Source organism: Salvelinus alpinus, chromosome 13 (assembly GCF_045679555.1).
Source record: "Salvelinus alpinus chromosome 13, SLU_Salpinus.1, whole genome shotgun sequence".
Taxonomy (NCBI): Eukaryota; Metazoa; Chordata; class Actinopteri; order Salmoniformes; family Salmonidae; genus Salvelinus; species Salvelinus alpinus.
In genome coordinates, this window is record NC_092098.1 from 55,809,352 (window position 1) to 55,881,440 (window position 72,089).

The following is a 72,089-nucleotide window of genomic DNA, read 5'->3' on the forward strand; positions in this document are numbered from 1 at the left end:
ATGCCACGCCCTCTGGTGATGTCAGCGTTGACTTTCTGAATGGTACGGGGATGAAAGTCTTTGCGGGGCGGCAGCGTGGAGATGGTGATGTGGGAGTTGGGGAACCGCTCAGAGACCCTCTCTGCTACTCTGTTGACCAGGCTGCCTACTCTCTCCTGCTCCTCTCTCTGCTACTCTCGTAGGTTGTTGGTGCCGGTGTGACTAATAATGTGGCCTGGTGTGCCAAAGTCAGGCTGGGACAGGATGTGGAGTGCATCTTGTGTTTTTGGGCACCATATTTTGTACACCTTGTGTTGTGGGAAGAGTTTATCTTCTTGGGATGAATTTCCCATTTGAGTCAATGAGGATGGCTACCTCAGTGGGTTTTACCAGATTAGTGCGTTTACGGTCTGGGGCTGGAGTACGTGTACATGGAGGGGTGTCAGTGTGGACCAGAGAGCTTATCTCTGTAGTAGGTGTCTCCATGTGAGCCTCCTTGTTGACTGGGGGTGTGGGTAAAGGGTTGTCGGTATGGGGGGGTAAAGGTGGGTCAGTGGGGTGGTGAGGGGCTGCAGCTTCTCTCTGGGAGTCTCTACAGTCTGTTCTCTGTGCTGTAGCACCCTCTTGATGACAGACAACTCCTTTACCATCTCCTCCTTTACCTGCACCAGCTCTCTCCTCATGGTGGCCTTTACCTCCTCCAGCGCTGTGGTAAGGCTCTCTCTCAGCTCCTGGACAGAGTTCTTCAGCTGGGTCCTGCACTGGTTGATCTGGTCCTGCAGAAGCTCTGTGTTTGGGCTGGTGTTGGTGTAGCTGGGGAGCTGCTCCTTCAGCTCAGTAACCCATACCTCTAACAGAGCCAAGCCTGTCTCTCAACAGGCTGATGGTAGTGTGGTCTTGGCTCTGGTGGTTGTAGGCAGGCAGGGGGGAGGATAGTCCTGCTGTTGGGGTGCCTGAGGTGAGGGGAGACGTCGGGGTGCTGTCCTTGTCTTTTTTGGTTTCCGCTGTCTTCATTAGGGTGGGGAAGTCCTGCACAACAGCTCTCTCTCTCTCATTCAATTCAAAGGTCTCTCTCTCAAATACAAGCTGCTTTATTGGCATGAAAAACATTGCGTGAATATTGCCTTAGCAACAGTGTTTTAATATAATAATCAGGAATAATAATATAAAATAGTAGTTAATAATAATACAGTTAAATAATAGAAATAACAACAATATAATGTTAACATTCAATAGTAGAAATAGAAAACTAGAATTTAATAACGGACAATAAAAGGCCGTCATGACTCAATGGCTTCAGATCAGCTCGGTACAGGGCTGACAGATCCCTCTCTCTCTCCCACTAGAGTTGTATGATTTAACACCCCGGATCGTAAAATAAGAAATCATTCTGTGTGATTAGTTAATTAGTAAATAAATAATTAAGTCCATTTGTGTATCGCCGAGTCATCATGTAGACTAGAGTGCGTGCAGATTTGAAGTCAATGACGTTCAGAATGAGACTGATATGAGGCAATAATAATGAATGGATGATAATGATATATGGGTCAAAGACAGATACGTTTTTAGTAAAAATAAAAAAAAATGTCATTTAGAATTCCCTAAAAGGCTTTTTTTTTTAATGTTCATTAGAGTGTCACCTATGCCCTTATATTAGATCTATTCAAGAATAAAGACAATAATTCATTTTTATTGTGATTCATATGAATGTACCCTAGTAAAATGTCACAGTATAACACTTAAGTGTTTAAAAAATATATATAATAATTATGCCGATTGTGGTTGTATATCCATGCTTAGAAATATAACTACCCAGAAAAAAATGACATTCTTTTATTTTGAATACATATTTGATGTGCACAACTAAAAATGTGTTGAAGGTTTTTTTTACAAAAACTTCCTGCCTTACACTGAAAAAAAAAATGCTACAATCTATGAAAGTATCTTTCACTTCATCCTGAGAGATTTGTTTTTGTCTCTCTGAGGCAACAAAACAAAGTTATTGTATTTTAATATAAAATACTGGTGTTGTACCGTATGACAATATTTTGTTACCCTGAATGACACATATCAAATATTGATTAAATGTGATTCCTTCAGCAATAACAATAATGATCCTATGAACTATTATTAGTAGCAGCAATAGTATTTTTCTTTTAGCTATTTTTTAAGTTATGAAACTGTAAAAGAAATCAGGATAAGATGTTTAAAATGTGTTGGTTAGCTGAACTTAGATAGCTTCCATACTAGAGAGAGAGAGAAATGACCCATACGCCACACACATAAAGAACATGGGTTTTACTATACAACATAGTTTAACTGACACATGAGGTACAATTTAAATCACATAGGATTAAATCCGCATTGAACATTTCAAACAAATCATTAATTAAAAAAACATTCCACAGTTATTCCTGTGATGTGTACACAACACTTGTGTGTATAGTTATATGACTGCCCCCAAAATGAAAAGCCTCTGCCGCTGACACGCATCATTTTCAGAAAAATAAGATATGAGACAGCCAAACCCTCCCTAAAAAAAAGTGTGCTGTTTTTCAGCATTTAATTTCTGATGTTATCTAGACCACAAGCCTTCTTTGGTTTTATAGATTTGAGCTTTTCGTTTAGTTCTTGTTGGGTTATTGGGTAATCTAATGGAGTTTGGTTGTTTATAATGACTAATTCAAGGATGTTCAGTTTTTCAAAAATTTTTGAATCGTTTATCAAAATAAGTTTTCCAAATCCCTCCATCTTGTATGGCTAATTCTTGTGGCTTTGTCGTGCTTAAATTGTTCCACATGTCCCAGATCTGATTTTGGTCAATTGTGGTTTTCAATTTCATCAAGTGTCTTGTTGGTATAATTCCATTTCTTGCGTTTCAGTGTATGTTTATACTGTTTCAGAGTTTCACAGTTTCATATCGTATCTCTGGGTTGTTTTGCTGCTTATGTTTTATATTTGACATTTGTCTCAGGTGTTTCCTAATTGTTTTACATTCGTTATCAAACCGTTTTTTCCCCAGAAATATTTAAAAATTTTGTTTGTTGCATTTCTTTGGTTTTCTCAGATTTTGCTTTTGATGCTTCTTTTTGGAATATGCAATAGATGTTTCTAGGAGCTGAATTGACACCATCTTTATTGTTTTGGTATTGTGAGTTATTGAAGAACTGTATAGAGTTTATTATTTCATTTGAGTTCAATGAATCTTTCTGCACTGTTTGGAGCCCATCTGTACGATTGGTTTATGTTGTAGAGTTTATTGGGCTGTTTTTTTTTAATGAATATTGCCGGTAAATTTCTTCAGAAACACATTGATCTGACAATGGCGTCTGGTCTGACAGTGAATGCACTAATGGGGGAGGGGTCGATGTTCGTGATGGCATAATCGACTACACTTGTCCCAAGAGCTGAGCAGTAAGTAAACCGACCTAAAGAGTCCCCTCTGACTCTACCATTAAGCATGTACAGGCCTAACGCTCGACAGAGACGCACTAACTCCTTCCTGTTTTTATTCAGTATTTGGTCAGGACTGTTTCTATTATTTATAATAGGGCTGCTGTACAAGGAGGGGTGTCCAAATATGTGGTGGTTACCTCTCGCATCAGTGTACTCAGGCTCAGAACCTGTTCTCACATTGAAATGTCCACAAAGAAGCACTTTACCCTCTGCCTGAAATTGAATGATTTCTGTATGGAGAGAGTCAATAATGTTACGCTCCTCGTTGGTAGAATGACCAGACCAAGGTGCAGCGTGGTAGGCGTACGTTTTCTTTATAAATGTTCCACCAAAAAAACAATAAACAACGTTAAGCTTCGTAGTGCAAAACATGCAACAAAGAAAGACAAGTTGATCCCCAATCAGAGACAACGATAGACAGCTGCCTCTGATTGGGAACCACACTGGCCAAAAAACAAAGAAACAGAAAACATAACATTTCCCACCTGAGTCACACCCTGACCTAACCAAACATAGAGAATAATAAGGCTCTCTAAGGTCAGGGCGTGACAAATAAATGATGAATCTGAAGGAGGAGCACAAGCTGCACATATGTACACATCATTGTCACAATAGATTGTACATTTTTGTTTAAGTTTTAACCAAATGTGGTTAGTACCTTTTTTCCCCTTCATTTCATCCAGTGCCAAGTCCTGCTTATGCTCAATGATTCCACTTGAGTCCCTGTTTTAACATTTTTTTTATGTTTGATTGATGGTAGTAAACTTTCTCTATAGCCTGAGGGACACTGAGTATCTATGTCTCCACGACACCATGTTTCCAGTAGGATTATGATGTCCTGTCCCTTGATGTTTTTAATCAATTCTGGATTTGTTTTATAACCAAAATGTGAAGAGTATAGGCCCTGGATATTCCAAGAGCTGATAGTTACTATTCTACTTTATGATAAGTGATATTCACTGGTTTGAGTAATGTACATTGAACAAAAGAACAATAAATAAAAAATACATACAGAAAATACAAAATATATAATAATATTATAATACCAGTGGCAATAAAATAAAGAATAGTTGTAAACAAACAATAGGAATTGTTAAGATTGCACTTAAAATAAGTACAGTGGAATCTGCAACCCCTTGTAGGAGAAGTAGGTATGTGTTTCTTTTGTACGTTTGTGTGCGATTTAAAGGGTCTGTCTAGCCCAGTATAGTCAGCATATTAGATGCAGTAGTTGGCGCACCTCTCCTATCTCTGATTGTTCTAGGTGTCTTTTGCCAGAGGTTACCTCAGCATATGTAGGCTGATGATCTGAATGATACATGGTGTGGACTGCATCATGTGGTGTACTTCTCTGAAGGACAGTGTTCTGTCCGACCCTGGAGTAGTGGTCAGAGCTGTGTTGTGATGGGGGTCTAGTAGAGCTGTCCTGAGGCGGGTCTGGTCTGGTAAATCTGTGCTGTGTTGGGCCTGGTCTAGTAGAGCTGTGCTGTAATAAGCCGTGTCTGGCTCTTCTCTCCTGGGGATGGTGGAGGTACTGTTTCAGAAAGTGGAGCGGGGGACCTCTGTTGCTGGGGGTGATGGGTGTGTGGGTCCCTGCCAAGTGTTGCATCTTTTAGGTCCTTGGCAAAGGTTCTGATACTGTCCTGATCAAGATGTGCATTATTGTATAAGTGTTCAGATGTCAGAGTGGGGTGGTGAGCTGTTCTGACGTTGAGTAGTGAGGCACAGTCCACAGTGATCTGTTGATTTATATTGTCCATCAACTGTCCTGGAAAGTCCTTTCAATATTGGTTGTTGGGAACATAGCCCGTGCCCGTTCTGCCACTCTTCTCACTGCCCTAGATACATTTTCACCTTTGGCATGAAGGTTGTTTGTGCCAGTGTGGATGATGATGTTGTCGAGGGTGTCAATCCTGGTCTGACTGAGTAGCTGCATTGCACTGTCAGTTGTAGGACACCAGCACTTATACACCTGGTGTCTAGGGAATAATCTTTCCTGGACCAAGAACTTCCCATCTGAATCAATAAGGATTGTAAATGTGGGTGGTTGTCTGGGTGGAGCAGACTGGGAGGCTGGTTGGTTGACCAGGGCTGGAGCAGACTGGTAGGCTGGTAGGTTGACCAGGGCTGGAGCAGACTGGTAGGCTGGTGCAGTGTCATCAGGCTGTGTGGTGGAGACCATGCTGGTCACAGGCTCTGCCTGTGTTGTACCAAGCTGATGGACATGTTCTCTAGATGCAGAGGACATAATGACTCGCTGCTGGTTGAGGAGGTCAATGTATCTCTCTCTTTGTTCTAGCTCCTCTCTCGTTGTGCTCAGATGGTCTCTGAGGTCATCATTTGTCTGACTCAGTTTGTCCATTCTGCTTTCTAATATACCAATAGATGCTCTGCTCTCCTCCTTCAACTGTTTCATCTCTTCTTTTAGTTTCTGGACAGTGTCCTCCTCTTGAAGCTTGTTCTCTCTGAGTTCTATGACCTCTGCTTCGACTAGAGAGAGGGTGTTGTGGAAACGTTGCACAGCAGGTGTTCTTGGTGTTGTAGGCATGTCCTTGGCTCTGTCTGCTGCAGGTGAGGTAGGTAGAGGGACACCGAGGGCTTCTTGCTGGGTCACATAGACCGTTGGGGGTCTGTTTTTCTCCATCATCTCCCTCCTTGACTTTCTCCTCAGCTTCTGAGATGAGTTCATCTTCTACTTTTAGGGTAGAAAACACATTATCAAAAGCCTGGAGGCTTGAATCATTGCCTTGTATCAATACAGTTCCATTATTATATAAGTTTACTGTTTGATACGTGTTGCTCTGGTCAGCTTCTTCAGAAATGCTGATCTGACGTCCTTGGCTGATGCCTCTCTTTTTTTGAGAAAGGGAAATGGTTGCAAATAATGTGTGCCCTCATGTGGTATTAAATATGACATTTGCTCTTGTTTTGCAACTGGTAAGATGTATAAACAGGCATTCATGGTGTAGTGGCTTCCTTTCCTCTTTACCATGGCCACTGCCCAAGCCTGGAGCGGGGTTGTTTCTATAGGTCTCTATAGGTCTGGTCTCTATAGGTCTGGTCTCTATAGGTCTGGTCTCTATTGGTCTGGTCTCTATAGGTCTGGTCTCTATAGGTCTGGTCTCTATAGGTCTGGTCTCTATAGGTCTCTATAGGTCTGGTCTCTATAGGTCTGGTCTCTATAGGTCTGGTCCCTATAGGTCTGGTCTCTATAGGTCTGGTCTCTATAGGTCTGGTCTCTATAGGTCTGGCCTCTATAGGTCTGGTCCCTATAGGTCTGGTCTCTATAGGTCTGGTCTCTATAGGTCTGGTCTCTATAGGTGTAGTGTCTTTCTGTCCTCTTTACCGTAGCCACTGCCCAAGCCTGAAGCGGGGTTGTTTCGTACGCATACAGTCCACACTCAACGTTTCCAAACGGCCAAACATTCAATGACATCCAGGGATGTGGTGCAACAAAAAATGTTTATTCTTCTTATATCTAACAAAAAAACGATTCTCCAATCAACTTAAAGCATATGGAAAATACATAATATGACCTGTATGTATGTCTGTATGGTCAGAAAACTATACCGCTCCCGCGTCTAGCAAGGACTCCTTCCCCCGAAGGCCCAACTTCCTGCCTTCATCCTAATACACTTAACACAGTACAATGAATGGGCAAGAGGGGGGGCCAACAACTGAGTTAAACTAACAACAAATTAATATATCTCAATCAGGTAAATATAAATCATAAAGGAACGTACCTAATATTTCATCATATAAATTAATATTTAATATATTTACACAAATGTACATGGGGCTCAGTATGTTCAGTCTTTTATACAAATATGTCCAAATCGGCTCTAACACTTGGTTCTGTCCCATCATGTCCCATCAAACCCAAACCATGGTTCTGTCCCATCAACAAACCTTGGTTCTGTCCCATCAACAAACCATGGTTCTGTCCCATCAACAAACCATGGTTCTGTCCCATCAACAAACCATGGTTCTGTCCCATCAACAAACCATGGTTCTGTCCCATCATCAAACCATGGTTCTGTCCCATCATCAAACCTTGGTTCTGTCCCATCATCAAACCCAAACCTTGGTTCTGTCCCATCATCAAACCATGGTTCTGTCCCATCATCAAACCTTGGTTCTGTCCCATCATCAAACCATGGTTCTGTCCCATCAACAAACCATGGTTCTGTCCCATCATCAAACCTTGGTTCTGTCCCATCATCAAACCATGGTTCTGTCCCATCATCAAACCTTGGTTCTGTCCCATCATCAAACCGTGGTTCTGTCCCATCATCAAACCTTGGTTCTGTCCCATCATCAAACCATGGTTCTGTCCCATCAAACCCAAACCATGGTTCTGTCCCATCATCAAACCATGGTTCTGTCCCATCAACAAACCTTGGTTCTGTCCCATCATCAAACCTTGGTTCTGTCCCATCATCAAACCATGGTTCTGTCCCATCAACAAACCATGGTTCTGTCCCATCAACAAACCATGGTTCTGTCCCATCATCAAACCATGGTTCTGTCCCATCAACAAACCATGGTTCTGTCCCATCAACAAACCTTGGTTCTGTCCCATCAACAAACCATGGTTCTGTCCCATCAAACCCAAACCATGGTTCTGTCCCATCATCAAACCTTGGTTCTGTCCCATCAACAAACCATGGTTCTGTCCCATCATCAAACCATGGTTCTGTCCCATCAACAAACCATGGTTCTGTCCCATCATCAAACCATGGTTCTGTCCCATCAAACCCAAACCATGGTTCTGTCCCATCATCAAACCATGGTTCTGTCCCATCAACAAACCATGGTTCTGTCCCATCATCAAACCATGGTTCTGTCCCATCAACAAACCATGGTTCTGTCCCATCAACAAACCATGGTTCTGTCCCATCATCAAACCATGGTTCTGTCCCATCAACAAACCATGGTTCTGTCCCATCAACAAACCTTGGTTCTGTCCCATCATCAAACCATGGTTCTGTCCCATCAACAAACCTTGGTTCTGTCCCATCATCAAACCTTGGTTCTGTCCCATCATCAAACCATGGTTCTGTCCCATCATCAAACCATGGTTCTGTCCCATCATCAAACCATGGTTCTGTCCCATCAACAAACCTTGGTTCTGTCCCATCATCAAACCATGGTTCTGTCCCATCAACAAACCATGGTTCTGTCCCATCAACAAACCTTGGTTCTGTCCCATCATCAAACCTTGGTTCTGTCCCATCATCAAACCATGGTTCTGTCCCATCATCAAACCATGGTTCTGTCCCATCAACAAACCATGGTTCTGTCCCATCAACAAACCATGGTTCTGTCCCATCATCAAACCATGGTTCTGTCCCATCATCAAACCATGGTTCTGTCCCATCAACAAACCCAAACCATGGTTCTGTCCCATCATCAAACCTTGGTTCTGTCCCATCAACAAACCATGGTTCTGTCCCATCAACAAACCATGGTTCTGTCCCATCAACAAACCATGGTTCTGTCCCATCATCAAACCCAAACCTTGGTTCTGTCCCATCATCAAACCATGGTTCTGTCCCATCATCAAACCCAAACCATGGTTCTGTCCCATCATCAAACCCAAACCTTGGTTCTGTCCCATCAACAAACCATGGTTCTGTCCCATCAACAAACCATGGTTCTGTCCCATCATCAAACCATGGTTCTGTCCCATCATCAAACCTTGGTTCTGTCCCATCATCAAACCCAAACCTTGGTTCTGTCCCATCATCAAACCATGGTTCTGTCCCATCATCAAACCTTGGTTCTGTCCCATCATCAAACCATGGTTCTGTCCCATCAACAAACCATGGTTCTGTCCCATCATCAAACCTTGGTTCTGTCCCATCATCAAACCATGGTTCTGTCCCATCATCAAACCTTGGTTCTGTCCCATCATCAAACCTTGGTTCTGTCCCATCATCAAACCTTGGTTCTGTCCCATCATCAAACCATGGTTCTGTCCCATCAAACCCAAACCATGGTTCTGTCCCATCATCAAACCATGGTTCTGTCCCATCAACAAACCTTGGTTCTGTCCCATCATCAAACCTTGGTTCTGTCCCATCATCAAACCATGGTTCTGTCCCATCAACAAACCATGGTTCTGTCCCATCAACAAACCATGGTTCTGTCCCATCATCAAACCATGGTTCTGTCCCATCAACAAACCATGGTTCTGTCCCATCAACAAACCTTGGTTCTGTCCCATCAACAAACCATGGTTCTGTCCCATCAAACCCAAACCATGGTTCTGTCCCATCATCAAACCTTGGTTCTGTCCCATCAACAAACCATGGTTCTGTCCCATCATCAAACCATGGTTCTGTCCCATCAACAAACCATGGTTCTGTCCCATCATCAAACCATGGTTCTGTCCCATCATCAAACCTTGGTTCTGTCCCATCATCAAACCCAAACCTTGGTTCTGTCCCATCATCAAACCATGGTTCTGTCCCATCATCAAACCTTGGTTCTGTCCCATCATCAAACCATGGTTCTGTCCCATCAACAAACCATGGTTCTGTCCCATCATCAAACCTTGGTTCTGTCCCATCATCAAACCATGGTTCTGTCCCATCATCAAACCTTGGTTCTGTCCCATCATCAAACCATGGTTCTGTCCCATCATCAAACCATGGTTCTGTCCCATCAACAAACCTTGGTTCTGTCCCATCATCAAACCATGGTTCTGTCCCATCAACAAACCATGGTTCTGTCCCATCAACAAACCTTGGTTCTGTCCCATCATCAAACCTTGGTTCTGTCCCATCATCAAACCATGGTTCTGTCCCATCATCAAACCATGGTTCTGTCCCATCAACAAACCATGGTTCTGTCCCATCAACAAACCATGGTTCTGTCCCATCATCAAACCATGGTTCTGTCCCATCATCAAACCATGGTTCTGTCCCATCAACAAACCCAAACCATGGTTCTGTCCCATCATCAAACCTTGGTTCTGTCCCATCAACAAACCATGGTTCTGTCCCATCAACAAACCATGGTTCTGTCCCATCAACAAACCATGGTTCTGTCCCATCATCAAACCCAAACCTTGGTTCTGTCCCATCATCAAACCATGGTTCTGTCCCATCATCAAACCCAAACCATGGTTCTGTCCCATCATCAAACCCAAACCTTGGTTCTGTCCCATCAACAAACCATGGTTCTGTCCCATCAACAAACCATGGTTCTGTCCCATCATCAAACCATGGTTCTGTCCCATCATCAAACCTTGGTTCTGTCCCATCATCAAACCCAAACCTTGGTTCTGTCCCATCATCAAACCATGGTTCTGTCCCATCATCAAACCTTGGTTCTGTCCCATCATCAAACCATGGTTCTGTCCCATCAACAAACCATGGTTCTGTCCCATCATCAAACCTTGGTTCTGTCCCATCATCAAACCATGGTTCTGTCCCATCATCAAACCTTGGTTCTGTCCCATCATCAAACCTTGGTTCTGTCCCATCATCAAACCTTGGTTCTGTCCCATCATCAAACCATGGTTCTGTCCCATCAAACCCAAACCATGGTTCTGTCCCATCATCAAACCATGGTTCTGTCCCATCAACAAACCTTGGTTCTGTCCCATCATCAAACCTTGGTTCTGTCCCATCATCAAACCATGGTTCTGTCCCATCAACAAACCATGGTTCTGTCCCATCAACAAACCATGGTTCTGTCCCATCATCAAACCATGGTTCTGTCCCATCAACAAACCATGGTTCTGTCCCATCAACAAACCTTGGTTCTGTCCCATCAACAAACCATGGTTCTGTCCCATCAAACCCAAACCATGGTTCTGTCCCATCATCAAACCTTGGTTCTGTCCCATCAACAAACCATGGTTCTGTCCCATCATCAAACCATGGTTCTGTCCCATCAACAAACCATGGTTCTGTCCCATCATCAAACCATGGTTCTGTCCCATCATCAAACCTTGGTTCTGTCCCATCATCAAACCCAAACCTTGGTTCTGTCCCATCATCAAACCATGGTTCTGTCCCATCATCAAACCTTGGTTCTGTCCCATCATCAAACCATGGTTCTGTCCCATCAACAAACCATGGTTCTGTCCCATCATCAAACCTTGGTTCTGTCCCATCATCAAACCATGGTTCTGTCCCATCATCAAACCTTGGTTCTGTCCCATCATCAAACCTTGGTTCTGTCCCATCATCAAACCTTGGTTCTGTCCCATCATCAAACCATGGTTCTGTCCCATCAAACCCAAACCATGGTTCTGTCCCATCATCAAACCATGGTTCTGTCCCATCAACAAACCTTGGTTCTGTCCCATCATCAAACCTTGGTTCTGTCCCATCATCAAACCATGGTTCTGTCCCATCAACAAACCATGGTTCTGTCCCATCAACAAACCATGGTTCTGTCCCATCATCAAACCATGGTTCTGTCCCATCAACAAACCATGGTTCTGTCCCATCAACAAACCTTGGTTCTGTCCCATCAACAAACCATGGTTCTGTCCCATCAAACCCAAACCATGGTTCTGTCCCATCATCAAACCTTGGTTCTGTCCCATCAACAAACCATGGTTCTGTCCCATCATCAAACCATGGTTCTGTCCCATCAACAAACCATGGTTCTGTCCCATCATCAAACCATGGTTCTGTCCCATCAAACCCAAACCATGGTTCTGTCCCATCATCAAACCATGGTTCTGTCCCATCAACAAACCATGGTTCTGTCCCATCATCAAACCATGGTTCTGTCCCATCAACAAACCATGGTTCTGTCCCATCAACAAACCATGGTTCTGTCCCATCATCAAACCATGGTTCTGTCCCATCAACAAACCATGGTTCTGTCCCATCAACAAACCTTGGTTCTGTCCCATCATCAAACCATGGTTCTGTCCCATCAACAAACCTTGGTTCTGTCCCATCATCAAACCTTGGTTCTGTCCCATCATCAAACCATGGTTCTGTCCCATCATCAAACCATGGTTCTGTCCCATCATCAAACCATGGTTCTGTCCCATCAACAAACCTTGGTTCTGTCCCATCATCAAACCATGGTTCTGTCCCATCAACAAACCATGGTTCTGTCCCATCAACAAACCTTGGTTCTGTCCCATCATCAAACCTTGGTTCTGTCCCATCATCAAACCATGGTTCTGTCCCATCATCAAACCATGGTTCTGTCCCATCAACAAACCATGGTTCTGTCCCATCAACAAACCATGGTTCTGTCCCATCATCAAACCATGGTTCTGTCCCATCATCAAACCATGGTTCTGTCCCATCAACAAACCCAAACCATGGTTCTGTCCCATCATCAAACCTTGGTTCTGTCCCATCAACAAACCATGGTTCTGTCCCATCAACAAACCATGGTTCTGTCCCATCAACAAACCATGGTTCTGTCCCATCATCAAACCCAAACCTTGGTTCTGTCCCATCATCAAACCATGGTTCTGTCCCATCATCAAACCCAAACCATGGTTCTGTCCCATCATCAAACCCAAACCTTGGTTCTGTCCCATCAACAAACCATGGTTCTGTCCCATCATCAAACCATGGTTCTGTCCCATCAACAAACCCAAACCTTGGTTCTGTCCCATCATCAAACCATGGTTCTGTCCCATCAACAAACCATGGTTCTGTCCCATCAACAAACCTTGGTTCTGTCCCATCAACAAACCATGGTTCTGTCCCATCATCAAACCATGGTTCTGTCCCGTCAACAAACCATGGTTCTGTCCCATCATCAAACCATGGTTCTGTCCCATCATCAAACCATGGTTCTGTCCCATCAACAAACCTTGGTTCTGTCCCATCAACAAACCATGGTTCTGTCCCATCAACAAACCTTGGTTCTGTCCCATCAACAAACCCAAACCTTGGTTCTGTCCCATCATCAAACCATGGTTCTGTCCCATCAACAAACCATGGTTCTGTCCCATCATCAAACCTTGGTTCTGTCCCATCAACAAACCCAAACCATGGTTCTGTCCCATCATCAAACCATGGTTCTGTCCCATCAACAAACCATGGTTCTGTCCCATCATCAAACCTTGGTTCTGTCCCATCAACAAACCATGGTTCTGTCCCATCAACAAACCATGGTTCTGTCCCATCAACAAACCATGGTTCTGTCCCATCATCAAACCATGGTTCTGTCCCATCAACAAACCATGGTTCTGTCCCATCATCAAACCATGGTTCTGTCCCATCATCAAACCTTGGTTCTGTCCCATCATCAAACCATGGTTCTGTCCCATCAACAAACCTTGGTTCTGTCCCATCATCAAACCATGGTTCTGTCCCATCAACAAACCTTGGTTCTGTCCCATCATCAAACCATGGTTCTGTCCCATCATCAAACCTTGGTTCTGTCCCATCATCAAACCATGGTTCTGTCCCATCAACAAACCTTGGTTCTGTCCCATCATCAAACCATGGTTCTGTCCCATCAACAAACCTTGGTTCTGTCCCATCATCAAACCATGGTTCTGTCCCATCAACAAACCTTGGTTCTGTCCCATCAACAAACCATGGTTCTGTCCCATCAACAAACCATGGTTCTGTCCCATCATCAAACCATGGTTCTGTCCCATCATCAAACCTTGGTTCTGTCCCATCATCAAACCCAAACCTTGGTTCTGTCCCATCATCAAACCATGGTTCTGTCCCATCATCAAACCTTGGTTCTGTCCCATCATCAAACCATGGTTCTGTCCCATCAACAAACCATGGTTCTGTCCCATCATCAAACCTTGGTTCTGTCCCATCATCAAACCATGGTTCTGTCCCATCATCAAACCTTGGTTCTGTCCCATCATCAAACCTTGGTTCTGTCCCATCATCAAACCTTGGTTCTGTCCCATCATCAAACCATGGTTCTGTCCCATCAAACCCAAACCATGGTTCTGTCCCATCATCAAACCATGGTTCTGTCCCATCAAACCCAAACCATGGTTCTGTCCCATCATCAAACCATGGTTCTGTCCCATCAACAAACCTTGGTTCTGTCCCATCATCAAACCTTGGTTCTGTCCCATCATCAAACCATGGTTCTGTCCCATCAACAAACCATGGTTCTGTCCCATCAACAAACCATGGTTCTGTCCCATCATCAAACCATGGTTCTGTCCCATCAACAAACCATGGTTCTGTCCCATCAACAAACCTTGGTTCTGTCCCATCAACAAACCATGGTTCTGTCCCATCAAACCCAAACCATGGTTCTGTCCCATCATCAAACCTTGGTTCTGTCCCATCAACAAACCATGGTTCTGTCCCATCATCAAACCATGGTTCTGTCCCATCAACAAACCATGGTTCTGTCCCATCATCAAACCATGGTTCTGTCCCATCAAACCCAAACCATGGTTCTGTCCCATCAACAAACCTTGGTTCTGTCCCATCATCAAACCATGGTTCTGTCCCATCAACAAACCTTGGTTCTGTCCCATCATCAAACCATGGTTCTGTCCCATCAACAAACCTTGGTTCTGTCCCATCATCAAACCTTGGTTCTGTCCCATCAACAAACCATGGTTCTGTCCCATCAACAAACCTTGGTTCTGTCCCATCATCAAACCTTGGTTCTGTCCCATCATCAAACCATGGTTCTGTCCCATCAACAAACCCAAACCTTGGTTCTGTCCCATCATCAAACCCAAACCATGGTTCTGTCCCATCAACAAACCCAAACCATGGTTCTGTCCCATCAACAAACCTTTGACAGCTTTCTCCCTTTGAATGTCTGGTTGGTAAACAATTTCCATAGCAACGCTGGTGATGTTGGCTACAATGTTGCAACTGAGTCCTACCTTTTCCAAAACATGTGTGTGTCTTGTGTTGTATCTAGTGTCTTTAGAGAACTGCATGGCTGTCTGCTCAATTTTATACACCTGTCAGCAACGGGTGTGGCTGAAATAGCCGAATCCACTCATTTTAAGGGGTGTCCACATACTTTTGTATATAGAGTGTAGCTTCTTCCCCCTCAGGAGACTGAAAAGATTTGTCATGGGTCCTCAGATCCTCAAAAGGTTTTACAGCTGCACCATCGAGAGCATCCTGATGGGGTGCATCACTACCGGTATCGAGTCAATGGGGGGCACCGGTTAGTCGAGGTAATTGAGGTAACGTTAATATGTACATGTAGGTAGAGTTAAAGTATATAGCCTCATTACTGTATTTTTTTTTGCTTTAGTTTATTTATAAAATATTTTCTTAAAACTGCATTGTTGTTTAAGGGCTTGTAAGTAAGCATTTCACGGTAAGGTCGGTTGTATTCGGGGCATGTGACTGCCGTTAAACCTCATCGAAGAAGAACTGTATCCCATCTAGTCAAAACCCTTGACAGGATGTTATAAAACTTCCGGCTTTTTTTTCTTTCTTTTTTTAGGCGAGCCGTATGACGTATTTCCTGCATTGTCTGCGACTGTCTGCTGCCAACCCGCCCAAGTTCGAACATGTCGGGGAGAAAAGCACTTCGCAAAGATTCAAACGTGACATTTGAAGTCACCGTCGACGATGGAGTTTATGCTGACTCGACCATCATTAAGGACGACTCTAAACAAGGGCTGTTAGGAGAAGACGACGATAGCGACCCACCGGTCGTCTTTCTCTGCGGGAGTTGCAAGTTGCCAGTCGGTGACTCGCTGTCTTGGGCTGGGAGTGAGGACGAACAAAGTCAAATACTGCTCAAACGTAAGTTGCTAGCTGACTACATTTTAGACGTGGATAGTGTGATAACCTTGGTTGTCAGAATGGAATACAATACTAGGGTGTCTTGTCACTCATGGTCGTGTTTGTTTTGACAATGAGCAAAAGGAATTGAGAAGTCCGTCGCTGCGACGGCTGTAGACGGGCCCGCCAGGTTTTCGTTTGCGGAGGCTTTCCAGATGGGCGAAGCGACGTTCAAATTGCATTTGTCATCTGCGCCGAATACAACCAGTGTAGACTTTACGGTGAAATACTTACTAACAGTGGGAGTCTTTAACCAACAATGCAGAGTTAAAGCTGCAAAATGCAGACATCGCTCCGTCCGACATTTCCTGGTTACTAAAATTCTAATAGTTTGCCTAATTTCATTTCGTGACAAAGGGTAGTGTGTAGAGAATAATTTGTACCTTAACCACTGTGAAATATATTTTCCTTTATCCAAAATAATGTTTTTTCAGTAGTTTTGAAGCTGGTGTACAAAACCAAAAAGTAATAGATGCAAAAACGAAAGCTAATCACGGGAAGCATAAAAATAGTGCGCACAGAACCGATCTATCGCTTCTTAAACTTGCTTTTTTTAATGTGAATTTGTTCTGGTCTCCTTAAAGAAAAGTGACTTTGCAGATAGAAATACCATGAATAGAACTAACATAATTCGTTAGAATCAGAGAGGTATGTTTGTTCTACATAACATATTTTTGGACCCCCAATAATGATGCCAGGCTGCGTTCAGCAGGAGGAAGGACAAAAAGGTTGGTCCAACTTCCAGATAGAAATGTATTTATTAAGAATCATCGTTAGCTGCTGCCGCGGGAGGAACATTGTCCAATGTTGAGATGTGTCTGTTACTTGAACCCTGTGAAGCATTTATTTGGGCTGCAATTTCTGAGGCTGGTAACTCTAATGAATTTATCCTCTGCAGCAGAGGTAACTCTGGGTCTTCCTTTCCTGTGGCGGTCCTCATGAGAACCAGTTTCATCATAGTGCTTGATGGTTTTTGTGACTGCACTTGTAGAAACGTTCAAAGTTAATTTTCAGGATTGACTGACCTTTATGTCAAAATTTTGTCCGTCCTCCCGCTGAACGCAGCCCGGCATCATCGGTCCCTACCCATGTGAAGGTAGCCACAACAGTGGAATTTGCGGTTTACTTCAAAATAAAAGTTCCTCCTCCAATTTGATTTGTCACATGTGCAGAATACAACAGGTGTGGATTTAAGCATCAAATGTTTGCTTACGAGCCCTTCCCAAGGATGCAACGTTAAAGAGAAATATTAACACATAGAATAGAATACACAAGAATGGAGCTATATACAGGGAGTACCAAATTAATACAACTAGTGGAATTATGCCATATTTGGACTAAGTCCTGCTAAACACGGTTGGAATGTTACATAATTTAAAATTACTATAATTCGTTTGACAAACAAACCTGTTAATCCCACAGTGGATGTATTAGACTGTAATTGCATTGGGGGAATACTTAGTGCCTTTTGAAAGTATTCAGACCCCATGACTTTTTCCACATTTTGTTACTTTACAGCCTTAATTTAAAATAGATTAAATAAAAAAAAATACTCAGCAATCTACACACACTACCCCATAAGGACAAAGTGAAAACAGGTTTTTAGAAATGTTTGCAAATGTATTACAAATAAACAACAGATACCTTATGTAAGTAAGTATTATACTCAAAATTGAGCTCAGGTGCATCCTGTTTCCATTGATCATCCTTGAGATGTTTCTACAACTTGATTGGAGTCCACCTGTGGTAAATTCAATTGATTGGACATGACTTGGAAAGGCACACACCTGTCTATATAAGGTCCCACAGTTGACAGTGCATCTCAGAGCAAAAACCAAACCATGAGGTCGAAGGAATTGTCCGTATAGCTCTGAGACAGGATTGTGTCGAGTCACAGATCTGGGGAAGGGTACCAAAACATTTCTGCTGCATTGAAGGTTCCCAAGAACACAGTGGTCTCCATCATTCTTAAATAGAAGAAGTTTGATACCACCAAGACTCTTCCTAGAGCTGGCCGCATGGCCAAACTGAGCAATCAGGGGAGAAGAGCCTTGGTCAGGGAGGTGACCAAGAACCTGATGGTCACGCTGGCAGACATCCGGAGTTCATCTGTGGAGATGGTTGTCCTTGGAAGATTCTCCCATCTCCGCAGCACTCCACCAATCAGGCCTTTATGGTAGAGTGGCCAGACGGAAACCACTCCTCAGTAAAAGGCACATTACAGCCCGCTTGGAATTTGCCAAAAGGCACCTAAAGACTCTCAGACCACGAGAAACAATATTCTATGGTCTGATGAAACGAAGATTGAACTCTCTGGCCTGAATGCCAAGCGTCACGTCTGGAGGAAACCTGGCACCATCCCTACGGTGAAGCATGGTGGTGGCAGCATCATCCTGTGGGGACGTTTTTCAGCGGCAGGGACTGGGAGACTAGTCGGGATCGATGGAAAGGTGAACGGAGCAAAGTACAGAGAGATCCTTGATGAAAACCTGCTCCAGAGCGCTCAGGGCCTCAGACTGGGGTGATGGTTCACCTTCCAACAGGACAACGACCCTAAGCACACAGCCAAGACCTGAAAATAGTTGTGCAGCAACGCTCCCCATTCAACCTGACAGAGCTTGAGAGGATCTGCAGAGAAGAATGGGAGACACTCCCCAAATACAGTGTGCCAAGCTTGTAGCGTCATACCCAAGAAGACTCGAGGCTGTAATCACTGCCAAATGTGCTTCAACAAAGTACTGAGTAAAGGGTGTCAATACTTATGTACATGTGATATTTACATTTTTATAAATTAACAAAATTCTTAACCTGTTTTTGCTTTGTCATTATTGGGTATTGTGTGTAGATTGAGGGGGTGGAAAAATATTCACATTTTGGTACAAGGCTGTAACCTAATGAAAATGGCAAGAGGTCTGAATACTTATGTAAGTAAGGTATTTCTGTTTATTTTTTATACGTGTGTTTAAATGTATAAAAGCCTGATTTTGCTTATTCATTATGGGGTATTGTGTGTGTGTGGAATGATGAGGAAAAACATGTATTTAATCCATTTTAGAATAAGGTTATAACGTAACATGAATGTGGAAAAAGTCAAGAGGTCTGAATACTTTCCTATGGCACTGTTTATGAACCATACAGCCTTAACCCATTTCATGTGTAATATCCATAGGTATCAGCCTACTCAGTTACACCCACAGAACACTATGTAGAGTTTACACACATATTAGTGTCTTAGTTCTGTTGCAGGTCTCTGAAACAACTGTGAAATTAGCCACATTAGCTCTGAATGTTTCATTACATGTAATACATTGACTGGTGAGCTAATGCAGTTGGTTAGTTAATCTAGTTGGAGACCCCTGCCCTATGCAGTGGGTTAGTTAATCTAGTTGTAGACCCCTGCCCTATGCAGTGGGTTAGTTAATCTAGTTGGAGACCCCTGCCCTATGCAGTGGGTTAGTTAATCTAGTTGGAGACCCCTGCCCTATGCAGTGGGTTAGTTAATCTAGTTGGAGACCCCTGCCCTATGCAGTGGGTTAGTTAATCTAGTTGGAGACCCCTGCCCTATGCAGTGGGTTAGTTAATCTAGTTGGACGTCCCTGCCCTATGCAGTGGGTTTAATCTAGTAGGAGATCCCTGCCCTACTCAGTGGGTTAGTTAATCTAGTTGGAGACCACTGCCCTATGCAGTGGGTTAGTTAATCTAGTTGGAGACCCCTGCCCTACTCAGTGGGTTAGTTAATCTAGTTGGAGACCCCTGCCCTACTCAGTGGGTTAGTTAATCTAGTTGGTGATCCCTGCCCTACTCAGTGGGTTAGTTAATCTAGTTGGAGACCCCTGCCCTACTCAGTGGGTTAGTTTATCTAGTTGGAGACCCCTGCCCTATGCAGTGGGTTAGTTAATCTAGTTGGACGTCCCTGACCTACGCAGTGGGTTAGTTAATCTAGTTGGAGACCCCTGCCCTATGCAATGGGTTAGTTAATCCAGTTGGAGACCCCTGCCCTACTCAGTGGGTTAGTTTATCTAGTTGGAGATCCCTGCCCTACGCAGTGGGTTAGTTAATCTAGTTGTAGACCCCTGCCCTACGCAGTGGGTTAGTTAATCTAGTTGGAGACCCCTGCCCTACTCAGTGGGTTAGTTAATCTAGTTGGAGACCCCTGCCCTACTCAGTGGGTTAGTTAATCCAGTTGGAGACCCCTGCCCTACTCAGTGGGTTAGTTAATCTAGTTGGAGACCCCTGCCCTACTCAGTGGGTTAGTTAATCTAGTTGGAGACCCCTGCCCTATGCAGTGGGTTAGTTAATCTAGTTGGAGACCCCTGCCCTACTCAGTGGGTTAGTTAATCTAGTTGGAGACCCCTGCCCTACTCAGTGGGTTAGTTAATCTAGTTGGAGACCCCTGCCCTATGCAGTGGGTTAGTTAATCTAGTTGGAGACCCCTGCCCTACTCAGTGGGTTAGTTAATCTAGTTGGAGACCCCTGCCCTATGCAGTGGGTTAGTTAATCCAGTTGGAGACCCCTGCCCTACGCAGTGGGTTAGTTAATCCAGTTGGAGACCCCTGCCCTATGCAGTGGGTTAGTTAATCTAGTTGGAGACCCCTGCCCTATGCAGTGGGTTAGTTAATCCAGTTGGAGACCCCTGCCCTACTCAGTGGGTTAGTTAATCTAGTTGGAGACCCCTGCCCTATGCAGTGGGTTAGTTAATCTAGTTGGAGACCCCTGCCCTATGCAGTGGGTTAGTTAATCTAGTTGGACGTCCCTGACCTACGCAGTGGGTTAGTTAATCTAGTTGGAGACCCCTGCCCTATGCAGTGGGTTAGTTAATCTAGTTGGAGACCCCTGCCCTACTCAGTGGGTTAGTTAATCCAGTTGGAGACCCCTGCCCTACTCAGTGGGTTAGTTAATCCAGTTGGAGACCCCTGCCCTACTCAGTGGGTTAGTTAATCCAGTTGGAGACCCCTGCCCTACTCAGTGGGTTAGTTAATCCAGTTGGAGACCTCTGCCCTACTCAGTGGGTTAGTTAATCTAGTTGGAGACCCCTGCCCTACTCAGTGAGTTAGTTAATCTAGTTGGAGACCCCTGCCCTATGCAGTGGGTTAGTTAATCTAGTTGGAGACCCCTGCCCTACTCAGTGGGTTAGTTAATCCAGTTGGAGACCCCTGCCCTACTCAGTGGGTTAGTTAATCCAGTTGGAGACCCCTGCCCTACTCAGTGGGTTAGTTAATCCAGTTGGAGACCCCTGCCCTACTCAGTGGGTTAGTTAATCCAGTTGGAGACCTCTGCCCTACTCAGTGGGTTAGTTAATCTAGTTGGAGACCCCTGCCCTACTCAGTGAGTTAGTTAATCTAGTTGGAGACCCCTGCCCTACGCAGTGGGTTAGTTAATCTAGTTGGAGACCCCTGCCCTACTCAGTGGGTTAGTTAATCTAGTTGGAGACCCCTGCCCTATGCAGTGGGTTAGTTAATCTAGTTGTAGACCCCTGCCCTATGCAGTGGGTTAGTTAATCTAGTTGGTGACCCCTGCCCTATGCAGTGGGTTAGTTAATCTAGTTGGAGACCCCTGCCCTATGCAGTGGGTTAGTTAATCTAGTTGGAGACCCCTGCCCTACTCAGTGGGTTAGTTAATCCAGTTGGAGACCCCTGCCCTATGCAGTGGGTTAGTTAATCTAGTTGGAGACCCCTGCCCTACTCAGTGGGTTAGTTAATCTAGTTGGAGACCCCTGCCCTACTCAGTGGGTTAGTTAATCTAGTTGGAGACCCCTGCCCTACTCAGTGGGTTAGTTAATCTAGTTGGAGACCCCTGCCCTACTCAGTGGGTTAGTTAATCCAGTTGGAGACCCCTGCCCTACTCAGTGGGTTAGTTAATCCAGTTGGAGACCCCTGCCCTATGCAGTGGGTTAGTTAATCTAGTTGGAGACCCCTGCCCTACTCAGTGGGTTAGTTAATCCAGTTGGAGACCCCTGCCCTACTCAGTGGGTTAGTTAATCCAGTTGGAGACCCCTGCCCTACTCAGTGGGTTAGTTAATCCAGTTGGAGACCCCTGCCCTACCTATGTTAATTGACACTATAGTCTCGCACGTAAAGTTCGTCTCGGTTTTGGGATTTCAGTTTAATCATTTATAAAAAGTATTTACAGTGATACTTTGTATGCCACCCTGTTCGATGTGCCACAGCGAGGGGTACTTGATGGCATTGGAAAGATAACAAACACATCTTGGATCAGGCTTATGTCTAAGGACAAGACACTATGTCTAAGGACAAGACACTATGTCTAAGGACAAGACACTATGTCTAAGGACAAGACACTATGTCTAAGGACAAGACACTATGTCTAAGGACAAGACACTATGTCTAAGGACAAGACACTATGTCTAAGGACAAGACACTATGTCTAAGGACAAGACACTATGTCTAAGGACAAGACACTATGTCTAAGGACAAGACACTATGTCTAAGGACAAGACAGATTGATTTCCAAGCACTTAGCTACCTAATTAGATAATGTTCCCCAATTTCCCAAAGAGACTGAACAATTCCCTCTGTTTTTTTTTGCAGGTGTCAGTGACAATGTTTTGATTGGCAAAGAAACTCACGTCTCCGGTACCTGTAAGAAGGATCTAGGCTGGTAAGTCAGACAGCGTATGTCTAGCTGCTAATAACCTCTGCCAAATTCCTCAATGTTTACCTTCATCGTCATAGACAGAATGTTCTTATTAAATCGATTCTATATTAACCCAGAAGTAAAATCTGGTGTAATTTGCTCAGCTGTGTGATTAACTTCTGTGTTCATACGTGTTAGAAAGGGAGTCTCCACCCTCGCGAAAGGAAACTCAACCAAAGCCCTTCGCCCTTCCAATCCATGTGGGCGCACGCCAAGCACTCGAGGAAACTCAGTTTTCCCAATCCCGATACGTGCAAATAACCAGTGATAAAAAGAAAAAAACGGAACTAATGCTGCACGTTATCTCACACATTCCATTCAGTCCCTGCAGATTCTTCGGTCTACATGCAGATTCTGCCCACATGAGTTTACTATTCATCCAATGATGTCATGTGATACACGCAAAAAGAGAAGTACTCAATCTGTACTCAAAGTAATGTTACAAAAATGTATTTAACTCAATTTTAATTAAAAGTAGCCCTCCCAAAAATGACTGAAGAGAAGGTATGCTAGGGAAAAGTACTAGCTGTGTCACATTGTGATGGACTATAGGGTTAGAATGGTGGAACCAGGTCCCGTGGGGGTTAGAATGGTGGAACCCAGCCCCGTGGGGGTTAGAATGGTGGAACCCGGTCCCGCGGGGGTTAGAATGGTGGAACCCGGTCCCGTGGGGTTAGACACTAGTTCCTTGCCAGCTACAGTACTATACTAGGCTACCGACTGCTCCGTGGGGAAATTCCCCCTCAGTATCCTCAACCCCTCCTAACCTGAACCATTAATGGGAGGAAACATATAACTGGCCCAAGATCAGTGTCAAGGACCAACTTCCACCTAAACCCTGGATATATTCATTAGGCGCACACCATTTACTCTTAACGCTCTGCAGCTTGACCTTAAAGTTGAGTTCTGTTAATAAGGCTAGGCGTCCCCCTGGCGGGACACCTTCCCCCTGGCGGGACACCTTCCCCCTGGCGGGACACCTTCCCCCTGGCGGGACACCTTCCCCCCTGGCGGGACACCTTCCCCCTGGCGGGACACCTTCCCCCTGGCGGGACACCTTCCCCCCTGGCGGGACACCTTCCCCCCTGGCGGGACACCTTCCCCCCTGGCGGGACACCTTCCCCCCTGGCGGGACACCTTCCCCCCTGGCGGGACACCTTCCCCCCTGGCGGGACACCTTCCCCCCTGGCGGGACACCTTCCCCCCTGGCGGGACACCTTCCCCCCTGGCGGGACACCTTCCCCCCTGGCGGGACACCTTCCCCCCTGGCGGGACACCTTCCGGTGAAATAATCATAAAAATTATGGATATTAAACATGTAGTTACATACAAGTGTCTTATATCGGTTGAAAGCTTAAATTCTTGTTAATCTAACTGCACTGTCTGATTTACAGTAGCTATTACAGCGAAAGCATGCCATGCGATTGTTTGAGGACGGCGCCCTTTAACTTTGTCAAAATAAGTTTCTATTTACTCCTCAGATACCCTAAAATGTAATGAAACTATAATATTTCTTACGGAAAGAAATATGTTCAATATGAAACCGATTTTAGCAAGTGCGTCCGGTTTTCATAGTGCGCGCAAACACAAATATCCAAGTCTTTGTCCCTGTACTAAAAGTGATATTTCTTATTAGTTTTGGAAGTTACAAGCCTGAAACCTTGAACATAGACTGCTGACACCCTGTGGAAGCCATAGGAATTGCATCCTGGAAGCTAATTTCCATTATACCCTTATACTTGCCATTGTAAGATCATGGTCTCTCTCAACAACAAAAAAATTAGTTGGTTTTTCTTTTGGATTTTCTCCTACCGTATATATTGTGTTATATTCTCCTACATTATTTTAACATTTCCACAAACTTCAAAGTGTTTTCTTTCCAATGGTACCAATTATATGCATATCCTGGCTTCTGGGCCTGAGTTACAGGCAGTTTACTTTGGGCACGTCATTCAGGCGGAAATTGAGAAAAAAAGGGGCCTAGCCCTAAGACGTTTTAGGTTCTTTAAACGCCCACACCAGCTGAAAGACGATGCCCAGAGCTTACCCGTAATGTTGAACAACGATTTAAGTCAAGTCATCGTTTTTGTCAAAGTAGGACATATTGCGGTGATGCCACCGTGAAATTTGAGGCATTATCAAGTACTTGTGAATGAGAGACTGATGACGTGTGTACAGCCTGCGCAAAAAAACTAAGCAGAGCTCATGCCTTTTTTATAGCGACTTTTTTCTAATCATCATTAGTCTCACAATGTATTAAACATCAAAACATTTAACCCAACGTTTGTAGAACAGAAGTTACATTAACTCTAAACAGATGAGTAACTATTTATTTGTTAACCGCTCAACACATTTCTGTTAAATTGTGTTCTTCATACTATAAAATAATACCACGGCATTCTAAGCCAATCTTGTCTGCTAAATGAACTAGTGCAGCCCCACAGCCATATGGCATAGCCACATCAGGACCTAACATAAGGACAACTCAGAGGATGCTATTCTGTTCTTCTGAAATATACTACGTTTTCTTCCTATCATGTTTCTTTAGACCTGTCTAAAATAAATACTGGATTTATTGTGAAGGTGTGGACTATATTACATCGATTTAGTAGACCTTTTAAAATGTAGATGTTCCACAGGTCTGCATCAGTGGCCTGTGGGCTGTGTGGAAGACAGGAAATGCTAAATGTGTTTATGTTAATTAACGGTCAATTGCCCGAGGGACCAACTGATTTGCTTGACAATCACCGGCTGATGAAATTTCGTGACCACAGCCCTGCCCCTACCTACTGACCATTCTGTTATTCCTCCTGTTACAGCCTGGTAGTCCACCTGACCTGTTGTTATTCCCCCTGTTACAGCCTGATAGTCCACCTGACCTGTTGTTATTCCCCCTGTTACAGCCTGATAGTCCACCTGACCTGTTGTTATTCCCCCTGTTACAGCCTGATAGTCCACCTGACCTGTTGTTATTCCCCCTGTTACAGCCTGATAGTCCACCTGACCTGTTGTTATTCCCCCTGTTACAGCCTGATAGTCCACCTGACCTGTTGTTATTCCCCCTGTTACAGCCTGATAGTCCACCTGACCTGTTGTTATTCCCCCTGTTACAGCCTGATAGTCCACCTGACCTGTTGTTATTCCCCCTGTTACAGCCTGATAGTCCACCTGACCTGTTGTTATTCCCCCTGTTACAGCCTGATAGTCCACCTGACCTGTTGTTATTCCCCCTGTTACAGCCTGATAGTCCACCTGACCTGTTGTTATTCCCCCTGTTACAGCCTGGTAGTCCACCTGACCTGTATTGGCTGCAGCTCTCTGCTAGGCATGGTCTACATCTCTACACCCAGGAAACTGGACTACATCAGATCCCTGTTCTGCCTCAATGTGGCTGCCATAGAGAGGTGAGCCATGTAGCGATATGGGGGCAGTCTGAGCAGGACTTGAACCGGTGACTGAAATAGTCGTAGTACTAATTGTGGGGGAATTTTAAAATAAACAGTTAAATATTAGTGTTTTTTTACATTTATGCAGCACCGCTTGCCCTGTTTTCATGGCAACGGGCCACAAATCTTGCTGCTGTGATTGGTATTTCACCTAACAGAAATGAGAGTTTATCAATGTTTTTTAAATTTGTTTTCAAATTATTTGAATTTGAATCTATCTAGTATGGTCTCTCTCACACCAACACCATCACACAGCATCTCTGACACCCTATGCCAAATCAAATCTCTCACACAGCATCAAGATGCCAAATCATGTTGCTAGTAGTAACAGCCTTGCTAAAATATTTTAGGATGATTACCAGACAATAGTTTGTCTTTTCTGTTGCCTTTTTACATTTTTTGGGGGGATTGATCTAAAAAATCATTCTGTGGTCCGTGCAGCTATGTCCTGGGGTCTTCCAGTCAGCAGGTGGCAGCAGTGAGCCCCAAGCTGCAGCCGGTCACTCTGGAGTACAGACAGGCTGTAGAGCGACAACTGGATGAGGTAACCCGAACACTCCTTTAACTGTTATGCTTCCCAATTGGCACCCTATTCCCTATTTAGTGCACTACTGTTGATCAGGGCTCGATCATGTATGTTTGATGAAGGTATTACTTGCAATGATCTCATGGGAGTAGATTGGTTAAGACACGCCCACGTCAAACCACGCCTCTCAAAACACCCGCCCACGTCAAACCACGCCTCTCAAAACACCCGCCCACGTCAAACCACGCCTCTCAAAACACCCGCCCACGTCAAGCCACGCCTCTCAAAACACCCGCCCACGTCAAGCCACGCCTCTCAAAACACCCGCCCACGTCAAGCCACGCCTCTCAAAACACCCGCCCACGTCAAGCCACGCCTCTCAAAACACCCGCCCACGTCAAACCACGCCTCTCAAAACACCCGCCCACGTCAAACCACGCCTCTCAAAACACCCGCCCACGTCAAACCACGCCTCTCAAAACACCCGCCCACGTCAAACCACGCCTCTCAAAACACCCGCCCACGTCAAACCACGCCTCTCAAAACACCCGCCCACGTCAAGCCACGCCTCTCAAAACACCCGCCCACGTCAAGCCACGCCTCTTTAGTAAAGGCCTAGCGTGCCATAGATTTATATTGAAGTAAAACGTCATATCAGAGTTGTGCCCCATTGATGAGGAGATGGTGTTAGGTGAACATCAAATGGTCTGGTGGAGATTCATGTCAAACTGGGTCTTCGTTAGCCAATAGAAAGACCGGGACATAGTAACGTGTTAAATGGTGGAACAAACTCCCTCACGACGCCAGGACAGCGGAGTCAATCACCACCTTCCGGAGACACCTGAAACCCCACCTCTTTAAGGAATACCTAGGATAGGATAAAGTAATCCTTCTCACCCCCCCCCCCCCCCCCCCCCTTAAAAGATTTAGATGCACTATTGTAAAGTGGCTGTTCCACTGGATGTCATAAGGTGAATGCACCAATTTGTAAGTCGCTCTGGATAAGAGCGTCTGCTAAATGACTTAAATGTAAATGTAAACTGGGTCTTCGTTAGCCAATAGAGAGAGACCGGGACATAGTAACATGTTAAACTGGGTCTTCGTTAGCCAATAGAGAGACCGGGACATAGTAACATGTTAAACTGGGTCTTCGTTAGCCAATAGAGAGAGACCGGGACATAGTAACATGTTAAACTGGGTCTTCGTTAGCCAATAGAGAGACCGGGACATAGTAACATGTTAAACTGGGTCTTCGTTAGCCAATAGAGAGAGACCAGGACATAGTAACATGTTAAACTGGGTCTTCGTTAGCCAATAGAGAGAGACCAGGACACAGGCATTCTGGTTAATAGCCTTAATCTACGAACCAATCATCTCCCACAACACCTTCCTCCTAACCTTCCCCGTGCCTCGCAGTCGTGTGATTCGCTAAAATGAAATGACCAAAATACTTTACTTAGTACGTCACTCCTATAGAATTCTAGGGTCACTGTGGAGGTCCCAAGCTCATAGCCTGGAGACGAGGTTATTGACAAGCCAATCATCGACACGAGGTTGATAGAGGAGGAGATGGCACACTGGTACTCTTGTTCTTTGTCTGCTTGGTACCTGTGTTTGTTCTTTGTCTGCTTGGTACCTGTGTTTGTCTTGAGTAAAACACACACTAGATGGTGGTGTTGCTCAGGGCTGCCAGACACTCCTCTATACTGTATCAGCAGGAACAATAGAATGTCCTTTTCCGTTTATTTCTCTCCCTCTGTCTGTCTCTCTCTGTCTGTCTCTCCCTCTCTGTCTCTCCCTCTCTGTCTCTCCCTCTCTGTCTCGCTCTCCCTCTCTGTCTCGCTCTCCCTCTCTGTCTCGCTCTCCCTCTCTGTCTCGCTCTCCCTCTCTGTCTCGCTCTCCCTCTCTGTCTCGCTCTCCCTCTCTGTCTCGCGCTGTCTGTCGCTGACACTTAAGAAACTAATGTATTCTTTCTGTGTGGGGGGGGGGGGTCTGACTTAAGGCGTCCTCATGCTTCCCAGCTGAAACAGTTCGGTAGCGTTTGTGCATATATTATGACATTAGGTGTGTTTTGGACTCTCTAGGTGGGTTTTGGACTCTCTAGGTGGGGTTTGGACTCTCTCTAGGTGGGGTTTGGACTCTCTCTAGGTGGGGTTTGGACTCTCTCTAGGTGGGGTTTGGACTCTCTCTAGGTGGGGTTTGGACTCTCTCTAGGTGGGGTTTGGACTCTCTCTAGGTGGGGTTTGGACTCTCTCTAGGTGGGGTTTGGACTCTCTCTAGGTGGGGTTTGGACTCTCTCTAGGTGGGGTTTGGACTCTCTCTAGGTGGGGTTTGGACTCTCTCTAGGTGGGGTTTGGACTCTCTCTAGGTGGGGTTTGGACTCTCTCTAGGTGGGGTTTGGACTCTCTCTAGGTGGGGTTTGGACTCTCTCTAGGTGGGGTTTGGACTCTCTCTAGGTGGGGTTTGGACTCTCTCTAGGTGGGGTTTGGACTCTCTCTAGGTGGGGTTTGGACTCTCTCTAGGTGGGGTTTGGACTCTCTCTAGGTGGGGTTTGGACTCTCTCTAGGTGGGGTTTGGACTCTCTCTAGGTGGGGTTTGGACTCTCTCTAGGTGGGGTTTGGACTCTCTCTAGGGGGGGTTTGGACTCTCTCTAGGGGGGGTTTGGACTCTCTCTAGGGGGGGGGGGGTTTGGACTCTCTCTAGGGGGGGGGGTTTGGACTCTCTCTAGGGGGGGGGGTTTGGACTCTCTCTAGGGGGGGGGGTTTGGACTCTCTCTAGGGGGGGGGGGTTTGGACTCTCTCTAGGAGGGGTTTGGACTCTCTCTAGGGGGGGTTTGGACTCTCTCTAGGGGGGGTTTGGACTCTCTCTAGGGGGGGTTTGGACTCTCTCTAAGGGGGGTTTGGACTCTCTCTAGGGGGGGTTTGGACTCTCTCTAGGGGGGGTTTGGACTCTCTCTAGGGGGGGTTTGGACTCTCTCTAGGGGGGGTTTGGACTCTAGGGGGGGTTTGGACTCTAGGGGGGGTTTGGACTCTAGGGGGGGTTTGGACTCTAGGGGGGGTTTGGACTCTCTCTAGGGGGGGTTTGGACTCTCTCTAGGGGGGGTTTGGACTCGTTGAGCTCTTTCATGGAAAAATTCTGCACCAGTCAGCTTAGTTCGATGTCAAATTGTGACCTAAGATCTCTTCAGCAAAAATGTCAATTACAGGATCTTGGATTTAATTATATTTTGAGGAAGTGTTTATCGACTACGTCGTCTCAAAATGGACAAACAGTACTATTTCCTCTTTTTTCAAGCGAAGGTGTTTTAACGCGAACACACTCGTTAGACAAGACGCCCGCTGAGCTGTGACATGCTGATGCCTTTACTCAAACACTTGTTTCTTAATGTATTCTGTCTGAGAGGCAGAGAGACCATGTTTGGTTTTTCAACCTTGTAAATTTAACGACTTCTCTTCCTCTCCTCCCTCCCTTCTCTTCCTCTCCTCCCTCCCTTCTCTTCCTCTCCTCCCTCCCTCCCTTCTCTTCCTCTCCTCCCTCCCTTCTCATCCTCTCCTTCTCTCCCTCCGTTCTCTATCCCCATCTGTCTCTCCTCCCTTCTCTCCTCCTCCTCCTCTGTCTCCTCTCTCCTCCCTCCCTTCTCTCCTCCTCCTCCTCTGTCTCCTCTCTTCCTCCCTCCCTTCTCTCCTCTCTTCCTCCCCCTCCCTCCTTTCTCTCCTCCCTCCTCTCTTCCTCTCCTCCCTCCCTTCTCTCCTCTCTTCCTCACTCCCTTCCTCCTCTCCTCCCTTCCTCCTCTCCTCCCTTCCTCCTCTCCTCCCTTCCTCCTCTCCTCTCTTCCTCTCCTCCCTTCCTCCTCTCTTCCTCTGTCCCCCCTCACTCCCCCTCCTCCCTCCCTTCTCTCCTCTCTTCCTCCCTCCCTCCCTACTCTCCTCTTCCCTCCCTCCTCTGCTCCCCCTCCCTTCTCTCCTCTCTTCCCTCCCTTCTCTCCTCCTCTGTCCCCTCCCTCCCCTCTCTAGATTAAGGCAGTGACTCTGTCTATGGGGCAGAGGTTGTTGGTGCTGGAGGGTGACCAGCAGAGTAGAAGTCAGATGTGATGATGCATCGTGACGGACCACACTACGTCATGGGGGGACCCGGTGAGGTCTCATACACAAAGGACTAAGGAACTCAACCCCCCCACCCCACCCCCATTTCTACCTCAATCCCACTTTGCCCCCCGACGCTTCAGCCTCTCACCCGTTACTCCTCTCCCGCCCTTTGTTAGTTCTGAAGGGGTACAATCAACCACAACCTGTTTGTTCCACAAGGATTAAACACCTCTAGCAAATTAAATGGCACCCTATTCCCTATATAGTGCACTACTTTAGACCAGAGCCCTATGGAACCCTATTCCCTATATAGTGCACTACTTTAGACCAGAGCCCTATTGGGTTAATTATTGAATTAGGGTGCCATTTGTGATGAAGGCATTGTTCCCTCCAAGTGGTTTATGTCATGTTGAGACTGTTCTGTGTGTTAGAACTCATAGTTTGGATACTGTTAACTGTTCTGTGTGTTAGAACTCATAGTTTGGATACTGTTAACTGTTCTCATGCATCATGTGACTCCAAACAAAACATTCATAAGTCGAAACATATCCTGTTGTCTTAAAGAGATAGTTTCATTCTCTTTGTTTATGATGGAATTATATTCCACATGGCAGGTTCCAGGACACAGAGTTAACCTAGTCCTGGAATAAAAAGCATTTTCTGTTATTTTTAGTACTGGACTAGGTTTAGTCTGTGTTCGAGAAACTGCCCCAAAATGTTGAACCTAATTCCATCATAAATAGCTGGCTAACTCCTTGATCCTGCTTTGTAGTATTCCCCGCTAGACTAGGCTTGTGCCTGGGAAACCAGGTCTTCATATCCCCCAGCTGGACTAGGCTTGTGCCTGGGGAAACCAGGTCTTCATATCCCCCAGCTGCACTAGGCTTGTGCCTGGGGAAACCAGGCCTTCATATCCCCCCGCTAGACTAGGCTTGTGCCTGGGGAAACCAGGCCTTCATATCCCCCAGCTGGACTAGGCTTGTGTCTGGGGAAACCAGGTCTTCATATCCCCCAGCTAGACTAGGCTTGTGCCTGGGGAAACCAGGCCTTCATATCCCCCAGCTGGACTAGGCTTGTGTCTGGGGAAACCAGGCCTTCATATCCCCTGCTGCACTAGGCTTGTGTCTGGGGAAACCAGGCCTTCATATCCCCTGCTGCACTAGGCTTGTGTCTGGGGAAACCAGGCCTTCATATCCCCTGCTGCACTAGGCTTGTGTCTGGGGAAACCAGGCCTTCATATCCCCCAGCTGGACTAGGCTTGTGCCTGGGGAAACCAGGCCTTCATATCCCCCAGCTGGACTAGGCTTGTGTCTCGGGAAACCAGGCCTTCATATCCCCTGCTGCACTAGGCTTGTGTCTGGGGAAACCAGGCCTTCATATCCCCTGCTGCACTAGGCTTGTGTCTGGGGAAACCAGGCCTTCATATCCCCCAGCTAGACTAGGCTTGTGTCTGGGGAAACCAGGTCTTCATATCCCCCGCTGCACTAGGCTTGTGCCTGGGGAAACCAGGCCTTCATATCCCCCAGCTGGACTAGGCTTGTGCCTGGGGAAACCAGGTCTTCATATCCCCCAGCTAGACTAGGCTTGTGTCTGGGGAAACCAGGCCTTCATATCCCCTGCTGCACTAGGCTTGTGCCTGGGGAAACCAGGTCTTCAATTCAGACATCATTCAAGCTATGATTTTACTATTATTTTCCACTTTTATCAGTTCTTTGTTGTTCAAATTGATTTATATAAATAAATAAAGTTATATAAAACATGATGCCTTTTGTTTTTGGTATTTTTAAAATATATATATAGTTGACATTAGACAGCAGTTCCTCAGGGACAGAAGCACGCGGGTCAGGGAGAGTCAGGCAGCCGGGGTCGTCTGGTGTTGTTGTTTACGTGCTGTTTATTTACCAACAACAGTCTAATGTGCCTCCCTACACCACAGCCCCCAGAGCTGACCTCACCCTCACCCCTCCCCTCATGTTCCCTCTACCCCTCCCTCATGTTCCCTCTACCCCTCCCCTCATGTTCCCTCTACCCCTCCCTCATGTTCCCTCTACCCCTCCCCTCATGTTCCCTCTACCCCTCCCCTCATGTTCCCTCTACCCCTCCCCTCATGTTCCCTCTACCCCTCCCCTCATGTTCCCTCTACCCCTCCCCTCATGTTCCCTCTACCCCTCCCCTCATGTTCCCTCTACCCCCCCCCTCATGTCACACTCACCCACCACGTGGTTTCAGTGTGCTGCCATAACAACAGCTAGATTCTAGAGGATGACGTGGTGGTCCAACCAGCTGTATTCGCCCGTATCCAGGGGCAGGTTGCTATGGTAAAAAAGGAGCGCGTGCTGTGTGTTTTTGCTAAGCGCCTGTTACCATCTCGCCAGCGATTTCCAAGGTGAAAAAGAGCCAGTAGGGGAGGAGTCTGGTCTGTCTCACCGAGCCTGACGGCCTAATCCCCGTGGGTGTATGAGATGGGGTTTTTAACCCCTCCCTTACTCCCCTCTCCATTCTTCAAGCTCTCATCACTCTATCGCCGGGTAAAAACACAACATTATCTGGCCGGCCGCGTGGTCTTTGTTGCCAGCGGGAGAGCTATTCTGTTTCTGCTCCCCTAGTAGAGGCTGAGCTGTCTGGGGAGAGGGGAGCTGTTTCTGCTCCCCCAGTAGAGGCTGAGCTGTCTGGGGAGAGGGGAGCTGTTTCTGCTCCCCCAGTAGAGGCTGAGCTGTCTGGGGAGAGGGGAGCTGTTTCTGCTCCCCCAGTAGAGGCTGAGCTGTCTGGGGAGAGGGGAGCTGTTTCTGCTCCCCCAGTAGAGGCTGAGCTGTCTGGATACAGGCCAGCTGGGGAGAGGGGAGCTGTTTCTGCTCCCCCAGTAGAGGCTGAGCTGTCTGGGGAGAGGGGAGCTGTTTCTGCTCCCCCAGTAGAGGCTGAGCTGTCTGGGGAGAGGGGAGCTGTTTCTGCTCCCCCAGTAGAGGCTGAGCTGTCTGGGGAGAGGGGAGCTGTTTCTGCTCCCCCAGTAGAGGCTGAGCTGTCTGGGGAGAGGGGAGCTGTTTCTGCTCCCCCAGTAGAGGCTGAGCTGTCTGGGGAGAGGGGAGCTGTTTCTGCTCCCCCAGTAGAGGCTGAGCTGTCTGGGGAGAGGGGAGCTGTTTCTGCTCCCCCAGTAGAGGCTGAGCTGTCTGGGGAGAGGGGAGCTGTTTCTGCTCCCCCAGTAGAGGCTGAGCTGTCTGGGGAGAGGGGAGCTGTTTCTGCTCCCCCAGTAGAGGCTGAGCTGTCTGGGGAGAGGGGAGCTGTTTCTGCTCCCCCAGTAGAGGCTGAGCTGTCTGGGGAGAGGGGAGCTGTTTCTGCTCCCCCAGTAGAGGCTGAGCTGTCTGGGGAGAGGGGAGTTAGTGGAGGGAGCTGGATGTGATCTGTTATGACCTCATAGGGCATTAGGGAGTAATATCTTCATCTCCCTGGTTGGTTCTTTTGTTTGTTTTGATACATTGAATGGGGAATATTGTGAAACTGTTTAAACACTTTATTTTTTGACCTCCTGTTTCAGGAAGTGATGTCACTGAGTACTGCCCATTTATATATACCTCCACCTGGGATATGGATGCCTGATGAAGACTTAAGGGTGGAAACGTTAATAAATATCACCTGAACAGTAGTGTGTGGCATTTTCCTTTCTGTTTTTGTTTGTCATGATTTGAAGGCCCATTATCTGTGAGAGAGAGAGACACGTCAACAGCAACCTAAGGGAAAAAATCCTCTGCATTATCATCAACAGCAGACTCATACATTTCCTCAGTGAAAACAATGCACTGAGTAAAAGTCAAATTGGATTTTTACCAAACTACTTGTACGACAGAACACGTATTCAACCTGCACACCCTAATTGACAAACAAACCAAAACGAAGACAGTCTTCTCATGCTTTGACTTCAAAAAAAATATTTTGACTCAATTTGGAATGAGTCTGCTATACAAATTGATGGAATGTGGTGTTGGGGAGGAAAAACATGACATAAAATCCATGTACACAAACAAGTGTCCGGTTAAAATTGTTAAACACATGTCTTTCCACATGGCCGTGGGGTGAAACAGGGATGCAGCTTGAGGCCCACCCTCTTCAACATTTATATCAATGAATTGACGAGGGTACTAGAACAGTCTGCAGCACCCGGCCTCACCCTACTAGAGTCTGAAGTCAAATGTCTACCTTTTGCTGCTGATCTGGTGTTTGTCACCAACCAAGGAGGGCCTACAGCGGCACCTAGTTCAACAACGGTTCAGCTGCGAAGTGGCAGGCCACAAGCTCACAGAACGGGACTGCAGAGTGATGAAGTGTGTTTAATTTTTTTTTTAAACACGTCCTCGGTTGCAACACTTGCTAACGAGTTCCAAACTGCCTCTGGAAGAAACGTCGGCACAATAACTGTTAATCAGGATCTTCATGAAATGGGTATCCACGGCCGAGCAGCCGCACACAAGACTAAGATCACCATGTGCAATGCCTAGTGTCGTCTGGAGTGGTGTAAACCTCGTCGCCGTTAAACTCTAGAACAGTGGAAACGCGTTCTCTGGGGTGATGAATCACGCTTCACCATCTGGCAGTCCGACGGACGAATATGGGTTTGGCGGATGCCAGGAGAACGCTACCTGCCCCAATGCATAGTGCCAACTGTAAAGATTGTTGGCGGTGGAATAATGGTCTGGGGCTGTTTTTCATGGTTCGGGCCCCTTAGTTCCAGTGAATGGGAATCTTAACAGTACAGCATACAATCACATTCTAGACGATTCTGTGCTTCCATGTTTGTGGCAACAGTTTGGGGAAGGCCCTTTACTGTTTCAGCATGACAATGCCCCCGTGCACAAAGAGAGAAATGGTTTATCGAGATCGGTGTGGAAGAACTTGACTGGTCTGCACAGAGCCCTAACCTCAACCCCGTCGAACACCTTTGGGTTGATTTGAAACCCTGACTGCGAGCCAGGCCTAATCGCCCAACATCAGTGCCCGACCTCACTAATGCTCTTGTGACTGAATGAAAGCAAGTCCCCACAGCAATGTTCCATCATCTAGTGGAAAGCCTTCCCAGAAGAGTGGAGGCTGTTATAGGAGCAATGTTCCAACATCTAGTGGAAAGCCTTCCCAGAAGAGTGGAGGCTGTTATAGCAGCAATGTTCCAACATCTAGTGGAAAGCCTTCCCAGAAGAGTGGAGGCTGTTATAGCAGCAATGTTCCTACATCTAGAGGAAAGCCTTCCCAGAAGAGTGGAGGCTGTTATAGCAGCAATGTTCCAACATCTAGTGGAAAGCATTCCCAGAAGAGTGGAGGCTGTTATAGCAGCAATGTTCCAACATCTAGTGGAAAGCCTTCCCAGAAGAGTGGAGGCTGTTATAGCAGCAATGTTCCTACATCTAGTGGAAAGCCTTCCCAGAAGAGTGGAGGCTGTTATAGCAGCAATGTTCCTACATCTAGTGGAAAGCCTTCCCAGAAGAGTGGAGGCTGTTATAGCAGCAATGTTCCAACATCTAGTGGAAAGCCTTCCCAGAAGAGTGGAGGCTGTTATAGCAGCAAAGGGGGACCAACTCCATATTAATGCCCATGATTTTGGAATGAGATGTTCGATGAACAGGTGTCCACATTTGGCAATGTGGTGTATTTCCCTCAGATTACACAGACCCACAAATAATTTGAAACCACACAAATTTGATAAACTCACATATCTACTGGGTGAAATACCACAGTGTGCCATCACAACAGCAAGATGTGTGACCTGTTGCCACAAGAAAAGGTCAACCGGTGAAGAACAAACACCATTGTAAATACAACCCATATTTATGCTTTTTCCCTTTTGTACTTTAACTATTTGCACATCGTTACAACACTGTATAAAGACATAATACGACATTTGAAATCTCTTTTCTTTTGGAACTTCTGTGAGTGTAATGTTTAATGTTAATTTTTGTTTATTTCACTTTTTGTTTATTATCTACCTCATTTGTTTTGGTAATGTTAACATATTATTCCCGTACCAATGAAGTCCTTTCAATTAGAATTGGAGAGAAAGAGCTGTTTGGCTGGTTGAATTGCACTGTGAGATGCAATTATTGCTGTTCCCTCGCCCCAGTCTCCTCTCTCGTCTCCTCTCCTCTCTCCCGTCTCCCCTCCTCTCCCCTCCCTCTCTCCTCCCCCTCGCCCCAGTCTCCTCTCTCGTCTCCTCTCCTCTCTCCCGTCTCCCCTCCCTCTCTCCTCCCCCTCGCCCCAGTCTCCTCTCTCGTCTCCTCTCCTCTCTCCCGTCTCCTCTCTCGTCTCCCCTCCCCTCTCCTCACCCCAGCCTGCCAGTCAACACGCTGACTCTCTCTCTGTCCTCAGGGACTCGGGATGAATAAAACAGAAGTGGTGTCTGAGTGAAACGAGCAGCTTCTCTTTCCAGCCCTCCATCCATTCACCTTCTGAAGCTATGTTGCCATGGAGCTTCTGAAGCAACAGCTCCCAGGCAGCCAGTCACAGCCTCTCCTGCCTGTAACACCTGTCCAATCACAGCCAGGCCCAACGCTACAGTTACCACAGACGCTGAGCAGCCATTGGCTGAGAGAGAGCTGCCTTCTGGTTGGCTTTCCTACTGGCGTTATTGAAGGATAGTGTCTGAGGGAGTGCCACCGGTGTGCATCCCAAATGGCACCCTAGTCACCATAGGGCCCTGGTCAAAAGTAGTGCACTACAAAGGGAATAGGGTTCTATATGGTCCTGGTCTAAAGTAGTGCACTACATAGGGAATAGGGTTCTATAGGGCCCTGGTCAAAAGTAGTGCACTACAAAGGGAATAGGGTTCTATATGGTCCTGTTCAAAAGTAGTGCACTACAAAGGGAATAGGGTTCTATATGGTCCTGTTCAAAAGTAGTGCACTACATAGGGAATAGGGTTCTATAGGGCCCTGGTCAAAAGTAGTGCACTACACAGGGAATAGGGCTGTAGTGTTTTTAGGGAATAGGGCTGTAGTGTGTTTAGGGAATAGGGCTGTAGTGTTTTTAGGGAATAGGGCTGTAGTGTTTTTAGGGAATAGGGCTGTAGTGTTTTTAGGGAATAGGGCTGTAGTGTTTTTAGGGAATAGGGCTGTAGTATAAAGTAATGTGTTTTTAGTGAATAAGGCTGTAGTGTTTTTAGGGAATAGGGCTGTAGTGTTTTTAGGGAATAGGGCTGTAGTGTTTTTAGGGAATAGGGCTGTAGTGTTTTTAGGGAATAGGGCTGTAGTGTTTTTAGGGAATAGGGCTGTAGTGTTTTTAGGGAATAGGGCTGTAGTATAAAGTAATGTGTTTTTAGTGAATAAGGCTGTAGTGTTTTTAGGGAATAGGGCTGTAGTGTTTTTAGGGAATAGGGCTGTAGTGTTTTTAGGGAATAGGGCTGTAGTGTTTTTAGGGAATAGGGCTGTAGTGTTTTTAGGGAATAGGGCTGTAGTGTTTTTAGGGAATAGGGCTGTAGTGTTTTTAGGGAATATGGCTGTAGTGTTTTTAGGGAATAGGGCTGTAGTGTTTTTAGGGAATAGGGCTGTAGTGTTTTTAGGGAATAGGGCTGTAGTGTTTTTAGGGAATAGGGCTGTAGTATAAAGTAATGTGTTTAGTGAATAAGGCTGTAGTGTTTTTAGGGAATAGGGCTGTAGTGTTTTTAGGGAATAGGGCTGTAGTGTTTTTAGGGAATAGGGCTGTAGTGTTTTTAGGGAATAGGGCTGTAGTGTTTTAGGGAATAGGGCTGTAATGTTTTTAGGGAATAGGGCTGTAGTGTTTTTAGGGAATAGGGCTGTAGTGTTTTTAGGGAATAGGGCTGTAGTATAAAGTAATGTGTTTTTAGTGAATAAGGCTGTAGTGTTTTTAGGGAATAGGGCTGTAGTGTGTTTAGGGAATAGGGCTGTAGTGTTTTTAGGGAATAGGGCTGTAGTGTTTTTAGGGAATAGGGCTGTAGTGTTTTTAGGGAATAGGGCTGTAGTGTTTTTAGGGAATAGGGCTGTAGTATAAAGTAATGTGTTTTTAGTGAATAAGGCTGTAGTGTTTTTAGGGAATAGGGCTGTAGTGTTTTTAGGGAATAGGGCTGTAGTGTTTTTAGGGAATAGGGCTGTAGTGTTTTTAGGGAATAGGGCTGTAGTGTTTTTAGGGAATAGGGCTGTAGTGTTTTTAGGGAATAGGGCTGTAGTGTTTTTAGGGAATAGGGCTGTAGTGTTTTTAGGGAATAGGGCTGTAGTGTTTTTAGGGAATAGGGCTGTAGTGTTTTTAGGGAATAGGGCTGTAATGTTTTTAGGGAATAGGGCTGTAGTGTTTTTAGGGAATAGGGCTGTAGTGTTTTTAGGGAATAGGGCTGTAGTATAAAGTAATGTGTTTTTAGTGAATAAGGCTGTAGTGTTTTTAGGGAATAGGGCTGTAGAGTTTTTAGGGAATAGGGCTGTAGTATAAAGTAATGTGTTTTTAGTGAATAAGGCTGTAGTGTTTTTAGGGAATAGGGCTGTAGTGTTTTTAGGGAATAGGGCTGTAGTGTTTTTAGGGAATAGGGCTGTAGTGTTTTTAGGGAATAGGGCTGTAGTGTTTTTAGGGAATAGGGCTGTAGTGTTTTTAGGGAATAGGGCTGTAGTGTTTTTAGGGAATAGGGCTGTAGTGTTTTTAGGGAATAGGGCTGTAGTGTTTTTAGGGAATAGGGCTGTAGTGTTTTTAGGGAATAGGGCTGTAGTGTTTTTAGGGAATAAGGCTGTAGTGTTTTTAGGGAATAGGGCTGTAGTGTTTTTAGGGAATAGGGCTGTAGTGTTTTTAGGGAATAGGGCTGTAGTGTTTTTAGGGAATAGGGCTGTAGTGTTTTTAGGGAATAGGGCTGTAGTGTTTTTAGGGAATTGGGCTGTACTGTTTTTAGGGAATAGGGCTGTAGTGTTTTTAGGGAATAGGGCTGTAGTGTTTTTAGGGAATAGGGCTGTAGTGTTTTTAGGGAATAGGGCTGTAGTGTTTTTAGGGAATAGGGCTGTAGTGTTTTTAGGGAATAGGGCTGTAGTGTTTTTAGGGAATTGGGCTGTACTGTTTTTAGGGAATAGGGCTGTAGTGTTTTTAGGGAATAGGGCTGTAGTGTTTTTAGGGAATAGGGCTGTAGTGTTTTATAGGGAATAGGGTGCCATTTGGGACCAACTCTAAATCCTATTTATATCTCATCAAAATAACTAGGAAATAGTTTCTAGCAGCTAGGCTGTTTATCCTCCCTACACTCTATATAACCCTCCCTACACTATACTGTATTCTGACCTTGGTACACTACACACTACACTATACCTACACTCTATATAACCCTTAACCTTACCTACACTATACTCTATATAACCCTTAACCCTACCTACACTACACTCTATATAACCCTTAACCTTACATACACTATACTCTATATAACCCTTAACCCTACCTACACTACACTCTATATAACCCTTAACCTTACATACACTACACTGTATTCTGACTTAGTACTTAACCTTACCTACACTATACTGTATTCTGACTTAGTACTTAACCTTACCTACACTATACTGTATTCTGACTTAGTACTTAACCTTACCTACACTATACTGTATTCTGACTTAGTACTTAACCTTACCTACACTATACTGTATTCTGACTTAGTACTTAACCTTACCTACACTATACTGTATTCTGACTTAGTACTTAACCTTACCTACACTATACTGTATTCTGACTTAGTACTTAACCTTACCTACACTATACTGTATTCTGACTTGGTACTTAACCTTACCTACACTACACTGTATTCTGACTTAGTACTTAACCTTACCTACACTATACTGTATTCTGACTTAGTACTTAACCTTACCTACACTATACTGTATTCTGACTTGGTACTTAACCTTTGTGGTGTTATTGAAGGAAGGAATAATACATTTTTTTATTTCACTGTTAAAAACAATCCGTGTGGATTGAGAACAAGTCATTTCTATTGTATGTAATAAACCTTATTATCATGTTATATCATAGTGGTTTTGGTTGTGAAAATATTGGGTTTGTTCATCTATTGCTTTGTGGCTGGAGCCAGACACTAATAAATAGCACACTGGGGTCCTGTGTGTTCGGAAAAAACGGAAGAGAGAGAGAGCGCGCACACACACACACACACACGTCAAGGTTGAGAAGAAAGTACTCATTAGCGATGCACACAAACTCTGAAGGTGTGGTTAATGACGTGACCAACAGCAGACAGAATTGAGTGTCTGGGTTTGTCCAATAACAATGCTGATAGACACAAGCAGTGGCGACTCGTCATTCAGGACAGGTGGGGCAGAGCATTTTAGGCATTAATACCTGTCACATATCAGTTTGTGAACAATGTATAATATATATATATATATAATTGAGTTAATAAAGCCGCATACAAACATGGTCATTTTTTGTTTTCTTGAGTAAAGCAGATCCAATATGCAGGTGTTTCAGCCTCGCTCAGTGCTTTCTGTGGTGTTGGGGGCGAGACAGCAGAAAATACGGAGCGTAGCGCCGTGATTGGCTCAGTGTTCTGTCACTCATGGGGACACTACGTCATCACTAAGTCTACGGGTAGAGCTTGAAAATTCTAGCCCCTTGGGTGCTTCCATAGTTACATTAGAAGTGCCCATCCAAGAAGGCTCAAGGTCATTGGCCACAGATAAAACGACGTCAAATCACGTTATATCTACAGCAGCTTTGATTGGACTGATCATGTCAACATCATACTTTCAAAATCTTAGCTAGCAGTCAGTCATCATGAATCAAGTCGACAATCTACTGGCAAATCCTTTTCAATTCTTGTCATATGAAGTGAAATTCTAGATAAAACGTATCGGTGCTCATCGGCCAATGGACATAAATGTTACACAACAAGTTGGAAATCGCAAATTCAACAATGAGTTGTTTGTAAGGAATCGGTGACAGTGGCTAACTGCAAGCATTCAGTGGAGTAGCTGTGTGGTCCCAAATCTGGGATTAAGGGACTCTTTTCCAAGTTTAAAATGATAAACATCCAACATTGGCCATGCTGTCAATGAAGCATGATTTGTGCCGCGCTCAAAACAACGGTTAACTCGGAACGGCGAGAACTTGACTTCAGTGAGTTCAAGACAACTGGGAAGTCGGGAATAAACGAGCTCCTACTGGGGGAAATACGTTTTGAACGGTCATCCAACCGGAAATGTAAATCCGGGCCTCTTTCTAGAGCTACGACCTGAAGATCAATGATGTCATCAAGATTCGACCTTGTTTTTTTTTCCTCCAAGTTCCCAGTTGTCTTGAAAGCACCATAAATCCAGAGAATGACAGACTTTGTTGACAAAATTTGCCCACGAAGGACCGCGGCGCCAACTTCCTGTTCAAGTGAGCACAGCACAACAAGGTGAGTCCAAAAATGTCTTGTATGCTGCTTCATAAATGATGTAATATGCCAGGGAGATATGTATACTGTAGCTAAGAAAGTAATAGTAAGTGTATGTTGTGTAGTAAGCTGTTAGTAGCCCATGTGCCTCAACCTAATAATTTGGTCCCTCTCCCCTTCAGAATTTAGTCTACTGTTCTGACTTGGTGGTGCACATGTAGCCTATAACCTGTTTTAGAAAAATGTCCTCATTGAATATTGTAAGAGCTTTCATTGTCTGCTTATATGCCCCCTTTATTTATCCTACCGTATGCCGTCATTGTAAATACTGTACAAATTTGTTCTTAACCGACTTGCCTAGTTATATATAGGTTAAATAAAATAAATGTATTTATCCTACGGTTCTGACTTGGTGTACAGGGAGAACATGGTAAGAACGGCCCATGTTCTGAATTCTGTCGCTGTACATTTCAAAAGTGCTAAACAAATTATATTGACTATATATTGTTATATTGACCACGTCCGTCCTAGCTCGCTCAGGTTTTATTCAAAATTACGGATTTCCTCTTATCCGCTCGTCGTCCCCTTATGCCTTAGTTTGTACATCTCAATTGTCAGTAGAAACCACATTTGTTTAAGTAAGTCCCATATATAAACCCCAGGAAGAGTAGCTGCTGCCTTGACAGGAACTAATGGTGATCCATAATAAACCCCAGGAAGAGTAGCTGCTGCCTTGGCAGGAACTAATGGGGATCCATAATAAACCCCAGGAAGAGTAGCTGCTGCCTTGGCAGGAACTAATGGGGATCCATAATAAACCCCAGGAAGAGTAGCTGCTGCCTTGACAGGAACTAATGGGGATCTATAATAAACCCCAGGAAGAGTAGCTGCTGCCTTGGCAGGGGTGATCCATAATAAACCCCAGGAAGAGTAGCTGCTGCCTTGGCAGGAACTAATGGGGATCTATAATAAACCCCAGGAAGAGTAGCTGCTGCCTTGGCAGGAACTAATGGGGATCCATAACAAACCCCAGGAAGAGTAGCTGCTGCCTTGGCAGGAACTAATGGGGATCCATAATAAACCCCAGGAAGAGTAGCTGCTGCCTTGGCAGGAACTAATGGGGATCCATAATAAACCCCAGGAAGAGTAGCTGCTGCCTTGGCAGGAACTAATGGGGATCCATAATAAACCCCAGGAAGAGTAGCTGCTGCCTTGGCAGGAACTAATGGGGATCCATAATAAACCCCAGGAAGAGTAGCTGTTGCCTTGGCAGGAACTAATGGGGATCCATAATAAATACAAAATAGTAGTAGTATAAATGTGTTATATAGGGAATAGGGCTGTAGTATAAAGTAGTGTGTTATATAGGGAATAGGGCTGTAGTATTAAGTAGTGTGTTATATAGGGAATAGGGCTGTAGTATAAAGTAGTGTGTTATATAGGGAATAGGGCTGTAGTGTAAAGTAGTGTGTTATATAGGGAATAGGGCTGTAGTATTAAGTAGTGTGTTATATAGGGAATAGGGCTGTAGTATTAAGTAGTGCCCTATATAGGGAATAGGGCTGTAGTATAAAGTAGTGTACTATATAGGGAATAGGGCTGTAGTATAAAGTAGTGTACTATATAGGGAATAGGACTGTAGTATAAAGTAGTGTACTATATAGGGAATAGGGCTGTAGTATAAAGTAGTGCCCTATATAGGGAATAGGGCTGTAGTGTAAAGTAGTGTGTTATATATAACACCTCTGTCCCGAAGCAAGCACCAGTTAGCCTTGAGCTAGCCTCGAGCTAGGCCCATCTGCCGGCTAGCTGCAGCGCGATATCAACCCAGAGCATATAGGACTGCTTTTTCTCTACCACATCACCGGATTCCTGATGCAAGCTCTGGACAATTACACCGTATCATCACAGCTAGCTAGCTGCAACCGAGTGGCTACTACTGGCTAACACCTCTGTCCCGAAGCAAGCACCAGTTAGCCTTGAGCTAGCCTCGAGCTAGGCCCATCTGCCGGCTAGCTGCAAGCGCGATATCAACCCAGAGCATATAGGACTGCTTTTTCTCTACCACATCACCGGATTCCTGACGCAAGCTCTGGACAATTACACCGTATCATCACAGCTAGCTAGCTGCAACCAAGTGGCTACTACTGGCTAACACCTCTGTCCCGAAGCAAGCACCAGTTAGCCTTGAGCTAGGCTCGAGCTAGGCCCATCTGCCGGCTAGCTGAAGAGCTAGTGCCACTGCCACTGCCACGAAGCTAGCACCAGTTAGCAAACACTATTCTACAATTCACAACCTCTCTTTCGCCATCGCCATCTGGCTTGGATTCTCTGTCGACACAACCACGTCTGAGCAGACCCCCTCCGTCTGAGCAGACCACCCCCCGGGCTACTAACTTTACACGCCGCGTGCTAGCTTAGTGGAGGCCTCCTCTGCTCCATCTACGGCTGCCCCCTGGACACTATGATCACTTGGCTACATAGCTGATGCATGCTTGACTGTCCATTAATTCACGGTACTCCATTCTGTTTATTTGTGTCTTATCTGTCGGCTCTGTGCTTTAACTCAGGATCTGTGTGTAGTTAATCCGACCCTCTCTGCCTAGTCATCGCCATTTTTTACCTGTTGTTGCTGTGTCAGACTAGCACCCTGTTATTGCTGCTGTTATCTTACCTGTTGTTTTAGCTAGCTCTCCCAATCAAGACCTGCAATCACTTTATGCCTTATTGTATGTCTCTCTCAAATATCAATATGCCTTGCATACTGTTGTTCAGGCTAGTTTTCATTGTCATTGTTTTGGTTTGCAATGGACCCTGTAGTTCCACTCTCCGTACCTCTGATACCCCCTTTGTCCCACCCCCCACACATGCGGTGACCTCACCCATTGAGACCAGCATGTCCAGAGATACAACCTCTCTTATCATCACCCAGTGCCTGGGCTTGCCTCCGCTGTACCCGCGCCCCTCCATACCCCTGTCTGCACATTATGCCCAGACTCTATTCTACCACGCCCATAAATCTGCTCCTTTTATTCTTTGTCCCCAACGCTCTAGGCGACCAGTTTTGATAGCCTTTAGCCGCACCCTCATCCTACTACTCCTCTGTTCCTCGGGTGATGTGGAGGTAAACCCAGGCCCTGCATGTCCCCAGTCACCCTCATTTGTTGACTTCTGCGATCGAAAAAGCCTTGGCCTCATGCATGTCAACATCAGAAGCCTCCTCCCTAAGTTTGCCTTACTCACCGCTTTAGCACACTCTGCCAATCCTGATGTCCTTGCCGTGTCCGAATCCTGGCTTAGGAAGGCCACCAAAAATTCTGAGATTTCCATACCCAACTATAACACTTTCCGTCAAGATAGAACTGCCAAAGGGGGAGGAGTTGCAATCTACTGCAGAGATAGCCTGCAAAGTTCTGTCATACTTTCCAGGTCTATGCCCAAACAGTTCGAACTTCTAATTTTAAAAATTAATCTCTCCAGAAATAAGTCTCTCACTGTTGCCGCCTGCTACCGACCCCCCTCAGCTCCCAGCTGTGCCCTGGACACCATCTGTGAATTGATCGCTCCCCATCTAGCTTCAGAGTTTGTTCTGTTAGGTGACCTAAACTGGGATATGCTTAACACCCCGGCAGTCCTACAATCCAAGCTTGATGCCCTCAATCTCACACAAATCATCAAGGAACCCACCAGGTACAACCCTAAATCCGTAAACATGGGCACCCTAATAGACATTATCCTGACCAACCTGCCCTCCAAATACACCTCTGCTGTCTTCAATCAAGATCTCAGCGATCACTGCCTCATTGCCTGTATCCGCCACGGGTCTGCGGTCAAACGACCACCCCTCATCACTGTCAAACGCTCCCTAAAACACTTCTGCGAGCAGGCCTTTCTAATCGACCTGGCCCGGGTACCCTGGAAGGATATTGACCTCATCCCGTCAGTTGAGGATGCCTGGTCATTCTTTAAATGTTACTTCCTCACCATATTAGACAAGCATGCTCCGTTCAAAAAATGCAGAACCAAGAACAGATATAGCCCTTGGTTCACTCCAGACCTGACTGCCCTCGACCAGCACAAAAACATCCTGTGGCGAACTGCAATAGCATCGAAGAGCCCCCGCGATATGCAACTGTTCAGGGAAGTCAGGAACCAATACACGCAGTCAGTCAGGAAAGCAAAGGCCAGCTTTTTCAAGCAGAAATTCGCATCCTGTAGCTCTAACTCCAAAAAGTTCTGGGATACTGTAAAGTCCATGGAGAACAAGAGCACCTCCTCCCAGCTGCCCACTGCACTGAGGCTAGGTAACACGGTCACCACCGATAAATCCGTGATAATCGAAGACTTCAACAAGCATTTCTCAATGGCTGGCCATGCCTTCTTCCTGGCGACTCCAACCTTGGCCAACAGCCCCGCCCCCCCCGCTGCTACTCGCCCAAGCCTCCCCAGCTTCTCCTTTACCCAAATCCAGATAGCAGATGTTCTGAAAGAGCTGGAAAACCTGGACCCATACAAATCAGCTGGGCTTGACAATCTGGACCCCCTATTTCTGAAACTGTCCGCCGCCATTGTCGCACCCCCTATTACCAGCCTGTTCAACCTCTCCTTCGTATCATCTGAGATCCCCAAGGATTGGAAAGCTGCCGCGGTCTTCCCCCTCTTCAAAGGGGGAGACACCCTGGACCCAAACTGTTACAGACCTATATCCATCCTGCCCTGCCTATCTAAGGTCTTCGAAAGCCAAGTCAACAAACAGATCACTGACCATCTCGAATCCCACCGTACCTTCTCCGCTGTGCAATCCGGTTTCCGAGCCGGTCACGGATGCACCTCAGCCACGCTCAAGGTACTAAACGACATCATAACCGCCATCGATAAAAGACATTACTGTGCAGCCGTCTTCATCGACCTGGCCAAGGCTTTCGACTCTGTCAATCACCATATTCTTATCGGCAGACTCAGTAGCCTCGGTTTTTCTAATGACTGCCTTGCCTGGTTCACCAACTACTTTGCAGACAGAGTTCAGTGTGTCAAATCGGAGGGCATGTTGTCCGGTCCTCTGGCAGTCTCTATGGGGGTACCACAGGGTTCAATTCTCGGGCCGACTCTTTTCTCTGTATACATCAATGATGTTGCTCTTGCTGCGGGCGATTCCCTGATCCACCTCTACGCAGACGACACCATTCTATATACTTCCGGCCCTTCCTTGGACACTGTGCTATCTAACCTCCAAACGAGCTTCAATGCCATACAACACTCCTTCCGTGGCCTCCAACTGCTCTTAAACGCTAGTAAAACCAAATGCATGCTTTTCAACCGTTCGCTGCCTGCACCCGCACGCCCGACTAGCATCACCACCCTGGACGGTTCCGACCTAGAATATGTGGACATCTATAAGTACCTAGGTGTCTGGCTAGACTGCAAACTCTCCTTCCAGACTCATATCAAACATCTCCAATCCAAAATCAAATCAAGAATCGGCTTTCTATTCCGCAACAAAGCCTCCTTCACTCACGCCGCCAAACTTACCCTAGTAAAACTGACTATCCTGCCGATCCTCGACTTCGGCGATGTCATCTACAAAATAGCTTCCAACACTCTACTCAGCAAACTGGATGCAGTTTATCACAGTGCCATTCGTTTTGTTACTAAAGCACCTTATACGACCCACCACTGCGACCTGTATGCCCTAGTCGGCTGGCCCTCGCTACATGTTCGTCGTCAGACCCACTGGCTCCAGGTCATCTACAAGGCTATGCTAGGTAAAGTGCCGCCTTATCTCAGTTCACTGGTCACGATGGCTACACCCACCCGCAGCACGCGCTCCAGCAGGTGTATCTCACTGATCATCCCTAAAGCTAAAACCTCATTTGGACGCCTTTCCTTCCAGTTCTCTGCTGCCTGCGACTGGAACGAATTGCAAAAATCTCTGAAGTTGGAGACCTTTATCTCCCTCAACAACTTTAAAAATCTGCTATCCGAGCAGCTAACCGATCGCTGCAGCTGTACATAGTCCATCTGTAAACTACCCACCCAATTTACCTACCTCACCCCCCATACTGCTTTTATTTATTTACTTTTCTGCTCTTTTGCACACCAGTACCAATATCTCTTCTTGCACATGATTATCTGATGATTTATCACTCCAGTGTTAATCTGCTAAATTGTAATTATTCGATTTATTGCCTACCTCATGCCTTTTGCACACATTGTATATAGATTCTCTTTTTTTCTACCATGTTATTGACTTGTTTATTGTTTACTCCATGTGTAACTCTGTGTTGTCTGTTCACACTGCTATGCTTTATCTTGGCCAGGTCGCAGTTGCAAATGAGAACTTGTTCTCAACTAGCCTACCTGGTTAAATAAAGGTGAAATAAAAAAAAAAAAAAAATAAATATAGGGAATAGGGCTGTAGTATAAAGTAGTGCTCTATATAGGGAATAGGGCTGTAGTATAAAGTAGTGCCCTATTTAGGGAATAGGGCTGTAGTATAAAGTAGTACACTATATAGGGAATAGGGCTGTAGTATAAAGTAGTGTGTTATATAGGGAATAGGGCTGTAGTATAAAGTAGTGTGTTATATAGGGAATAGGGCTGTAGTATAAAGTAGTGTACTATATAGGGAATAGGGCTGTAGTATAAAGTAGTACACTATATAGGGAATAGGGCTGTAGTATAAAGTAGTGTGTTATATAGGGAAGGTGACCAAATACTTATTTTCCACCATAATTTGCAAATAAATTCATTAAAAATCCTACAATGTGATTTTCTGGATTTTCTTTTTCTCATTTTGTCTGTCATAGTTGAAGTGTACCTATGATGAAAATTACAGGCCTCTCTCATCTTTTTAAGTGGGAGAACTTGCACAATTGGTGGCTGACTAAATACTTTTTTGCCCCTTTGTATCTACTGCTGTACATATCATTCCTAGTATATCTACTGCTGTACATATCATTATAGTATATCTACTGCTGTACATATCATTCTAGTATATCTACTGCTGTACATATCATTCTAGTATATCTACTGCTGTACATATCATTCTAGTATATCTACTGCTGTACATATCATTCTAGTATATCTACTGCTGTACATATCATTCCTAGTATATCTACTGCTGTACATATCATTCCTAGTATATCTACTGCTGTACATATCATTCTAGTATATCTACTGCTGTACATATCATTCCTAGTATATCTACTGCTGTACATATCATTATAGTATATCTACTGCTGTACATATCATTATAGTATATCTACTGCTGTACATATCATTATAGTATATCTACTGCTGTACATATCATTATAGTATATCTACTGCTGTACATATCATTCTAGTATATCTACTGCTGTACATATCATTTTAGTATATCTACTGCTGTACATATCACTTCTCAGCTATATATACTGGCTGTACATATCATTATAGCTCATATCTACTGCTGTACATGATCATTATAGCTATATCTACGGTGCTGTACATATCATTCTAGTATATCTACTGCTGTACATATCAGGTTATAGTATATCTACTGCTGTACATATCATTCCTAGTATATCTACTGCTGTACGTATCATTCCTAGTATATCTACTGCTGTACATATCATTCCTAGTATATCTACTGCTGTACATATCATTCTAGTATATCTACTGCTGTACATATCATTATAGTATATCTACTGCTGTGACATATCATTATAGTATATCATACTGCCTGTACATATCATTCTAGTATATCTAGCTGCTGTACATATCATTCTAGTATATCTACTGCTGTACATATCATTATAGTATATCTACTGCTGTACATATCATTCTAAGGTATATCTACTGCTGTACATATCATTATAGTATATCTACTGCTGTACATATCATTATAGTATATCTACTGCTGTACATATCATTCCTAGTATATCTACTGCTGTACAGTAGTCATTCCACTAGTATATCATACTGCTGTACATGCATCAATTCCTAGTATAGTCTACTGCTGGATACATATCATTCTAGCTATATCTACTGACTGTACATATCATTCTAGTATATCTACTGCTGTACATATCATTCTAGTATATCTACTGCTGTACATATCGTTCCTAGTATATCTACTGCTGTACATATCATTCTAGTATATCTACTGCTGTACATATCATTCCTAGTATATCTACTGCTGTACGTATCATTCCTAGTATATCTACTGCTGTACATATCATTCTAGTATATCTACTGCTGTACATATCATTATAGTATATCTACTGCTGTACATATCATTTTAGTATATCTACTGCTGTACATATCATTATAGTATATCTACTGCTGTACATATCATTCTAGTATATCTACTGCTGTACATATCATTCTAGTATATCTACTGCTGTACATATCATTATAGTATATCTACTGCTGTACATATCATTATAGTATATCTACTGCTGTACATATCATTATAGTATATCTACTGCTGTACATATCATTCTAGTATATCTACTGCTGTACATATCATTATAGTATATCTACTGCTGTACATATCATTATAGTATATCTACTGCTGTACATATCATTATAGTATATCTACTGCTGTACATATCATTATAGTATATCTACTGCTGTACATATCATTCTAGTATATCTACTGCTGTACATATCATTCCTAGTATATCTACTGCTGTACATATCATTCTTAGTATATCTACTGCTGTACATATCATTCTAGTATATCTACTGCTGTACATATCATTATAGTATATCTACTGCTGTACATATCATTATAGTATATCTACTGCTGTACATATCATTATAGTATATCTAGTGTAAATGTATCTGGTGTAGATACGTGTAGATTGCATCGGTTTTACTGTTACAGTGTTGTTCAGGTTGTTTATTGTTATAATTATTTGTGTACTTGTTTGACATTTTACTGGATTGTTACAGCTAGTAACAAACATGTTGCTGCACTGTGTGTACCCTAAACGTTGATGCTATTTAATGACTAGTTCATAAGGAGTGTCTGGCCCATGTCCTCTCTCTGCGGTTGCAGGAGTGTGTCATTAGGTTGATCGTCTGTTTTTCTCAGACACAAAGGCAGTTCCAGCCCCTCTGCCACCACCCTGCATAGCACTGTGTGTGTGTGAGAGAGAGAGAGGAGAGAGGGGCAGAGGGAGAGGGGGAGGGAGAGAGGGGGGGAGAGGGGGAGGGGGAGATAGAGAGAGGGGGGAGGGAGAGAGGGGCAGAGAGAGAGGGGGGGGAGAGAGGGGCAGAGAGAGAGAGAGAGACGAACGGAGAGGCAGACAGAGAGAGAGCAAGAGGCAGGCGGAAAAATAGGGAGTGAAAGAGAGCGAGAGGGAGAGAAAGAGACAGCCAGGGAGGGGTAGAGGGAGAAAGAGACAGCCAGGGAGGGGTAGAGGGAGAAAGAGACAGCCAGGGAGGGGTAGAGGGAGAAAGAGAGAGTCAGGGAGGGGTAGAGGGAGAAAGAGTCAGCCAGGGAGGGGTAGAGGGAGAAAGAGACAGTCAGGGAGGGGTAGAGGGAGAAAGAGACAGCCAGGGAGGGGTATAGGGAGAAAGAGACAGTCAGCGAGGGGTAGAGGGAGAAAGAGACAGCCAGGGAGGGGTAGAGGGAGAAAGAGACAGCCAGGGAGGGGTAGAGGGAGAGAAAGACAGCCAGGGAGGGGTAGAGGGAGAAAGAGACCGTCAGGGAGGGGTAGAGGGAGAAAGAGACAGTCAGGGAGGGGTAGAGGGAAAAAGAGAGAGTCAGGGAGGGGTAGAGGGAGAAAGAGACAGTCAGGGAGGGGTAGAGGGAGAAAGAGACAACCAGGGAGGGGTAGAGGGAGAAAGAGACAGCCAGGGAGGGGTAGAGGGAGAAAGAGACAGTCAGGGAGGGGTAGAGGGAGAACGAGACAACCAGGGAGGGGTAGAGGGAGAAAGAGACAGCCAGGGAGGGGTAGAGGGAGAAAGAGACAGTCAGGGAGGGGTAGAGGGAGAAAGAGACAACCAGGGAGGGGTAGAGGGAGAAAGAGACAGTCAGGGAGGGGTAGAGGGAGAACGAGACAGCATCAGGCCAGTAGTCTATGGTAACATCAGGTCAGTAGTCTATGGTAACATCAGGCCAGGTCAGTAGTCTATGGTAACATCAGGCCAGGTCAGTAGTCTATGGTAACATCAGGTCAGGTCAGTAGTCTATGGTAACATCAGGTCAGGTCAGTAGTCTATGGTAACATCAGGCCAGGTCAGTAGTCTATGGTAACATCAGGCCAGGTCAGTAGTCTATGGTAACATCAGGCCAGGTCAGTAGTCTATGGTAACATCAGGCCAGGTCAGTAGTCTATGGTAACATCAGGTCAGGTCAGTAGTCTATGGTAACATCAGGCCAGGTCAGTAGTCTATGGTAACATCAGGTCAGTAGTCTATGGTAACATCAGGCCAGGTCAGTAGTCTATGGTAACATCAGGTCAGGTCAGTAGTCTATGGTAACATCAGGTCAGGTCAGTAGTCTATGGTAACATCAGGCCAGGTCAGTAGTCTATGGTAACATCAGGTCAGGTCAGTAGTCTATGGTAACATCAGGTCAGGTCAGTAGTCTATGGTAACATCAGGTCAGGTCAGTAGTCTATGGTAACATCAGGTCAGGTCAGTAGTCTATGGTAACATCAGGCCAGGTCAGTAGTCTATGGTAACATCAGGTCAGGTCAGTAGTCTATGGTAACATCAGGCCAGGTCAGTAGTCTATGGTAACATCAGGCCAGGTCAGTAGTCTATGGTAACATCAGGCCAGGTCAGTAGTCTATGGTAACATCAGGTCAGGTCAGTAGTCTATGGTAACATCAGGCCAGTAGTCTATGGTAACATCAGGCCAGGTCAGTAGTCTATGGTAACATCAGGCCAGGTCAGTAGTCTATGGTAACATCAGGCCAGGTCAGTAGTCTATGGTAACATCAGGCCAGGTCAGTAGTCTATGGTAACATCAGGTCAGGTCAGTAGTCTATGGTAACATCAGGCCAGTAGTCTATGGTAACATCAGGTCAGTAGTCTATGGTAACATCAGGCCAGGTCAGTAGTCTATGGTAACATCAGGTCAGGTCAGTAGTCTATGGTAACATCAGGCCAGTAGTCTATGGTAACATCAGGTCAGTAGTCTATGGTAACATCAGGTCAGGTCAGTAGTCTATGGTAACATCAGGTCAGTAGTCTATGGTAACATCAGGTCAGTAGTCTATGGTAACATCAGGTCAGGTCAGTAGTCTATGGTAACATCAGGTCAGTAGTCTATGGTAACATCAGGTCAGGTCAGTAGTCTATGGTAACATCAGGTCAGGTCAGTAGTCTATGGTAACATCAGGTCAGTAGTCTATGGTAACATCAGGCCAGGTCAGTAGTCTATGGTAACATCAGGCCAGGTCAGTAGTCTATGGTAACATCAGGCCAGTAGTCTATGGTAACATCAGGTCAGTAGTCTATGGTAACATCAGGCCAGGTCAGTAGTCTATGGTAACATCAGGTCAGGTCAGTAGTCTATGGTAACATCAGGCCAGGTCAGTAGTCTATGGTAACATCAGGTCAGGTCAGTAGTCTATGGTAACATCAGGTCAGGTCAGTAGTCTATGGTAACATCAGGCCAGGTCAGTAGTCTATGGTAACATCAGGCCAGGTCAGTAGTCTATGGTAACATCAGGTCAGTAGTCTATGGTAACATCAGGTCAGTAGTCTATGGTAACATCAGGTCAGTAGTCTATGGTAACATCAGGTCAGTAGTCTATGGTAACATCAGGTCAGTAGTCTATGGTAACATCAGGTCAGGTCAGTAGTCTATGGTAACATCAGGCCAGGTCAGTAGTCTATGGTAACATCAGGTCAGTAGTCTATGGTAACATCAGGTCAGGTCAGTAGTCTATGGTAACATCAGGTCAGTAGTCTATGGTAACATCAGGTCAGTAGTCTATGGTAACATCAGGTCAGTAGTCTATGGTAACATCAGGTCAGTAGTCTATGGTAACATCAGGTCAGTAGTCTATGGTAACATCAGGTCAGGTCAGTAGTCTATGGTAACATCAGGTCAGTAGTCTATGGTAACATCAGGTCAGTAGTCTATGGTAACATCAGGTCAGGTCAGTAGTCTATGGTAACATCAGGTCAGTAGTCTATGGTAACATCAGGTCAGTAGTCTATGGTAACATCAGGCCAGTAGTCTATGGTAACATCAGGTCAGTAGTCTATGGTAACATCAGGTCAGGTCAGTAGTCTATGGTAACATCAGGTCAGTAGTCTATGGTAACATCAGGTCAGGTCAGTAGTCTATGGTAACATCAGGTCAGTAGTCTATGGTAACATCAGGTCAGTAGTCTATGGTAACATCAGGTCAGTAGTCTATGGTAACATCAGGTCAGGTCAGTAGTCTATGGTAACATCAGGTCAGTAGTCTATGGTAACATCAGGTCAGGTCAGTAGTCTATGGTAACATCAGGTCAGTAGTCTATGGTAACATCAGGCCAGTAGTCTATGGTAACATCAGGTCAGTAGTCTATGGTAACATCAGGTCAGGTCAGTAGTCTATGGTAACATCAGGTCAGTAGTCTATGGTAACATCAGGTCAGTAGTCTATGGTAACATCAGGTCAGTAGTCTATGGTAACATCAGGTCAGTAGTCTATGGTAACATCAGGTCAGGTCAGTAGTCTATGGTAACATCAGGTCAGTAGTCTATGGTAACATCAGGTCAGTAGTCTATGGTAACATCAGGTCAGTAGTCTATGGTAACATCAGGTCAGTAGTCTATGGTAACATCAGGTCAGTAGTCTATGGTAACATCAGGTCAGTAGTCTATGGTAACATCAGGTCAGGTCAGTAGTCTATGGTAACATCAGGTCAGGTCAGTAGTCTATGGTAACATCAGGTCAGTAGTCTATGGTAACATCAGGTCAGTAGTCTATGGTAACATCAGGTCAGTAGTCTATGGTAACATCAGGTCAGTAGTCTATGGTAACATCAGGTCAGGTCAGTAGTCTATGGTAACATCAGGTCAGTAGTCTATGGTAACATCAGGTCAGTAGTCTATGGTAACATCAGGTCAGTAGTCTATGGTAACATCAGGTCAGGTCAGTAGTCTATGGTAACATCAGGTCAGGTCAGTAGTCTATGGTAACATCAGGCCAGGTCAGTAGTCTATGGTAACATCAGGTCAGTAGTCTATGGTAACATCAGGTCAGTAGTCTATGGTAACATCAGGTCAGTAGTCTATGGTAACATCAGGTCAGTAGTCTATGGTAACATCAGGCCAGGTCAGTAGTCTATGGTAACATCAGGCCAGGTCAGTAGTCTATGGTAACATCAGGCCAGGTCAGTAGTCTATGGTAACATCAGGTCAGGTCAGTAGTCTATGGTAACATCAGGTCAGGTCAGTAGTCTATGGTAACATCAGGCCAGGTCAGTAGTCTATGGTAACATCAGGCCAGGTCAGTAGTCTATGGTAACATCAGGTCAGGTCAGTAGTCTATGGTAACATCAGGTCAGGTCAGTAGTCTATGGTAACATCAGGCCAGTAGTCTATGGTAACATCAGGTCAGGTCAGTAGTCTATGGTAACATCAGGCCAGTAGTCTATGGTAACATCAGGCCAGGTCAGTAGTCTATGGTAACATTAGGTCAGTAGTCTATGGTAACATCAGGTCAGTAGTCTATGGTAACATCAGGTCAGTAGTCTATGGTAACATCAGGTCAGTAGTCTATGGTAACATCAGGCCAGGTCAGTAGTCTATGGTAACATCAGGCCAGGTCAGTAGTCTATGGTAACATCAGGTCAGTAGTCTATGGTAACATCAGGTCAGTAGTCTATGGTAACATCAGGCCAGGTCAGTAGTCTATGGTAACGTCAGGTCAGTAGTCTATGGTAACATCAGGTCAGTAGTCTATGGTAACATCAGGCCAGGTCAGTAGTCTATGGTAACATCAGGTCAGTAGTCTATGGTAACATCAGGTCAGTAGTCTATGGTAACATCAGGTCAGGTCAGTAGTCTATGGTAACATCAGGTCAGTAGTCTATGGTAACATCAGGTCAGTAGTCTATGGTAACATCAGGTCAGGTCAGTAGTCTATGGTAACATCAGGCCAGTAGTCTATGGTAACATCAGGTCAGGTCAGTAGTCTATGGTAACATCAGGTCAGGTCAGTAGTCTATGGTAACATCAGGTCAGTAGTCTATGGTAACATCAGGTCAGTAGTCTATGGTAACATCAGGCCAGTAGTCTATGGTAACATCAGGCCAGTAGTCTATGGTAACATCAGGCCAGGTCAGTAGTCTATGGTAACATCAGGTCAGTAGTCTATGGTAACATCAGGCCAGGTCAGTAGTCTATGGTAACATCAGGTCAGGTCAGTAGTCTATGGTAACATCAGGCCAGGTCAGTAGTCTATGGTAACATCAGGTCAGTAGTCTATGGTAACATCAGGTCAGGTCAGTAGTCTATGGTAACATCAGGTCAGTAGTCTATGGTAACATCAGGCCAGGTCAGTAGTCTATGGTAACATCAGGTCAGGTCAGTAGTCTATGGTAACATCAGGCCAGTAGTCTATGGTAACATCAGGTCAGTAGTCTATGGTAACATCAGGTCAGTAGTCTATGGTAACATCAGGTCAGGTCAGTAGTCTATGGTAACATCAGGTCAGTAGTCTATGGTAACATCAGGCCAGGTCAGTAGTCTATGGTAACATCAGGCCAGGTCAGTAGTCTATGGTAACATCAGGTCAGGTCAGTAGTCTATGGTAACATCAGGCCAGTAGTCTATGGTAACATCAGGTCAGTAGTCTATGGTAACATCAGGTCAGTAGTCTATGGTAACATCAGGTCAGTAGTCTATGGTAACATCAGGTCAGTAGTCTATGGTAACATCAGGTCAGGTCAGTAGTCTATGGTAACATCAGGCCAGGTCAGTAGTCTATGGTAACATCAGGTCAGGTCAGTAGTCTATGGTAACATCAGGTCAGTAGTCTATGGTAACATCAGGCCAGTAGTCTATGGTAACATCAGGTCAGGTCAGTAGTCTATGGTAACATCAGGTCAGTAGTCTATGGTAACATCAGGCCAGTAGTCTATGGTAACATCAGGTCAGGTCAGTAGTCTATGGTAACATCAGGCCAGTAGTCTATGGTAACATCAGGTCAGGTCAGTAGTCTATGGTAACATCAGGTCAGTAGTCTATGGTAACATCAGGTCAGTAGTCTATGGTAACATCAGGTCAGGTCAGTAGTCTATGGTAACATCAGGTCAGTAGTCTATGGTAACATCAGGTCAGGTCAGTAGTCTATGGTAACATCAGGCCAGGTCAGTAGTCTATGGTAACATCAGGTCAGTAGTCTATGGTAACATCAGGCCAGGTCAGTAGTCTATGGTAACATCAGGCCAGTAGTCTATGGTAACATCAGGTCAGTAGTCTATGGTAACATCAGGTCAGGTCAGTAGTCTATGGTAACATCAGGTCAGGTCAGTAGTCTATGGTAACATCAGGTCAGGTCAGTAGTCTATGGTAACATCAGGTCAGTAGTCTATGGTAACATCAGGCCAGGTCAGTAGTCTATGGTAACATCAGGCCAGTAGTCTATGGTAACATCAGGTCAGGTCAGTAGTCTATGGTAACATCAGGCCAGGTCAGTAGTCTATGGTAACATCAGGTCAGTAGTCTATGGTAACATCAGGTCAGTAGTCTATGGTAACATCAGGTCAGGTCAGTAGTCTATGGTAACATCAGGTCAGTAGTCTATGGTAACATCAGGTCAGGTCAGTAGTCTATGGTAACATCAGGCCAGGTCAGTAGTCTATGGTAACATCAGGTCAGTAGTCTATGGTAACATCAGGTCAGTAGTCTATGGTAACATCAGGTCAGTAGTCTATGGTAACATCAGGCCAGTAGTCTATGGTAACATCAGGCCAGGTCAGTAGTCTATGGTAACATCAGGTCAGGTCAGTAGTCTATGGTAACATCAGGTCAGGTCAGTAGTCTATGGTAACATCAGGTCAGGTCAGTAGTCTATGGTAACATCAGGTCAGTAGTCTATGGTAACATCAGGCCAGGTCAGTAGTCTATGGTAACATCAGGCCAGGTCAGTAGTCTATGGTAACATCAGGTCAGGTCAGTAGTCTATGGTAACATCAGGCCAGGTCAGTAGTCTATGGTAACATCAGGTCAGTAGTCTATGGTAACATCAGGCCAGTAGTCTATGGTAACATCAGGTCAGGTCAGTAGTCTATGGTAACATCAGGCCAGGTCAGTAGTCTATGGTAACATCAGGTCAGTAGTCTATGGTAACATCAGGTCAGGTCAGTAGTCTATGGTAACATCAGGTCAGGTCAGTAGTCTATGGTAACATCAGGTCAGTAGTCTATGGTAACATCAGGTCAGGTCAGTAGTCTATGGTAACATCAGGCCAGGTCAGTAGTCTATGGTAACATCAGGTCAGTAGTCTATGGTAACATCAGGCCAGGTCAGTAGTCTATGGTAACATCAGGCCAGTAGTCTATGGTAACATCAGGTCAGTAGTCTATGGTAACATCAGGTCAGGTCAGTAGTCTATGGTAACATCAGGTCAGGTCAGTAGTCTATGGTAACATCAGGTCAGGTCAGTAGTCTATGGTAACATCAGGTCAGTAGTCTATGGTAACATCAGGCCAGGTCAGTAGTCTATGGTAACATCAGGCCAGTAGTCTATGGTAACATCAGGTCAGGTCAGTAGTCTATGGTAACATCAGGCCAGGTCAGTAGTCTATGGTAACATCAGGTCAGTAGTCTATGGTAACATCAGGCCAGTAGTCTATGGTAACATCAGGTCAGGTCAGTAGTCTATGGTAACATCAGGCCAGGTCAGTAGTCTATCAGGTCAGTAGTCTATGGTAACATCAGGTCAGGTCAGTAGTCTATGGTAACATCAGGTCAGTAGTCTATGGTAACATCAGGCCAGTAGTCTATGGTAACATCAGGTCAGGTCAGTAGTCTATGGTAACATCAGGTCAGGTCAGTAGTCTATGGTAACATCAGGTCAGTAGTCTATGGTAACATCAGGTCAGTAGTCTATGGTAACATCAGGTCAGGTCAGTAGTCTATGGTAACATCAGGTCAGTAGTCTATGGTAACATCAGGTCAGTAGTCTATGGTACACAGGTCAGGTCAGTAGTCTATGGTAACATCAGGTCAGTAGTCTATGGTAACATCAGGTCAGTAGTCTATGGTAACATCAGGTCAGTAGTCTATGGTAACATCAGGCCAGTAGTCTATGGTAACATCAGGCCAGGTCAGTAGTCTATGGTAACATCAGGCCAGGTCAGTAGTCTATGGTAACATCAGGTCAGGTCAGTAGTCTATGGTAACATCAGGCCAGGTCAGTAGTCTATGGTAACATCAGGCCAGTAGTCTATGGTAACATCAGGCCAGGTCAGTAGTCTATGGTAACATCAGGCCAGGTCAGTAGTCTATGGTAACATCAGGTCAGGTCAGTAGTCTATGGTAACATCAGGTCAGGTCAGTAGTCTATGGTAACATCAGGCCAGTAGTCTATGGTAACATCAGGCCAGGTCAGTAGTCTATGGTAACATCAGGCCAGGTCAGTAGTCTATGGTAACATCAGGTCAGGTCAGTAGTCTATGGTAACATCAGGTCAGTAGTCTATGGTAACATCAGGTCAGTAGTCTATGGTAACATCAGGTCAGTAGTCTATGGTAACATCAGGTCAGTAGTCTATGGTAACATCAGGTCAGTAGTCTATGGTAACATCAGGTCAGTAGTCTATGGTAACATCAGGTCAGTAGTCTATGGTAACATCAGGTCAGTAGTCTATGGTAACATCAGGTCAGGTCAGTAGTCTATGGTAACATCAGGTCAGGTCAGTAGTCTATGGTAACATCAGGTCAGTAGTCTATGGTAACATCAGGTCAGTAGTCTATGGTAACATCAGGCCAGGTCAGTAGTCTATGGTAACATCAGGTCAGTAGTCTATGGTAACATCAGGCCAGGTCAGTAGTCTATGGTAACATCAGGTCAGGTCAGTAGTCTATGGTAACATCAGGTCAGTAGTCTATGGTAACATCAGGTCAGTAGTCTATGGTAACATCAGGTCAGGTCAGTAGTCTATGGTAACATCAGGTCAGTAGTCTATGGTAACATCAGGTCAGTAGTCTATGGTAACATCAGGTCAGTAGTCTATGGTAACATCAGGTCAGTAGTCTATGGTAACATCAGGTCAGTAGTCTATGGTAACATCAGGTCAGGTCAGTAGTCTATGGTAACATCAGGTCAGTAGTCTATGGTAACATCAGGTCAGGTCAGTAGTCTATGGTAACATCAGGTCAGGTCAGTAGTCTATGGTAACATCAGGTCAGTAGTCTATGGTAACATCAGGTCAGGTCAGTAGTCTATGGTAACATCAGGTCAGTAGTCTATGGTAACATCAGGTCAGTAGTCTATGGTAACATCAGGTCAGTAGTCTATGGTAACATCAGGTCAGGTCAGTAGTCTATGGTAACATCAGGTCAGGTCAGTAGTCTATGGTAACATCAGGCCAGGTCAGTAGTCTATGGTAACATCAGGTCAGTAGTCTATGGTAACATCAGGTCAGTAGTCTATGGTAACATCAGGTCAGTAGTCTATGGTAACATCAGGTCAGGTCAGTAGTCTATGGTAACATCAGGCCAGGTCAGTAGTCTATGGTAACATCAGGCCAGGTCAGTAGTCTATGGTAACATCAGGCCAGGTCAGTAGTCTATGGTAACATCAGGTCAGGTCAGTAGTCTATGGTAACATCAGGTCAGGTCAGTAGTCTATGGTAACATCAGGCCAGGTCAGTAGTCTATGGTAACATCAGGCCAGGTCAGTAGTCTATGGTAACATCAGGTCAGGTCAGTAGTCTATGGTAACATCAGGTCAGGTCAGTAGTCTATGGTAACATCAGGCCAGTAGTCTATGGTAACATCAGGTCAGGTCAGTAGTCTATGGTAACATCAGGCCAGTAGTCTATGGTAACATCAGGCCAGGTCAGTAGTCTATGGTAACATCAGGTCAGTAGTCTATGGTAACATCAGGTCAGGTCAGTAGTCTATGGTAACATCAGGTCAGTAGTCTATGGTAACATCAGGCCAGGTCAGTAGTCTATGGTAACATCAGGCCAGGTCAGTAGTCTATGGTAACATCAGGTCAGTAGTCTATGGTAACATCAGGTCAGTAGTCTATGGTAACATCAGGCCAGGTCAGTAGTCTATGGTAACATCAGGTCAGGTCAGTAGTCTATGGTAACATCAGGTCAGTAGTCTATGGTAACATCAGGCCAGGTCAGTAGTCTATGGTAACATCAGGCCAGGTCAGTAGTCTATGGTAACATCAGGTCAGTAGTCTATGGTAACATCAGGTCAGGTCAGTAGTCTATGGTAACATCAGGTCAGTAGTCTATGGTAACATCAGGTCAGTAGTCTATGGTAACATCAGGTCAGGTCAGTAGTCTATGGTAACATCAGGCCAGTAGTCTATGGTAACATCAGGTCAGGTCAGTAGTCTATGGTAACATCAGGTCAGGTCAGTAGTCTTTGGTAACATCAGGTCAGTAGTCTATGGTAACATCAGGTCAGTAGTCTATGGTAACATCAGGTCGGCAGTAGTCTATGGTAACATCAGGCCAGTAGTCTATGGTAACATCAGGCCAGGTCAGTAGTCTATGGTAACATCAGGTCAGTAGTCTATGGTAACATCAGGCCAGGTCAGTAGTCTATGGTAACATCAGGTCAGGTCAGTAGTCTATGGTAACATCAGGCCAGGTCAGTAGTCTATGGTAACATCAGGTCAGTAGTCTATGGTAACATCAGGTCAGGTCAGTAGTCTATGGTAACATCAGGTCAGTAGTCTATGGTAACATCAGGCCAGGTCAGTAGTCTATGGTAACATCAGGTCAGGTCAGTAGTCTATGGTAACATCAGGCCAGTAGTCTATGGTAACATCAGGTCAGTAGTCTATGGTAACATCAGGTCAGTAGTCTATGGTAACATCAGGTCAGGTCAGTAGTCTATGGTAACATCAGGTCAGTAGTCTATGGTAACATCAGGCCAGGTCAGTAGTCTATGGTAACATCAGGCCAGGTCAGTAGTCTATGGTAACATCAGGTCAGGTCAGTAGTCTATGGTAACATCAGGCCAGTAGTCTATGGTAACATCAGGTCAGGTCAGTAGTCTATGGTAACATCAGGTCAGTAGTCTATGGTAACATCAGGTCAGTAGTCTATGGTAACATCAGGTCAGTAGTCTATGGTAACATCAGGTCAGGTCAGTAGTCTATGGTAACATCAGGCCAGGTCAGTAGTCTATGGTAACATCAGGTCAGGTCAGTAGTCTATGGTAACATCAGGTCAGTAGTCTATGGTAACATCAGGCCAGTAGTCTATGGTAACATCAGGTCAGGGCAGTAGTCTATGGTAACATCAGGTCAGTAGTCTATGGTAACATCAGGCCAGTAGTCTATGGTAACATCAGGTCAGGTCAGTAGTCTATGGTAACATCAGGCCAGTAGTCTATGGTAACATCAGGTCAGGTCAGTAGTCTATGGTAACATCAGGTCAGTAGTCTATGGTAACATCAGGTCAGTAGTCTATGGTAACATCAGGTCAGGTCAGTAGTCTATGGTAACATCAGGTCAGTAGTCTATGGTAACATCAGGTCAGGTCAGTAGTCTATGGTAACATCAGGCCAGGTCAGTAGTCTATGGTAACATCAGGTCAGTAGTCTATGGTAACATCAGGTCAGGTCAGTAGTCTATGGTAACATCAGGCCAGGTCAGTAGTCTATGGTAACATCAGGTCAGTAGTCTATGGTAACATCAGGCCAGGTCAGTAGTCTATGGTAACATCAGGCCAGTAGTCTATGGTAACATCAGGTCAGTAGTCTATGGTAACATCAGGTCAGGTCAGTAGTCTATGGTAACATCAGGTCAGGTCAGTAGTCTATGGTAACATCAGGTCAGGTCAGTAGTCTATGGTAACATCAGGTCAGTAGTCTATGGTAACATCAGGCCAGGTCAGTAGTCTATGGTAACATCAGGCCAGTAGTCTATGGTAACATCAGGTCAGGTCAGTAGTCTATGGTAACATCAGGCCAGGTCAGTAGTCTATGGTAACATCAGGTCAGTAGTCTATGGTAACATCAGGCCAGTAGTCTATGGTAACATCAGGTCAGGTCAGTAGTCTATGGTAACATCAGGCCAGGTCAGTAGTCTATGGTAACATCAGGTCAGTAGTCTATGGTAACATCAGGTCAGGTCAGTAGTCTATGGTAACATCAGGTCAGGTCAGTAGTCTATGGTAACATCAGGTCAGTAGTCTATGGTAACATCAGGTCAGTAGTCTATGGTAACATCAGGTCAGGTCAGTAGTCTATGGTAACATCAGGTCAGTAGTCTATGGTAACATCAGGTCAGTAGTCTATGGTAACATCAGGTCAGGTCAGTAGTCTATGGTAACATCAGGTCAGTAGTCTATGGTAACATCAGGTCAGTAGTCTATGGTAACATCAGGTCAGTAGTCTATGGTAACATCAGGCCAGTAGTCTATGGTAGTCTATGGTAACATCAGGTCAGGTCAGTAGTCTATGGTAACATCAGGCCAGGTCAGTAGTCTATGGTAACATCAGGCCAGTAGTCTATGGTAACATCAGGCCAGGTCAGTAGTCTATGGTAACATCAGGCCAGGTCAGTAGTCTATGGTAACATCAGGTCAGGTCAGTAGTCTATGGTAACATCAGGTCAGGTCAGTAGTCTATGGTAACATCAGGCCAGTAGTCTATGGTAACATCAGGCCAGGTCAGTAGTCTATGGTAACATCAGGCCAGGTCAGTAGTCTATGGTAACATCAGGTCAGGTCAGTAGTCTATGGTAACATCAGGTCAGTAGTCTATGGTAACATCAGGTCAGTAGTCTATGGTAACATCAGGTCAGTAGTCTATGGTAACATCAGGTCAGTAGTCTATGGTAACATCAGGTCAGTAGTCTATGGTAACATCAGGTCAGTAGTCTATGGTAACATCAGGTCAGTAGTCTATGGTAACATCAGGTCAGTAGTCTATGGTAACATCAGGTCAGGTCAGTAGTCTATGGTAACATCAGGTCAGGTCAGTAGTCTATGGTAACATCAGGTCAGTAGTCTATGGTAACATCAGGTCAGTAGTCTATGGTAACATCAGGCCAGGTCAGTAGTCTATGGTAACATCAGGTCAGTAGTCTATGGTAACATCAGGCCAGGTCAGTAGTCTATGGTAACATCAGGTCAGGTCAGTAGTCTATGGTAACATCAGGTCAGTAGTCTATGGTAACATCAGGTCAGTAGTCTATGGTAACATCAGGTCAGGTCAGTAGTCTATGGTAACATCAGGTCAGTAGTCTATGGTAACATCAGGTCAGTAGTCTATGGTAACATCAGGTCAGTAGTCTATGGTAACATCAGGTCAGTAGTCTATGGTAACATCAGGTCAGTAGTCTATGGTAACATCAGGTCAGGTCAGTAGTCTATGGTAACATCAGGTCAGTAGTCTATGGTAACATCAGGTCAGGTCAGTAGTCTATGGTAACATCAGGTCAGGTCAGTAGTCTATGGTAACATCAGGTCAGTAGTCTATGGTAACATCAGGTCAGGTCAGTAGTCTATGGTAACATCAGGTCAGTAGTCTATGGTAACATCAGGTCAGTAGTCTATGGTAACATCAGGCCAGGTCAGTAGTCTATGGTAACATCAGGCCAGTAGTCTATGGTAACATCAGGTCAGGTCAGTAGTCTATGGTAACATCAGGCCAGTAGTCTATGGTAACATCAGGTCAGTAGTCTATGGTAACATCAGGCCAGGTCAGTAGTCTATGGTAACATCAGGTCAGTAGTCTATGGTAACATCAGGTCAGGTCAGTAGTCTATGGTAACATCAGGTCAGTAGTCTATGGTAACATCAGGCCAGTAGTCTATGGTAACATCAGGTCAGGTCAGTAGTCTATGGTAACATCAGGTCAGGTCAGTAGTCTATGGTAACATCAGGTCAGTAGTCTATGGTAACATCAGGTCAGTAGTCTATGGTAACATCAGGCCAGTAGTCTATGGTAACATCAGGTCAGTAGTCTATGGTAACATCAGGCCAGGTCAGTAGTCTATGGTAACATCAGGTCAGGTCAGTAGTCTATGGTAACATCAGGTCAGTAGTCTATGGTAACATCAGGTCAGTAGTCTATGGTAACATCAGGCCAGGTCAGTAGTCTATGGTAACATCAGGTCAGGTCAGTAGTCTATGGTAACATCAGGTCAGGTCAGTAGTCTATGGTAACATCAGGTCAGGTCAGTAGTCTATGGTAACATCAGGTCAGTAGTCTATGGTAACATCAGGTCAGTAGTCTATGGTAACATCAGGTCAGTAGTCTATGGTAACATCAGGTCAGTAGTCTATGGTAACATCAGGTCAGTAGTCTATGGTAACATCAGGTCAGTAGTCTATGGTAACATCAGGTCAGGTCAGTAGTCTATGGTAACATCAGGTCAGTAGTCTATGGTAACATCAGGCCAGTAGTCTATGGTAACATCAGGTCAGTAGTCTATGGTAACATCAGGTCAGGTCAGTAGTCTATGGTAACATCAGGTCAGGTCAGTAGTCTATGGTAAAATCAGGCCAGGTCAGTAGTCTATGGTAACATCAGGTCAGGTCAGTAGTCTATGGTAACATCAGGCCAGGTCAGTAGTCTATGGTAACATCAGGTCAGGTCAGTAGTCTATGGTAACATCAGGTCAGTAGTCTATGGTAACATCAGGTCAGTAGTCTATGGTAACATCAGGTCAGTAGTCTATGGTAACATCAGGTCAGTAGTCTATGGTAACATCAGGTCAGGTCAGTAGTCTATGGTAACATCAGGTCAGTAGTCTATGGTAACATCAGGTCAGTAGTCTATGGTAACATCAGGCCAGGTCAGTAGTCTATGGTAACATCAGGTCAGTAGTCTATGGTAACATCAGGTCAGTAGTCTATGGTAACATCAGGTCAGGTCAGTAGTCTATGGTAACATCAGGTCAGTAGTCTATGGTAACATCAGGCCAGGTCAGTAGTCTATGGTAACATCAGGTCAGTAGTCTATGGTAACATCAGGTCAGTAGTCTATGGTAACATCAGGTCAGGTCAGTAGTCTATGGTAACATCAGGTCAGTAGTCTATGGTAACATCAGGCCAGTAGTCTATGGTAACATCAGGCCAGTAGTCTATGGTAACATCAGGCCAGGTCAGTAGTCTATGGTAACATCAGGTCAGTAGTCTATGGTAACATCAGGTCAGTAGTCTATGGTAACATCAGGTCAGGTCAGTAGTCTATGGTAACATCAGGTCAGTAGTCTATGGTAACATCAGGTCAGTAGTCTATGGTAACATCAGGCCAGGTCAGTAGTCTATGGTAACATCAGGCCAGTAGTCTATGGTAACATCAGGTCAGGTCAGTAGTCTATGGTAACATCAGGTCAGTAGTCTATGGTAACATCAGGTCAGTAGTCTATGGTAACATCAGGCCAGGTCAGTAGTCTATGGTAACATCAGGTCAGGTCAGTAGTCTATGGTAACATCAGGCCAGGTCAGTAGTCTATGGTAACATCAGGTCAGTAGTCTATGGTAACATCAGGCCAGTAGTCTATGGTAACATCAGGTCAGGTCAGTAGTCTATGGTAACATCAGGTCAGTAGTCTATGGTAACATCAGGTCAGGTCAGTAGTCTATGGTAACATCAGGTCAGTAGTCTATGGTAACATCAGGTCAGTAGTCTATGGTAACATCAGGTCAGTAGTCTATGGTAACATCAGGTCAGGTCAGTAGTCTATGGTAACATCAGGTCAGGTCAGTAGTCTATGGTAACATCAGGTCAGGTCAGTAGTCTATGGTAACATCAGGTCAGTAGTCTATGGTAACATCAGGCCAGGTCAGTAGTCTATGGTAACATCAGGTCAGGTCAGTAGTCTATGGTAACATCAGGTCAGTAGTCTATGGTAACATCAGGTCAGTAGTCTATGGTAACATCAGGCCAGGCCAGTAGTCTATGGTAACATCAGGTCAGTAGTCTATGGTAACATCAGGCCAGGTCAGTAGTCTATGGTAACATCAGGTCAGTAGTCTATGGTAACATCAGGCCAGGTCAGTAGTCTATGGTAACATCAGGTCAGTAGTCTATGGTAACATCAGGTCAGGTCAGTAGTCTATGGTAACATCAGGTCAGTAGTCTATGGTAACATCAGGCCAGGTCAGTAGTCTATGGTAACATCAGGTCAGGTCAGTAGTCTATGGTAACATCAGGTCAGTAGTCTATGGTAACATCAGGCCAGGTCAGTAGTCTATGGTAACATCAGGTCAGTAGTCTATGGTAACATCAGGTCAGGTCAGTAGTCTATGGTAACATCAGGTCAGTAGTCTATGGTAACATCAGGCCAGGTCAGTAGTCTATGGTAACATCAGGCCAGGTCAGTAGTCTATGGTAACATCAGGTCAGTAGTCTATGGTAACATCAGGTCAGGTCAGTAGTCTATGGTAACATCAGGTCAGTAGTCTATGGTAACATCAGGCCAGTAGTCTATGGTAACATCAGGTCAGTAGTCTATGGTAACATCAGGCCAGTAGTCTATGGTAACATCAGGCCAGGTCAGTAGTCTATGGTAACATCAGGTCAGGTCAGTAGTCTATGGTAACATCAGGTCAGTAGTCTATGGTAACATCAGGCCAGTAGTCTATGGTAACATCAGGTCAGGTCAGTAGTCTATGGTAACATCAGGTCAGTAGTCTATGGTAACATCAGGCCAGTAGTCTATGGTAACATCAGGTCAGGTCAGTAGTCTATGGTAACATCAGGCCAGGTCAGTAGTCTATGGTAACATCAGGCCAGGTCAGTAGTCTATGGTAACATCAGGTCAGGTCAGTAGTCTATGGTAACATCAGGCCAGGTCAGTAGTCTATGGTAACATCAGGTCAGGTCAGTAGTCTATGGTAACATCAGGTCAGTAGTCTATGGTAACATCAGGTCAGTAGTCTATGGTAACATCAGGTCAGGTCAGTAGTCTATGGTAACATCAGGCCAGGTCAGTAGTCTATGGTAACATCAGGCCAGGTCAGTAGTCTATGGTAACATCAGGTCAGGTCAGTAGTCTATGGTAACATCAGGTCAGTAGTCTATGGTAACATCAGGCCAGGTCAGTAGTCTATGGTAACATCAGGCCAGGTCAGTAGTCTATGGTAACATCAGGTCAGTAGTCTATGGTAACATCAGGCCAGGTCAGTAGTCTATGGTAACATCAGGCCAGTAGTCTATGGTAACATCAGGTCAGGTCAGTAGTCTATGGTAACATCAGGTCAGTAGTCTATGGTAACATCAGGTCAGTAGTCTATGGTAACATCAGGTCAGGTCAGTAGTCTATGGTAACATCAGGTCAGGTCAGTAGTCTATGGTAACATCAGGCCAGGTCAGTAGTCTATGGTAACATCAGGTCAGGTCAGTAGTCTATGGTAACATCAGGCCAGGTCAGTAGTCTATGGTAACATCAGGTCAGGTCAGTAGTCTATGGTAACATCAGGTCAGTAGTCTATGGTAACATCAGGTCAGTAGTCTATGGTAACATCAGGTCAGGTCAGTAGTCTATGGTAACATCAGGCCAGGTCAGTAGTCTATGGTAACATCAGGTCAGGTCAGTAGTCTATGGTAACATCAGGTCAGGTCAGTAGTCTATGGTAACATCAGGTCAGGTCAGTAGTCTATGGTAACATCAGGCCAGGTCAGTAGTCTATGGTAACATCAGGTCAGGTCAGTAGTCTATGGTAACATCAGGTCAGTAGTCTATGGTAACATCAGGTCAGTAGTCTATGGTAACATCAGGTCAGGTCAGTAGTCTATGGTAACATCAGGTCAGTAGTCTATGGTAACATCAGGTCAGTAGTCTATGGTAACATCAGGCCAGGTCAGTAGTCTATGGTAACATCAGGTCAGGTCAGTAGTCTATGGTAACATCAGGTCAGTAGTCTATGGTAACATCAGGTCAGTAGTCTATGGTAACATCAGGCCAGGTCAGTAGTCTATGGTAACATCAGGCCAGGTCAGTAGTCTATGGTAACATCAGGTCAGGTCAGTAGTCTATGGTAACATCAGGTCAGGTCAGTAGTCTATGGTAACATCAGGTCAGGTCAGTAGTCTATGGTAACATCAGGCCAGGTCAGTAGTCTATGGTAACATCAGGTCAGTAGTCTATGGTAACATCAGGTCAGGTCAGTAGTCTATGGTAACATCAGGTCAGTAGTCTATGGTAACATCAGGTCAGTAGTCTATGGTAACATCAGGCCAGTAGTCTATGGTAACATCAGGTCAGTAGTCTATGGTAACATCAGGCCAGGTCAGTAGTCTATGGTAACATCAGGTCAGTAGTCTATGGTAACATCAGGTCAGTAGTCTATGGTAACATCAGGTCAGTAGTCTATGGTAACATCAGGTCAGGTCAGTAGTCTATGGTAACATCAGGCCAGGTCAGTAGTCTATGGTAACATCAGGTCAGGTCAGTAGTCTATGGTAACATCAGGTCAGGTCAGTAGTCTATGGTAACATCAGGTCAGGTCAGTAGTCTATGGTAACATCAGGCCAGGTCAGTAGTCTATGGTAACATCAGGCCAGGTCAGTAGTCTATGGTAACATCAGGTCAGGTCAGTAGTCTATGGTAACATCAGGCCAGGTCAGTAGTCTATGGTAACATCAGGCCAGGTCAGTAGTCTATGGTAACATCAGGTCAGTAGTCTATGGTAACATCAGGTCAGGTCAGTAGTCTATGGTAACATCAGGCCAGGTCAGTAGTCTATGGTAACATCAGGCCAGGTCAGTAGTCTATGGTAACATCAGGTCAGGTCAGTAGTCTATGGTAACATCAGGCCAGGTCAGTAGTCTATGGTAACATCAGGTCAGTAGTCTATGGTAACATCAGGCCAGTAGTCTATGGTAACATCAGGTCAGTAGTCTATGGTAACATCAGGTCAGTAGTCTATGGTAACATCAGGTCAGGTCAGTAGTCTATGGTAACATCAGGTCAGTAGTCTATGGTAACATCAGGTCAGTAGTCTATGGTAACATCAGGTCAGGTCAGTAGTCTATGGTAACATCAGGTCAGGTCAGTAGTCTATGGTAACATCAGGTCAGTAGTCTATGGTAACATCAGGTCAGGTCAGTAGTCTATGGTAACATCAGGTCAGGTCAGTAGTCTATGGTAACATCAGGTCAGGTCAGTAGTCTATGGTAACATCAGGCCAGGTCAGTAGTCTATGGTAACATCAGGTCAGGTCAGTAGTCTATGGTAACATCAGGTCAGTAGTCTATGGTAACATCAGGTCAGTAGTCTATGGTAACATCAGGTCAGGTCAGTAGTCTATGGTAACATCAGGCCAGGTCAGTAGTCTATGGTAACATCAGGTCAGGTCAGTAGTCTATGGTAACATCAGGTCAGGTCAGTAGTCTATGGTAACATCAGGTCAGGTCAGTAGTCTATGGTAACATCAGGCCAGGTCAGTAGTCTATGGTAACATCAGGTCAGGTCAGTAGTCTATGGTAACATCAGGTCAGTAGTCTATGGTAACATCAGGTCAGTAGTCTATGGTAACATCAGGTCAGTAGTCTATGGTAACATCAGGTCAGTAGTCTATGGTAACATCAGGTCAGTAGTCTATGGTAACATCAGGCCAGGTCAGTAGTCTATGGTAACATCAGGCCAGGTCAGTAGTCTATGGTAACATCAGGTCAGTAGTCTATGGTAACATCAGGTCAGTAGTCTATGGTAACATCAGGCCAGGTCAGTAGTCTATGGTAACATCAGGCCAGGTCAGTAGTCTATGGTAACATCAGGTCAGGTCAGTAGTCTATGGTAACATCAGGTCAGGTCAGTAGTCTATGGTAACATCAGGTCAGGTCAGTAGTCTATGGTAACATCAGGCCAGGTCAGTAGTCTATGGTAACATCAGGTCAGTAGTCTATGGTAACATCAGGTCAGGTCAGTAGTCTATGGTAACATCAGGTCAGTAGTCTATGGTAACATCAGGTCAGTAGTCTATGGTAACATCAGGTCAGTAGTCTATGGTAACATCAGGTCAGTAGTCTATGGTAACATCAGGCCAGTAGTCTATGGTAACATCAGGCCAGGTCAGTAGTCTATGGTAACATCAGGTCAGTAGTCTATGGTAACATCAGGTCAGTAGTCTATGGTAACATCAGGTCAGGTCAGTAGTCTATGGTAACATCAGGCCAGGTCAGTAGTCTATGGTAACATCAGGTCAGGTCAGTAGTCTATGGTAACATCAGGTCAGGTCAGTAGTCTATGGTAACATCAGGTCAGGTCAGTAGTCTATGGTAACATCAGGCCAGGTCAGTAGTCTATGGTAACATCAGGCCAGGTCAGTAGTCTATGGTAACATCAGGTCAGGTCAGTAGTCTATGGTAACATCAGGCCAGGTCAGTAGTCTATGGTAACATCAGGTCAGTAGTCTATGGTAACATCAGGTCAGTAGTCTATGGTAACATCAGGTCAGGTCAGTAGTCTATGGTAACATCAGGCCAGGTCAGTAGTCTATGGTAACATCAGGCCAGGTCAGTAGTCTATGGTAACATCAGGTCAGGTCAGTAGTCTATGGTAACATCAGGCCAGGTCAGTAGTCTATGGTAACATCAGGTCAGTAGTCTATGGTAACATCAGGCCAGTAGTCTATGGTAACATCAGGTCAGTAGTCTATGGTAACATCAGGTCAGTAGTCTATGGTAACATCAGGTCAGGTCAGTAGTCTATGGTAACATCAGGTCAGTAGTCTATGGTAACATCAGGTCAGTAGTCTAT

At 45.0% G+C, this 72,089-nt stretch overlaps 1 protein-coding gene across 6 annotated transcripts; it reads left to right on the forward strand.

The window, feature by feature from the left end:
* Positions 1 to 15,827: 15,827 nt before the first annotated feature.
* Positions 15,828 to 34,526, forward strand: mis18a (MIS18 kinetochore protein A). Of its 6 annotated transcripts, XR_011667631.1 has the most exons (7): positions 15,830 to 16,139; positions 22,727 to 22,796; positions 26,114 to 26,236; positions 26,720 to 26,822; positions 30,818 to 31,679; positions 32,332 to 32,352; positions 32,399 to 32,651. XR_011667631.1 is itself a non-coding variant. In XM_071339872.1 (6 exons), exons 1-5 carry the CDS (start codon positions 15,902 to 15,904, stop codon positions 30,893 to 30,895), a joined length of 612 nt encoding a protein of 203 aa, XP_071195973.1. In that variant the 5' UTR covers positions 15,830 to 15,901; the 3' UTR covers positions 30,896 to 30,937; positions 34,419 to 34,526. The 6 variants fall into 6 exon arrangements, 3 of the variants coding, with proteins under 3 accessions (XP_071195970.1, XP_071195973.1, XP_071195971.1); XR_011667629.1 differs by having other exon boundaries at positions 30,818 to 32,352; XR_011667630.1 differs by having other exon boundaries at positions 32,332 to 32,651.
* Positions 34,527 to 72,089: the final 37,563 nt, after the last annotated feature.

Bases quoted from the DNA above. Each gene is read 5' to 3' on its own strand.
- mis18a (XM_071339869.1), top strand. From the start codon at position 15,902: ATGTCGGGGAGAAAAGCACTTCGCAAAGATTCAAACGTGACATTTGAA. The intron at 22,797-26,113 runs GTAAGTCAGACA...CCCCTGTTACAG, and splicing joins TGTAAGAAGGATCTAGGCTG to CCTGGTAGTCCACCTGACCT. The intron at 26,823-34,418 runs GTAACCCGAACA...CTCCTGTTTCAG, and splicing joins TAGAGCGACAACTGGATGAG to GAAGTGATGTCACTGAGTAC.